At 38.5% G+C, this 72,089-nt stretch overlaps 1 protein-coding gene and 1 long non-coding RNA gene across 5 annotated transcripts; both read right to left on the bottom strand.

Annotated features, from left to right (window-relative positions):
- Nucleotides 1–1,704: 1,704 nt before the first annotated feature.
- On the bottom strand, nt 1,705–8,471 carry LOC123480577 (uncharacterized). The gene is made up of 4 exons (XR_006656640.2): nt 8,424–8,471; nt 6,914–7,072; nt 2,286–2,409; nt 1,705–1,816 (listed from the first exon to the last, which is right to left on the bottom strand). It is a non-coding gene; the product is annotated as an uncharacterized lncRNA (long non-coding RNA).
- A 12,052-nt stretch (nt 8,472–20,523) lies between these two features.
- GASK1B (golgi associated kinase 1B) lies at nt 20,524–65,565 on the bottom strand. Of its 4 annotated transcripts, none has more exons than XM_024568906.4 (5): nt 65,411–65,565; nt 63,012–64,155; nt 47,521–47,735; nt 25,635–25,861; nt 20,524–23,158 (listed from the first exon to the last, which is right to left on the bottom strand). In XM_024568906.4, the coding sequence occupies exons 2-5, from the start codon at nt 63,919–63,921 to the stop codon at nt 22,951–22,953; spliced, it is 1,560 nt and encodes a 519-aa protein (XP_024424674.2). In that variant the 5' UTR covers nt 63,922–64,155; nt 65,411–65,565; the 3' UTR covers nt 20,524–22,950. The 4 variants fall into 4 exon arrangements, with proteins under 4 accessions (XP_024424674.2, XP_045058610.2, XP_045058611.2 ...); XM_045202675.3 differs by having other exon boundaries at nt 65,416–65,565; XM_045202676.3 differs by lacking the exon at nt 65,411–65,565 and adding an exon at nt 64,845–64,989.
- Nucleotides 65,566–72,089: the final 6,524 nt, after the last annotated feature.

Below are 72,089 nucleotides of genomic sequence, written 5' to 3'. Positions count from 1 at the left end.
TTCTGCAGCTCTCTTGTCTCCACTCCTCTCTCCTGAGAACTCTAGGCCCTTGGCCTCCCCAAAACAACCCTCCCATTTAACTCCTCAACTCAAGGAGTGCCCTGAGCTTGCCTGGGTTCCATCATCCTCTCCTGTACCGTGAGGCCAATAAACTGGGGAAGTCATAACACACGTTTCATTTGCTTTCAGGGATCACTATGCTTCAATGTCTGATGCTCAAAGTCTTGACAACAGTTTTTATATGCTATCTATTCTTATTGTTTTTGTGTTTCGCTCTGATTTTTGGTTTTATCAAGAGGGTATTTTCAGCTCCTGACATGTATCTTGTACAGAAGAGGAAGTTCTCCTTAACCTTCTAAAAAACTACCAAAGGAACAAGGACAAAAGCTAAATACAGCTAAAGAGAGCAGGGAAGGGCTGAAAATGTCCCCTTCCTTGCTTGTTTAATGATGTGCCGTAGCTGACAGATTAGCTTTCAATTTGTACTGTTATAAGTTACCACAAATTTAGTGGCTTAAAACAACACAAATTTATTTTTTACAGTTATGTGGGTCAAAAGTCTGACACAGTCCTCAGGGGGTTAGAATGAAGATGTCAGCAGGGCTGCATTTTTTTCTAGAGGCTTTAGGAAAGAATCCATTTCCTTGCTTTTCCCACTCCTAAGGACCACGCGAAGGCTTCCTCTCTTGGTTTCATCGCTTCCTTCAAAGCCAGCAACTTTCTATGTCCCTGACCATTCTTCTGTAGTCACATCTCCCTCTGACCACAGCAGGGAGTAGAGTATCTGTTTTTAAGGATTCTTGTGATTAGACTGTGTCCAAACAGATAATCTAGGACACTCTCAACCCCCTCAAGATGCTTAAGGCAACCATATCTTCGAAGTTCCCTTTGTCACTTAAGGTAAAATAGCCACAGGATCTAAGGATTAGGAGATGGATATCTTTTAAAGGATCATTATTCTACTTTCCACAGCTAAGATCTTGTGACTTAAAACTTACTACTCTACTCATTGTTAAGCACTGAGAGTGACATTCAGAGAAAGCCTTTTAAAACATTTAATCAAACACAAATTTTTAAGACAAGAAATTTGCCAGGTTTTATTTCCCACATATTTAATGAAAAAAAATTAATAGGGTAGCCTGCTTTCTCTCCATATCCTACTGGTAAGCCCTCCTTTCTTGGCCTTTGATACTGGTGTCTCAGTTACCAAGATTATAACAATGAAGTCTAACATGTAATAATATGTTCTATATATTTCAGGATTGAATCATGCTTCTTAGCATTTATTCCTAAGAATCTTCTCTAATTTTTTTTAATGTTGGTCAATACTGGTTAATACTGTTACTCAAACCAATTTTATTAGTAATATCAGTAATATAACAATAGCCAATATTTGATTCAACAGCCACTTAAATCAGCAACGACTTCATGGTTTATGTACTCAACATCATGCTAAGAACTGTGAAGCTACTGAAAATGCAATAAATATGATATTAGGAAAGATCAACCAATCCAGTCTTCTCCTTGTCCTCGGAGGAGGAAACCAGGACTCAGGGAGGTTAGTTGTTTCTTAAGTTAACCCTCCAGTTAGTGACAGTGACAGATATCCCCAGGTACCAACTGCACCTAACCTTTTCTTATTTTTAGTTCACTACCACACCATGATGTCTACATACAACAACACAAAAATATATACGGGGCAGTGTCATTTCAATTTTTTATTTCCTTTGCTCTCTCACCTTGATTATAGTCACTGTGGAGCAGAGGGTTATCAATCTTGTCTCCAGGAGAGAAATCCTCCTCTCTGCATTACACTCTGAAGAAATAGAATCTATTGTGAGATGACAATAGGGCAAACGTTTGTTACTAACATTCTTTATTTAATTAATAAACCTGCAGAAAAAGCCAAAATCTCCTTCAGGTTCTATGCAGCTGCTTAAGTGTCAAAGTCAGGTTTCTTCACACAACTCTCCTAACTCTTCGCAACATGAACATTTGCACAAAAAAGCACTAAAGTGTTTGCTAGGCAACTTCTCTCATCTAGCTCCAAATATAAAAACATAGTTTCAGATAGAACCATCACATTCTTAATCAAATCATGATTTATGTTCTTGAAACTGGGCAATAAAAATTCAGATGGACTTTTTTTGTAAATTATGGCTTCTTCCCTGCAATTCACTCATCCTTTCTCCAGTTCTCATTTTCTGTGCAATCAGAATCTCAGACACTATTGTGGCTTTATACTTGCAGAAATAAATTTTAGAAGGAAGCATGATTAATTTTACCTCAATCCTTTTTTTTAAAACTGAAAGGAAATATTTCATAATATACAAGTATTTTTGCAGTATGAAATGCGTTCATTTATTAAGTTAGTTATCCACCATCCAAGAAAAGAGAAAGCTTGAGAACCTATACAAGAGAAAGAAGAAATTTAGTCAAAATTAAAGGTAAAACAATCCAAATAAACACATTTTAGCTCAGTTACTAAGACAAATACTCCTTAAGGATGTTCCTAACCATAATTTTGATAAGAATTACACCAAAAAATTTGAACAGTATAATTAATCTACATAAAGTAGTTCAGAGCCCATAACTCATATCTCTAATGAAGAAACACAGTAGAGTTATTTTCTGGAAATAGACAGATAATTTTATTTTTAATCTACATAAATTCCACCAAAAATAACTTTGCAGAGACACCATACAGCATAACATTCAAATCAAGAGCTCTAAAGTTAGGCTTCCTGGATTCAAGGCCAGACATTGCAATCCACTAGCCAAATGACCTTGGGCGAATTAATTAAACTTTATAAACCTTCCTCAATTTTCTTGTCTGTAAAAGAGAGATAATAAGTAGCACCTGCCTCACAGGTCTGTCTCAGCAGATGTAATGGGATAATGCACATAAAGCACTTGTAGTAAGTGCTCCATAGGTTATCTATTATTACCTGCCTTAGGTTGATACGATAAGTAAGGCATTTGCAGCATAAAATACAGAGCGTAAAAACTAATGGGAAGAAAATGCTGCAGCAGGTTAACAGTGATTAACATCGGCATAGTACAAACATGACTGATGTTTTCCATTTTTCAAAATATGCTAAATGCAATTATATTGTATAAAAAACAAAATATGATTTTATGAATGTCATTAGAGGAATATGTTACATAGAAAACTTTAAGTTATTCTTAATATTTTCTCTATGGAAACCTTCAATCTCTAGAAACTAGCATCTTTCCCCAAATATACCCGCTTCTCACCCCAAAATTAAGCTTCACCGAAATCTAAACCCCACAGGGCACGTGCAAAGAACTCACATAATGGCATTGACTCAACTGGCCCTTTAAGGTTAAGAGTTCTGTTTTAAAGCATTGCTAGAACTAGAAATTTGTGTTCTGTAGAACTCAAGAAAAATAGAATTGATTCATTTTTATGAGCTATGGATTGGTTTTATTATATCAAAATGCTGGATTTGCATTAAACACTTTCTTGTAATATATTATTCAAATGTGACTTTATTAAAATTAACTGGTATTGATTGAATATTGCATTAAGGAATTGGGAAAAATAGATATTCATTTAACTTTGGGAATGGCTTTTTCAACAACGAGATTATGCATGTCAACTAAAATGTCTCAAAATCTAAATAAAAAATTGCAATGATTTTTGGTGGGAGAAAGGGGCAAAATTAACTTGTTTATTTCTTAACAATAAGACATTTAGAAAGGATTTATGACAGCTTATGTAAATACATGTAGTAGAAAAACTATGTACATATAGGAGAAACTTCTTTGGAAGCTGACCAATGTGTTACAATAAGTGGATTTATGAATAACTCATTCTGAAAGCATGCAAAAACCATACAAAATTATCATGTTAAAGTTAGTTATTTTATTTATTTTACATAAATTTTAAAACACTATTTTGTTTTATAAAAGGGGGGTGGGAATTATGCATAAAGATAGGTAAGAGACTTTTCATAAAAATTTTTAATAAGGCTGCAAAAGATGAAAGTTTGGACGTGACCAGTGAAATTTAATCTGGGTTAATTTCCTTTTCTAAAAAAAACATGGCTCGTATGCTCCCCTGGAATTTAAAAGAATAAAATATTAAAAGCATATTGTTTGCATAGCCTCCTCTGCAGATGTTTAAACAGAAGATACAGCGAATAGCAGCCAACACAGAGTGTGACCCCAGTGACATTTTCTATAGGTAAAATGAAGAAAAAATACGCATCAGAGATGTCATAAAGTGACAGTTAGTCATGAAAGAAATAGAACAAGCTGCTTGGACTTCTTGTCCCCCACGCCAAGTTCCTTTGAGCTTTCAGTCTGGGAGCAGGAGGGGTAACCATAGACACCTCTTGAAGATGGTATGTGGAGTTTTAAGCACTGACTGCACACAATGTCATTGTTTTCACCTGCAGACAGGCAACTCCTCCTGATCCATCTCCCTGAAACCTCTCATTCCCAACAGCACCCACGTCAGTACAAAGTGTGAGCAACACCGGAGGCACATATACTTGAGAGGAATGTTAACATGAAGAAGTGTAAAAAAAGTACCATTTACTCCTCACAGAGATTTGTGATACCAACCTAATGAGAAAGCACTATTGAAATATTGTTGTTTGGGCCATCATCCTGAAATTTTTACAAGATCAAATGCAGACAAGCCAGCATTAGACTAGAGATTAAGTGCAGACACCTCCAGTAGGGAAGGTGAGACAGAGATTTCTGTGCCTACCCAAGAAGTAAATGTATAATTTATGGTATTTTTCATCTCCCAGAATAGTGAACATGTTTTATATTATTTTTAACTGCAAAACATTCTCATTCCCATGAAATCCTTTTAAAAAGTTACTTATTTGCAAAATGCTGAGAAACCTGCGTTTTCTGTTTTTGGCAAATAACTTTGGCATTAGCAACTGTAGAAGCAGATGCTTGTCCACACTGTGATCCAGAAAAAATAAAAAAATATTCCAAGGTCAGAGCTATCTGAAAAAAAAAAAACAGTAAATGACAGATGAAGAAATTACAGGAAATGGAGAATGAACAAGGAGAGCAGGAACCAATGACTCTGTCAACGACGTACATTGAATTCAGTAGTGTGCATTCAGCAGCGGGGAAGGCCGGGAGCCCAGAAGCATTCATTCTGATTGGTTTTTATCATGAGTGGTTTTTATTATGGTGTTTATTATTAATCACCTGGGATTATAAAATTTTAGCCAAAAACTTCGTAATTAGGCTAAAGTCAATACCCTTACTTCCAGCTTTATGAAATGTTGCAGAATTTTTTCCCTATTATTCATTGAGATAAAAGAATTTTTAAAGCTAAGATTAAATCCAAACTCCATTCTGCAAAACGGAATATTCACCCCGAGGAACACGCAACAACAGAAATGTATCTAATGTCAACGTGCTGGAACAAAATGAGATACCTTTGCTGCTATAAAAGATATTGGTGAAAGGAACAGCGAGGTCTGTTCCATCCGGACAAAACGCATATAAAAGGAGTGCCAGACAAATGCTCTTTTGTAAGTTTGTTTAGATATTGCTTCCATGTACTTGGTTAATCTGCCGATTAACCCATGCCCAGAAGAGAGAAAAAATGAAAACAATGTCAAGGTTATCGAGTGATTAATTTGCTCTAATCAAAAGTAATTCTGCAGAAACTTTTACAGATCTAATGGCCTGTAAAAATACTGCATAAACGTTCCCTAACCAACTACTGCATGTGATTTAACAGTGACTCCAGCACTTACTACTGCTTCCTAATGCTTATCTGATATGTCAGCTTGGTAATAAATATCCAGGTTAATTTCCAGGTTTCAGACCCAGTATCTGTGCTTGGAGACAGGGATCAGGTGAACAGGCCTGTTAGCCCGGAGAGCAGAACAATTTTTATTTCCTGCTAGTAAATTCAGGGAGGCAAATATCTTGACCCAGATTCAAGAGTTCCAGGAGGTGGCTGTTACTGCCATTGGTCCCCAAGGCAAGAAGTCGTAGTTTTCCCTGCTGGCCCAGTTCCTTTATCTCCCTCCTCCAAGGGCCTGGTGATTCCAAGGTGTCAGGAGCACACAGGCCAGGTTGGCAAAGACAGCAGGTAGTTGGTGCTACACTTTCTCATTCTTCCCCGCACTAAAGGGGAAGTTCATTTTCTCCACAGTGGCTGAGAAATAATTGGAGATATTCCTAAAAAGTTAAAGACAACTCCATCTTCAACAAGGAGGTATTTGATAAAGCAACATTTTGGCACAAATTTAACTAATATTTTGGCCTGTATGAATTATTTAGACTTAGTAACTAGTTCCTAATTACTTTCTTTAGGGAACCACTCAACATTTTAATCCTGTTTTTCAGACATACCTCTGAGTACTAGATCCTCCATCTCTTACAAGCGGCGATTTTATTTTACTCATTTTTGTAATGTCCGCAGCATCTGTCCAGCACAGTCACGAACAAAGGCTTATTACTGTTCTCAGATCTCAGCACCAAATCTCACTGTTTCCTCACCTCTTGTGCTGATGAAATTAGATCCTGTGTCCGTTAGGTGTATGTGATTAATTCCATAGACTCCATTTCCAGGATTCCCTTCTCTTTCAGCCCCCACCTTCACCCATTTTCTCCAGCTCTAGTTTTTGCTTTCAGGGGTTTGTGTGTGCGTTTGTTTATGTCAACCCCACCGCTGTTTGGTGAGACAGGTCACAGGGGAAGGCGCAGGCGTGGGAGTTCATCAATAAACATGTGCCATTTGCGTTTGAAAGTGATCAGGGAAAACAGAACAAGAAAAGTCGAGGAAGGTATGGCAGGACGGGAAAAGTATACAGAACACAAACCAAAGTGGTGCCTCAGGGGTGTTCTAAACACAGAACGAGACTTCCTGATGTAAAACGCAATAACCTAGAATTTACTGTACCATTTGGTCTGTGCGCTGAGAGTCGGCAAGGTACCATCACCTGTGGTATCTCCGACAATCGTCAGCGAGACCAGCACAGCCGGAGGCTTTCTGCCGGGATCTGCACCAAAATATAGCCGCCAGCACGAAAGGAGCTTTCTCAGGCAGGTCCAGGAGTTTCTGTTTTTAAGGCCAGAAATAAAAAAGAGAACTGTTGTTCAAGTTTGACTCTTCTCTTTGCCAGATAAGGGTAATCTTTCATAAAATAAACCAGATCAGCATGTCAGGCTTGTGGAAAGATAGGACAGGATTAACGGCCACTAACTTGCTAACAAAATTGTAACCAAACAAGCGATTTTCGGCTGTCAGCGTGATTGATGTGCGCATTGTTGGATCTCACTTGTTTGAGTATCCACTGGGATTTTATCTAGAGCTACTCTTGCAATTTCCTCAAGAGTATCTTTAAAACAACACTGAATTTCATGGAAAATATGATAATGATTGGGGCTTTTAAAATTTCCCGCACTAGTTGGAAAATAAAGCTTAATGTTCACAAATGTTTATCATGGAAACTTTTGATTTGCTTTAATGTGATAGTCCTTCCAATGCCATAGGTATGTGTTCAAAAATTGTATTAATACATCTAAACTATGCAAAAAAATGTTCAGAATCAAACACCAGCTTAGGAATCTCATCTGGAGAATTAAAAACCGATGTTGTTTATATTTGAGTGAATACAACTTTATAATTTTAAATGTCTTTACCATAGTGATAGGTACTACATCTGAAAATGTATAACTTAACTGATGGATCATCCCATAAAACGGGATAGCAGAGGAGTACAAGGCAATCTTGACTTTCTTATTACTTTGTTCATATACTGTGCAAACAAGTCTTTAGCGAATGAATTATTCTCACTTACCATGTATAGCTCTTATGTAGGATGTCTATGGGGTAGGGAGAGAGAGAGGGGAAAAAAGTCGTGAAGTATTGAAAACCCCAAGGTGCAATGTAATGAAATTAGATTTCCAAGTAACGTGAATTTTAAACTTGTTTTATTATACTAGACCATATTTCATTAAATACTTGTCATCTCCAGTTTTCCTCCTCACTTTTTTTTTGAAAACCACTCCAATTGGACTTTCACCCCCACTACTGCAGTGAAACTCTTTTTTTAACATCATTAATGAATGGTCAATTCTCAATCTCCAGACACGATTTCTGACTTCCTTCTCTTAGCTATATTTTATTTTGTTTTGTTTTTCCTTTTCTTGGATCCCAAAGCACTGAAATAGCTTGGTTTTCTACCTACATTGTTAGTCACTTCCTTTCAAAACTCACCATACCTAATAAACATGTCAATCTTAAATTGTTCAAATGTGAACGGGTCCCTCCACCCTAAACCTATAGCCTTCCCAGTCTTGAACATTATCGACTCTTCTGTTCTTCTCATACCCACAGGCAGTTGTCCTCTGACCACCTCTCTATACTGCCACTGCTCTGCTGCGGTCCAGCCACTGTCAGGGCTCACCTGGAACGCTGCAACCGCTTCTGATTGCTCTCTCTGCTTCTGCCTTTCCCCTGCAGTGTGTTCACACAGCAATCAGAGCGAGCCTGTTAAAAGGGAAGTTAGATGGTCTCAACCCTTAAATCTTTCAATCTGACCAGAGTCAAATTACTTACAACCACACACAAGTCCCAGCTCTTTGTTACTCTTCCGATACTGTTGCAACTCCCTTTGGCCCAGGCACGCTGGCCTTCCTGTTCTTCCCAGAACACTAGGCAACTATCACCTCAGGACCTTTGTTGATAGGTGCTGCCTAAGTCTGTAACGTCCTCCTCCCAAAAACAGGTGTGACTCAGTCCCTCACTGGGTTCAAGAGTTTCCTGAGTGTCACCTTCTGTGGAGGTCTTCCCAAATCACTCAATTTAAAATTAAACCCCCTCGTTTTGGCACTCCTAGTCCTCCTTTAACTTGCTCTTTGTCCCCATTCCACTTACAATCTTTCAACATTCTGTGTAATTATTTGATTTGGTTATCATCTGCCTTTGCCCCCCACCCCCACCCCCCAGAATAGAAGCTCCAGGAGGGTATGGATTTGTAAACTGTTATTTATAAATCAGGCACTCGGTAAATATTGTAATTAATAAATGATTAATATGTAAAAATAACACACTGTTTACTCATGAAAGGATGAGAAATAATACCCTACAATGGCCCCTGATCACCCACTTTCTCTGTTTATTATTTCATCCCCCACCCTCGATTTTTCTCATCTCAATTTTTTTTCTTCTGAATGACTGTCTGAAAGGGCCTGTATCTACAAAGTTTGGGAACTGCTGATTTAAAAATCTAAAGTCAAATCCACCCCACCCAACAAGGGATTCCACATCTCAACTCAAACTTCTTCAGAAGAGGAGAATTTACGAATATCTCTGATTGGAAGAAAGTTTCTTAAGTTGAAATGAAACTATTCTCCTTATATCTTCCAACCACAGGTTCTGTTTTTGCTTTTAAGCAAGGCCATGAATATTTTCCCCCTTACACGTGCAATCGCTTCAGACATCTGAATATAAAAATATTTTCCTTCTGTTTTCAAAGTCTTCACTTCTTTGCAAAATAGCATCCATTTTTTTTTATTAAATGGTTTAAAATTTTAAAACACAAAAGTTTTTCTAGGGCAAATTATCAAACTCAGGAACTGTATTAGAAAGCATATCAAATGCATTATCTCATTTAATTCTCACAATAATTTAATCAGACAGGTACTACTGTTTTCTTTCTCACTTTACAGATGAAGATCCCAGGATTCAGCACAGTTCAGCAACATGTCCAAGGACACAGAGCAGAGAATGGCCTAGCTGGGACTCAATGTCAGGTTCTGTCTAACCCCCATACTGGATTCTTATCTACCACACGTGGCAGTCTCTTGACAAATTACTAAACAATTAAACATTCAGTTGCCCATTACCAATGTATAGTCTGCTAAAGTTATTTATTGTTTCAAATTATTCTATTCGTTGTTGTCTGTAAACCAGGTTTCATGGTAAAGACGTTCTTTATATTTTAATTTTTAATTTCGCACTTCTTTCAAAGGGGCTTGTTTTTAGCTGGAGTCTCCTGTGCTGACAGGTTGACCCCCCGGGAACTTTTGCTCTACTTCTTCTTTGCATCCCAAAGGTATCGTAAAGACCAACTTTACATTAATATCTCAGCTGAGTGATAGCGGTCTTCTCAGGTACTGCAAGTCCCAAACCAAAATAGGACTTAGGGTCAGGCTTCTCGTAGTATCCTTTTCCCCAAGCAGACAGATATGAGCTTCCCTGCCAAATGTTGGGTCAAAAAGTAGATATTTAATGCCATTTTCACTGAAGCTTTAGCTTTTTATGGTCCAAACTTTATGAAAGAGTTTTTCATATCTATAAGTTAAATGACTTAGATGCATATATGCACACAATATACACATATTACACACATGATATACACACATCCTGCTGTATATACATTATATGCATATTTATGAATATACATATGTGCAAATGTGTATTTTATGGGTATATGTACTAAATATACACATATGAACATCATATGTGTGTATTAACATATACATATATGGCAATATATCTAATATAATACTTTAAATTCATATTTAGTATATATACTATATAATGGAAATGTATTACATATATTATAATTTGGTTCTAATGCTGGAATTGGTGGAATTTTTATGTAGCTGTGACATTGGAAACATCTCTCTCTTATAGATTCATCAAATCTGCTTACACTTTGATTTGTCTGGTCCTGAGTGATTTGTGGATTTTTATTTTTTTTAACTTCATGAGGTCCTGTATTTAATACCAAACTTCTTCAGAATAATCACTTATTCCTTAGTTACTCTTCTGTTTTCCAAAATTCAGATTTGAAATGCTCATTGTTTATTTGCGTTTTTATAGCTTTATGTATCTTAATATTCTTACCTGGACACTAGGTGTTCCAAGTCCTTTTTGGAATGACATAGTTTAATGCATTAATAAAAATTAATCAATTGCTATACAAATGCATGCCTTCATATATAGAATTTATGGAGTTCTGTTTCCCAACAATAGCCTCCCATAAAATGGTTTTTCTGTAACTAGTTTTTCGGGAATGGCCTCTCTCTCTGATGTCTATGTTAGCAGTGGAATGAATTTGATAGACTCTCTTGGCTTCATAAGAAAGAACACTGTATTCTTAAAGGGCACCTCGTCCCCCTCAAAAATCTGAACTGAATTTCACGTTGCTTTGTGCGTTACGCTGTCAGCTGTCCCATTGGCTAGCAACTCTGAAGCTGCTTCATACTCATGATGAGATAGTTTCATGGAGACTCCCAGTGTTCCTTTAAAACAACAAAACAAAATTGTGCGTGCTTATCTATAAATGATGTGTATGTTTCTACATCTCAGTCTTCCGCAATCCTCAATATGAAAGTGCTAAAACTTTATATAAGCCAACAAAATAGATACTGGGTTGTAGACCATATATGGAGGACTTAGTAAAAACTTTAAGGGATTGTTACTCATATCACTGGCAAGTAGAATGCAAAAAAAAGTTTCAATCAAACCAATGGCATAAAATTTTATAAAGTGTCACTGTTTGGTCATGAAAATGAGCTTTTTTATATGACATTAAGTGAAAGTAAGTCTTTCCCAGCACAGAGCTGATTTTATATGAGTTTAAATCTGTTCTTTGTTTTTTCCAATCTCTTGCTTTAAAACATGCTAACTAAATCAGTTGACCAAAGCTCTACTGGCTATTCTATCTACTTGCAAACTAGCAAATTCAATTTTCGACATAACAACACAAAGTAAAATGAAGTGGAATGCTGTGATTTTAAGGGGACTTTGCCCTCCTTTGTTCTATGAACTTGAACGGCTTTCACACGATTGCAGTCTCACAGCCCTTTGTTCAAATGCACGACATCGAATGTAAAGAATGGCTTTACATTGTGCTTTTCTTACCAGAGGAATCCAAATGCATCAAGAAAAATGCTCATTGAGGCTTGGAACAGAAAGAGATATTTATTTTACATGTGCCTTCGTTCTGTGTAACTCAGCATCGTGACAAATGAATTGAGATTGCAGCTGAGAGTTGAAATTCTCTTTGTTTCCTATGAATCATGAAGCCCAACATAACACTTTTCAATATTAGGAACAGATACTAGGGAACATTAAAGAATACCATCTCACATAACATGAGTAGAACCAGACATGAGAGAGATATTATAAATATGAGTGGGTTATGCTTATCTTTATCAGATGTCTATTAGTCAACTTTTCCACTTAAACTCCTAGCCATGGTTTCTGCAATGTATCTCAGTGTGTACGAGAAATAGAAATCTCTCAGAGAAGTAAGTCACCGTGACAGAGTGGAGAGAGCACTGGGTGGAATTGGGAAGGCTCTGTGGCCTCAGTGGAATAAGTGTGAATTGTGAAATCAAGTGGATTTGCATATGAACCTCCAGATGGTCACTTCCTGGCTGTTTGTTCTTGGACAAATTATTAACTTCTCCATTCTTCCGTTTCCTCATTTGCCAGATAGTCGTCAGGACTGAAGTAGTTAATATTTGTGAAGCACATTGCATCACGCCAGCCTTGTAATAAGAACCTAATATGGTGTTATTATTAGATTAGGACATCTGTCATATTGTTTTATATCACAACTCTCTAGAATGCATACGTAATAATTTTCAAAATGTAAACGAAAAATTTGTACCAAATGAGTCTCAATAATGGCCACATATCCAACTGTGTCATTCTTCTATTCATTATTTGCCTCTGGCTTTATCTCATGCCCTTTCAGTTGTTTAAATAGTGTCCAATTCTTAGATAAGAAACTTTTAAAGAGTTGAAAGGTGAGACAAGCAAGCGGTTTGTGAAGGTATTCAGAAATGGCCAGGTTAATGTAGCAATCATTTGCCAAGGCAGCAGAAACAAACCTACGAATTTCTTGAAGTGACAATATGGAAGCAAAGAGTGGATAGAACCTTAGGGAAGTGGGCAAGCATGAGAACAGGACAGAATGTCAAAGCCTGTATCTCTGTGCCCCAGAGAAAGGGGGAGAAATCAGCATTAGTAAAAAATGGAAAGAACCACTGGAGATTTTACAAAGGTGAAATGACTACATGTTGCAGATAAGTTATTCCAACAGTCAGTAATTGCACTGAAGAGGGTTCTAGAAAAAATAAAATAGAGGTAGTGGTTCTTCAGTGCATGTAAAAACAAAATGTAAAGAGAAGAAAAGAAGGCAGCTAATCATGAACAAAGAGATCTGGGATAGTGAAGGCCCTTGAAAGGGATTGTGTTGCAACAAAGGGAAACAGTGTAAGGAAGGATGGCTTCTTGAACTTGCTGTCTGGTTCCCATTACTCTTCCTCTTTAAAAACTGTCATCCATTTCTTTCAGGGCAGAACATTTTGCCAAATATGCTATTTAAATATTGATTTTAGAGCATTTCCTTGATTTGAAAGCATACTACCAAGATTGGCAAAAATCCAAACTATTTCTTCCTGTACTCTTTGTTATGATTTATATAGGCAGGTTTTTTCTAGCACAGATAAAATGGGAGAAGACCAGAATGCAAACTGCATAAAACACACAATTCCTGGTAATAAAATGCATTGGCTGCAGCTATTATGAAGCATATTTGAGCTATTGCTCAAGAGGTTCTGATTATGTACATGAAGATGTCTGAAAAGTGATATTTCTTTTTTAAATAGGAACATTTGAAGAAAGAAGGGAAGGTTAAGGGAACTCTATATAAAATTAGTTTTTCTTAAGTATGAAAATTTTTTGGCTAATGCTGCTGATATCTCTTATAACACATATATATACACAGATACTAACTTTTACAGTTTAATGATCAAAGATTTGAAGAAAGGAAGCTGCTAAACATGAAAGTACTCTCTTTTTTTTTCTTTCTCTCTGCTGTATCCCAAGACCCAAAGCAGTGCCTGGTACATAGTTGGCACTCAGCAAAAATACTGGTTACAGGAATGAATAAATAATGCCCAAAAGCAATTAAATAGCAAATGAATTCTTTAATGATTACCAGCTGAGAGCAAATCGGGACAGAAAATCCCAAGCCATGGGTGTAATCTCATGGTTTTGAACACCCTAACCTGAGTTCAGAGTCTCAATCTTGATAGCAGTAAGTAACACTTTATAATCAACTGTAAAAAGAAATCAGTTCACTAAGAAGAGAGAAAAGCAATCTAGCTCCTTATCTGAACTTCTGGTTCCGCGTGCGCGCCCGTGTCTGGGTCTGTATCCATCCTTCTGAATCTCCCTCGGAGACACAAACTCAGATGGCTTTCTCTGGTTTAGATCTCTTTAGAGATCATGAGTGTGATGACTCTAGCTGAAGAAAATGTATCTAAAGCCCAGAGCAGCCTGTTTTATGTGTTTCTAGAATATCTTTTCAAATTGTCTCACAGCAATGATATTTTCCCCAGGGTGGTTAGTTAATTCCCTTTGAATCTTAGCATATGCAATAGTCCAAACCTATACATGAAAAATACTTCAGAATTAGACCCATCCTACTTCATTCCTTCATTAGCTTATGCCTGAATAATTTCTGGAGCTTCCTAAATTAAGCATACTTCTCCATACCTTCCCCATTTTTTTCCCCAAAGCACATTCCAATCCACTCTAACAAACCCTAAGTGTGCAAAAATTATTTGGTGATTAAGCCATCCAGCAAAGAGATAAATAGGGAAAAGCAAACAAAAACCTCAGGAATGAGGAAACTGTAGTTGATGGTGGGCAAGAAATAGAGTCAGATATAGAACTTAATGCACCCTGAGACAAAATGGAAGCCAGAGGTAAATGTTTGGAAGATTAACAATGTAAGCGTGGTGATGAATGTTTTAGAAGTTGGTTTGTGAAGGAAAGAGGAGGAGAAGAAAATTTAAAAGCCTGAACATCTTTATCTGTAGAAAGAAATCATGATATACTTTCTAAAACTGACCAATTTGAAAAAGACCTAATTGCCTTAAAAACAAATTATTGATATTCCACTCATTGCAAATATCAGAAAAACAATCCACCTAGATTACGTTGAAGGAAAAAGTGACTTAAAAGAAAGAATACTGAGCCACTTAACAGAAAACAAGACCTGGAAGAAACTTCTAAAATAACTATCTCGAAGGAATGGAAAGGCATCAGACCTCTGCATCTTGCCTATTAGCACCTCTGTGGATTTCCCATCTCCTCTCTTTCGCTGCAACTGATTTTCTCTTGCTCATAGGGAGGGAAGTCCAACTAAGGTCTCCAGAATATTATCCATTGTGATTTTGTCCGGGGTCCTAGTTTCTTTTTCTCTTTTTTAGTTATAAAATTCTGAGGTAAATTTTCTGACTGACCCACTGAACCTTTCAACTGTGGCCTGAAACCCCAGGAGAGGAAATAAGGTAGAGCTGGTGGACCCCAGAAGACAAAAGGGTTATTGGATACAATAACAGATTTAGGTTGTACTTGCCTCAAATATATTCGGAGCCACCACCAGTAGCTTTCACCATGGGCTGTAGTTACCAATGTTATTCATCAGGGAGTTCAATTTTCCCTACTTTCCAGACTGGTTTTGTCCAGTGAGTTGGGACTGGACATGAAAGTCTTTCAGAATTTCCACTCAGGCACAGAAATGGAAACATCTAGGCTGCCTCATCAGCTTGGGTCTCTGGTGTCTTTGAAAAGGAAAGCCCTCCTGTCAAGCTGGGATGGACAGATGCTATGAGAAATCTACCTTTGTTGTTTTAAGCCACTGAGATTTGATGGCATCTTTTCAATGGAGCATTTCTTAGCCTACCTTACTGAGATCCACCCCCTCCTGTTCCATTTCCCACTCTGATTCTGTACTGCTCATTGATTACTAACTGCATCATGGCTGAACCTTTCCACTCTAATGCCTTTTTCTAGTCTCCTTCCACTTTTGCCTGTAAGAAACACCCTTCAGTTCTTTTGACCCTCTGCCACAGGAGGCTCCCACGGGGCTGGTGGGCCCTGATCAGAGTGTGGCTTCTTTATAGTCCAGGCATCTCCTAAAGAATACAGATACTGCACCCTGGGACAGAGGGAAGGGAAGGTACAGGTTTTTAAGCACTTTTACCTCCAACTACCCCCCACTCCACTTCCAGTTTTTTGCCATGATATTTTCTTTGTCATAAGTCCTAGATTTATTTTTCGCCTAAATTTGTTTTCTTAGAGCCATGTCTCTTCCTCCTGACTCTCAGGTAGCTTGTTTCAGTGGTGCCTTTCCCCAGGCTACCATAACTCTGGGCTCTGCTGGATGTCATACAGCATGGCAAAGCATTCTAATACAAGAAGTTGGACAGAGAAGCTCTTCACAACCTGAACGTGAGAGAACTTATAGAAGACTTTCCATCAATGGGAACAACACTGGTCCTCAACCAGACGATTTTGCCTCTCAAGGCATATTTTGCAATTTCTGGGGACATTTTTGGTTGTCGCAGCTTGAAGGAGTGTCACTATTGGAATCTGGTAGCCTGGGCTAAGTCAAGATTTAATTAGGAATTTGTGCTTTTTATTAGGAATTCGCTAGTCTGGATGCTGCCATGTCATTCCTGTTTAAACACAACATAGTATCTCTACTTGCAACCAGCAAGAATAAGACAAAGGAAATGACACAATACCAGCAGCAAATAGCATTGTCACAATCATCACCAAAACTCATAGGAAAGTCCTTATTTTTACTGTCACTTGCTACCTGATTAAAAAAGAAAATGATTGACTGTCTCCTAGGATATGCTATGCATTATTTCATCATTGTCTTATGAAAGTTCTGACTCTTGAAAGCTAAGTTGTAATGCATTCTCACAAAGTTAGATAGGATACCTGAATTACAGTTTATTTTTTTAAAAGTACTGTGAAGTCAAAAATTAAAAAAATGTTGACCTCAATGTTTAATACTCCTGAGGGCCTGAAATGAGGATACAGAACAAGATCTCTTGTTCTGCTAAACAGAACTGGAGCCAATAACATCGAGTACTTTATGAGCCAAACAATGTGTGGTGTCCTGGAGCTAAAGAAACTGCTGGCACGTTGTGCTAAATCACAGCTGTTTCAGCCGCATTTAGTGACTGGTCCCGCTCTCCGCGGCCCAGTTTGCCTTCTGAAATATAGCACAGCTAGCTCTTCTGCAGCATGTGATTTTAAAGCCACTGACAAGGGAGGTTTTCTTTATATGTTAGCTCTGTGTCTCAAAAGCTTTAGAAATCTTGACAAGTGTTGCTAAGAAATACAGATTACTTCTTTTTTAGAAAGAAGATGCATAGAGTTTTCTTAATGTGCACATAATTGTGCGTATTTTTATCAACAAACTAAATGCAATCATGAGGGTAAAAAAATACCTTTCTAAGATGAAAAGGAGCTAATTTAACCATACATAATGTGTTATAAGAAAGGATTTCTGTGACTTCATTCACTTACCATGTGCGTTTTTAGGTTGCAAACCAGTCTGCCAACAACCTGTCAGAGACAGACCTTTCTAACAGCAGAGCCCTATCCCAGGAGGGCTAAAGAGCTTAGAAATTAGGGAAGATGCCATATTCTGACTTGAAACAGCTGTGCCTGAATGAGAAGGGGGATAAAAGGTGAAATAAGTCTAGACGCTCGAATCCTCTGAGTGGAACAGTGAGAATGGAAGAGTAAGAAAGGGTTACAGTTCTTTCCATAAATGTCAAGGAAATAATTCCATTGGGATAAGTTCATTTATTTTTGTAGGAAATTGTTTTATAAAAAGCAGGAGCATTATGCTCATGTTCAGAAAGCCATTGGTAATAAATCAAATAACTTCATTTAACTGCATACATTAATTTAACTTTCCTCATACTCTAAGACACTATAAAATAAGTGACCATCTAGGATCTTCAGTATATCAGAGCAAAAATTGGGTAAGTGATAATCTTTAATAAATTAAAGGATTAAATGAAAACAAACTCAAAGGATTTCATTCTGTAGTTAATTAAGAGAAAATAAACTCAAAGAATTTCAGTCTCTAGTTAATTCAGTGAATTTGGAACTGATGACATGGGCTAAAATTATTAAGGCATTACTATAAAGTAAATGGGCCCTCAACTTTCATTGGTATCTCACTAAACACTCTCAGTTTTCATTGGTATCTCATTAAATATTTTATTTAAATAAAACTTAAATAATTTAAAATTAAGGTTAAATATTTTTTAAATTATTTAAGTAATTTTCCCAGAACCCAAGTTTCCACCTTTGTATAAAAACAAAAGTTTCAAATGCATGAGGGGAAGTCTTTGTAAAGTGTATAACATTATCTCCCACATTCAAACTATACTGTAAAGGAAGAGTTCTTAACCTGGGAGATCACAGACCTGAGAGGAAAGGGTCCCATGAATGGCTGTTCAGGGACCAAAAGACCTTTGAGACTATATGCAGAATTATGTAGCCAGGCTGCACTTTTAATCAGCTTCTCGAAGTGATCCATAATTTACATAAGCTAGCACATTTTTGATTAATCAGGATATTCATTATGAGCATCTACTATGGTACCATCACACTGGAACACAGCAACGTCCTCAGGGCATGTTTATATAAATAGATCTATTTGTCCCACCACAAAAAGGACTGCAATTATCATTTTAAACAGTAGTAGTCAACAATAGATTAGAGCTACAGTAAAATGCTCTGCGAGTAAGAAACCCTGACCCTAAGTAAGAAGTTCTTTCTAGATATTCCTCAAGGAATTTCTTTCCCCAACTTTTTCCACTAAAGCTATAAGTTAAAGTCTAATTATAGGTCTCACTTGATGATTAACACATTAAAAGTTACTTATTAATTTGTACATCCACCATGCCCAGCACACACAATTCATGACACATTGTACATTTTCAATCAACTGTGCGATATGATAATCAAAAGTTTCATAGTATGAGAAGCTTCCTTGTTGATTTCACGCCCTGCCAGTTCACAAAAAATATGCCCTAAAATTATTAATACATACATATATGCCTATGTAAGACCTTTGGGGTTTATTAAGCTAGTATATCTTATTTTATTCTGTAGATAAAGAAATCTCTGACAAAGTTTTGGTTCTCTAACTTTTTTAATTGGTTCCAACACTAAAGATTCTAAATCAATTATTTGGGTAAATTCAGGCAAGTAACTGCCTCTTTAAGCCGCAATTCCTTTATCCAGAAGATAACAGTGCCGGACAAGATACAGATCACATGGTACCATTCTGATCTTAAATTATGTAAATACGTTTTAGAACTTTGTTATAATAAAATTTTCAAAAATTTAAAATCATGACTCCCAAGCAAGTAAACTTATATGAATCAGCAGTCAAAAGTATATTTAAGCAAAACTCTTAAAATGGTAAATCTGTGACTCCTAGGCAAATGTAAAATGAATATATGTCAAAGATTTTATTCAAATAATTAATTAACAAGGGAACCAGTAAAGTGGTAAAATCATTTCAAAGAGTATTTCAAAAGCTAGTATTTATAGTCAATGTTAGGATAAGATTGCTTAACTAGATATAAAACTGGTTAATGTACAACAGGGTAATACATTGTAAAACCTAGGGTTATTTTTTCTACCAGACAGAAATTATTTGCATCTCTCTGGTACAAAAATCTACAAGTTAACCTCTGCCCTACCCGTTATTAAATAGCCCATTCAATACAAAATCAAACCCAGCACTGCACTGAAAACCACTCAAAAGTCTCCTCTGGCTATTAACTTGGAGTGGTAAACAGCACAATACAATACACAGATTATGTATTGTAGAATTGTATTCTTGAAACCTTTATAATTTTATTAACCAATGTCACCCAAATAAAGTCAATAAATATAAATAAACTAAAGCTTTAAGAAGATATCTTCTGACTATTGCTAAGTGTCAGGTAACTTTTCTGACGAGTTGAATTATCTTTCATGAATCAAAGCTCTTAATTCTTGATGATACCATTTAGTTTTTAGACAAAGGATTTGATCACCTTTATTTAACCCCTGTAGAATTTTCAAGACACATTTTCAGACCAGTGTTCTAACGTGCCTTACTTTGTTTTGTGCTGAAGTAAACATTAGAATTTCATAAGACAGTGTTTTGATGATTCTACTTCTAAGATATTTTATTCATTAGATATAATGTAACATATATTTAAAGGTACAATGGAAAAAATAAGCTACTATACAAGTTCAGAGATTATAAATATTTCCATCATTAGAGTCTAAAACATTTTATATTTTTAAAAGTTCCAGAGGTGCTTAATAAACTTAATAAATATGTATGCTATAAAGGAAACTTGAGACATAATTGTGAGACTCACACAAAGGAAAGAAAGCCAGAAATTATTCCCTTACAGTTTATGATATGTTAAATAATTTGCACACTACCTAAAACAATGCTTTATCTACACCAAAAGGAAGTATAATATTGCTATTAATAATATCAAATATATGTCTACACAAACACAATCCAATAAAATTCTGAACTATTCAATTGTTTTTTTATAATGGATATAGGAGGCAAATATTCCTCTATACTTAACTTCTAAACAGTAACCCATCTACAAAAGAAAATGAACCTACCCACAAAAAGCATGCATTTTTAATTTCTAATATTTTTATTAGAGATTTTTAAGATAACATTTTTATATCATCAGCTTAAAGAAAATAAATCACACGAGAATAGCTTTTGTATGTCTGCCAAGGTAAATTGTTCTATTTTAAATTTATCAAGTTATAAATAAACCACATAATGTGCTTATGTGAACTAAACCACAGCATAATCTGAGTACATTTGAAAGGCACCGCGTTTTTCACTGTTTCAAGTAAAAGAAATGAAGAGCATTATTTATTAGAATTAAAAGCCTAGCCTTTAGCTAACCATTATTCAAAAATAACACAGCATGAACTATTCACTGATTATAAAAGCAAATACATTGTTCAAAAAAGCAAAGGTGACTAAAACTAACATGTGTCCCTGGACCTTTATTTAATACTAAGCACTTTGGAATAACTGAAGGCAAATAAACAAAGCCAGACCCATATGTGAGAGGACCACGCTGTCCCAAAACAGGTAGCTTGAGACACAAAATCAAAGCTCACTTTTAAGAAGCATGGAATTCCCATCACCACCATCACAAACTGGAATGAAGATGGTATAGTTCATTAAAAGCATATTAAACTGCAAATATGCCACCTTAAAAAGACAAGGTATAAGGCAATAACTCTTGACCAAGACTTATTTCAAGTTAGTGGCTCAAAGTAGAACCTGGGTCCCCAAACTTCTGTTAGGCCAGTTTTTCATTAATGTAATAATTAATCCGAAGAAAAACAAAAGTGATCTTAAAAAGCCCAAATACAACAGGTAAAAGTGAAGACTCAAGAGAGCCAAAGAGCACTCTGAATGTGTGAGACCAAAGGGAGGCTATAGAGGGAAAGTAGAACAGAATGGTCCAGAGACCAACTCTCCAAAGGTTAGCCCTGCGAGGAAGGGTGCTAAAGAGTAGTACTTGGCTCTGAGCCTAAAGAAGCTATAATTAGATGATAAAATGATTCCTTTCTTCATGGTCTATTTTCTTTTGTACTTAACATGTTATTTTAACTTTTTGCCCCTATACGTCTGTATAAATTAGAATCTACAGATAGGTTCTCATGACTATTAAAAACATTCTTAAATTGTATTATTATTAAAAACATTGTATTTTTAAACTTCCAGGGAAAGGAAAAGTCAGTATATCAGCTGTTCAATAAGGGGTTGGGTGCATGGGAATGGGGGGATAATGATAATTTGTTCAAGATTTGAAATCTCCATATGAATATCTGTAATACATAATGACGTGAGTATCTTCCTAGGATATAAAGATCCAACACATGAATACTATATGTCCACATCCTTCCACCTAATTAAAGACGTGGCAGAGGGGGTTTAGGGAGAATTATTTAAGGCTCAATAATATCAAAATATACTGTTTTTGTTCTAATCATGTGCATTCCTTGAGGAACAATGACCAGAGTCAAGTTTTAATTTACTTTGTTCATATTTCTCATATTGAAACAAGCCAAACAATATATTTCAACACAGTCAATATCTGATCTGATCATCAATATCTAGACAATATCAATTTAAACTCAGTTTAAATATATTTACACAGAAAAAATTTAAAGAAATCCACTATTTTAATGAAACATACAGAAATTATAGCACATCCTTTTAAAAATTACAAAAATTTTAAAGAGAACATTTTTTAAAAATGTACTTGATAAGTACAGTTTCAAATAGGTCACTTTAAACCTTAATATTATTTCATTTCTAAGCAACTAGACATAAGTTAGACCTAAACTGAGAAGACAAAACTACCTAATGCATAAATTGTCAGATTTAGATGTTTGCTACACTGACAACAAAATAAATAGCTGAAGAGAATTAGAAAATGTGATTTTCACTGCTCGGAATCATGGAAATGGCTAATTATTTATAGGCACAATAGGACATAAACTGGGAGTTTTACAAATAACTCATCGTTTCCATTTGGAATGATTGTAGGCACTGATGCATTTGCCGGTCACGTGCATGCTTCCCCGTGCAGAGGCACCTCTGAGTGAGGGCTGGGCCTGCTCTGCTTTAACAATTAGCAACAAAAAATTCAAGGCTCATTCCCATTAGTATTTAGTCAGGCCAGTGAAATGGCATAAAACATAACTTATTAAAGAACTCGGGTTACACTGTTCTATTCAACAATGTGACTAGCTGGAAATTATAATTGCAATCATTCTGTAATCAGATGTTGAGATCACATGACAATGGTAATGAAGTATATAAACAAATATTTTTGTGAGGGGTATGTTTCTTAAAGCTTTATGAGCTGCTTATAGTGCTCAGGCCCATCATACATAGTTGGTTAAATTCATTCATTTATGTATGCATCTACTCTCTCTCCCTCCTAAAAGGAGTTGAGGTTTGTGTACTTGATTTAAAAACAACAACACATAAATATATCTAGTACTCTAGCCAGAAGATCCTCTTGCTACTCATTCATAGGTAACACTTTGGCCCCATGTGCATTGATGTAGGTGAGAAGGATTTTGGCTCTTTGTTCTATTACGTCGATAAGCTTTTCAATTCCTTGTCTACCTCCTTGACTCTCCCAATAAACTTTATCAAGAAACAGAGATTGAAGGAGTTTCTGCCGTAAGTGCTGGCTCTTCAACACAGAAACTGCGGATTCGGGAAACCTAAAATGATAAAATGATATTTCATTCTTAATAATTGTTTGGAAATATTATACCTGACCCAATTTCTCTCCCTTCCCCTAATCAGGCTTAAATCACACTATCAAAGAGTACATACCTTGAGAATCAAAAATTTTTTGTCACTGTCAAGCAGACACTTCTCTTAATATCTTAGAAGAATATGTTGCAAGAGAACTAAATTATCTACACCATTGAGAACTTGACATACTAACATTTGACTTAAGGTCTTTATATGTAGGCAAAGGGAGGCACAGAAGTGAAAAGATCTCTGTTAGCCAGCAAAAATACTTTCCTCAATCTTAAGCATCATTTCACCCATGGAAACTAGTCTGCCAGGCAGAATAGTATTCTCATCAGTGTCAATGTGTGGGGTTTATGCAAGAAAATAGGAGAAGGAAAATGCTGACAATTTCAGTAGAGTTCTCTTCCAGAGTAGAAGTTGCATGATTGAATTTAATGTGAAATAATCCATAATACATATACCAAGAAGAGGATGGAATCATTCCAAAATGCCCAATTAAAGAAAGAATTGCCCTTGATTCAGATTATACTTCAGGAATTCTGAGGATTGGGGAGCATTTTATGATACTGGAATACAAAATTGTTTTCAAATAAATGTAGTGAAACTCCAGTTTTAGAGCCAGGGGATTCCACCATGGACCATCTCTGTGGAAAATCCGAGGCCCATTCAGAAGGGTCCTTGCTGAATTACCTTAAGAGAGTGTATCATGCTTTCTGCTCTTCATTCCAAAGTACACAGCCAGGGGTCTAGCTCACACATTATCTGAAGAGCTTCATAAAATTTCTGGTTCAAAATCATTAAGTAATGTTTTGCTGAATCACCACTTTGGCCTCTCCCAGCTTTCATTAAAATGCTGATGAAGGCACAGTACAAAATGTTAGGGTTTACTAGTAATTTTCAAGTAAACTTAGTTGTTCCTTAAAAATTAAAACAAGAACATACACTTGTTTGAAGAGTACTGTTTGCCAGAAGTTTCAGGACTTCTAAGCACCTTTTCCAAATGTCAACAGAGTGAGTTGGGGATGATACTCAGGAATGGGGAGGGGTGGGGGGGGGGGCATGAATGCAAGGGATACAGGAGCCCCTGCCCTTCAGATGCTGCAGAAAGACCAAAGGCCACAGAGCTGGATGTGTTTAATGAGTTTGAATGAGTGTGGAATTAAATAATGCTGCTAAGATGCTCTAAGCCCCCTGAAGACATGTGCTATATAATTTAGTGACCATAGTATTAAGTAAGCATTTTTGCTCTATGAAGTATTAACAATCCATGATTCAGAAATTCCATGGCCCTTCAACTAATGTTGCTGTGGCAGAATGTATGAGATAAAATTGTTAAAAAACATGGTTCTTTTCAGTGATGAATCTTTTTTATAAAGGAAAATTTTAAAATTATCTGTCTTCACATAAATTGATTAATAGCAATAGTCTATGCATAAATCTGGGTTAGCAAAGCCTTCATTTTTGTTTTTTAATGTGTGAATACACATTCAAAAAAGATTTAACTTAAAAAAAATTTAACTTTAAACTCATTGCTCTTCACAATGCATTTAAAGTTCAATCTTCTTTGAAAGCATAAATAAAACAGTATTCATACATATATGAATGGAAGGACTATATTCTCCATGTACTCTTAATTCTAAAAGAAAACTTAGGGTTAGGGATTCAAGATGAGCCAATTCAGTAAATGATGACTTAGGCTTTTAAATATTTCTACATATAAAATTTTCTTAGTTTAGACACTTAGAAGAGAGAATCTGTCATATACTTGTATTCTACCTTTAATCCACAAAAAAATGTGAAGAATAGGTATTAACAGGGAAAGACTTCACAAAAACTCGTAAAATTGGGGCTCAAGAAACTCTCACAGGAAAAGCACTGTCTCTAGCATTAAAAGTACACAAAATTCATATTATCTCATTGTCATTGTCACTGAAATATGCTTCAGAGTGCTATCTACAAGAATAATAGTAACAACATGCATATTACCAGTTATTGTAGATAAATTATTGGACTTCAGTTTGGAAGACCTGGGTTCTTCCTCCCCAGTTTTAGACTTGCTCATGTGTTTTCCAACAGCCCCTTCGCTTCACACACTTGTTTAACTATTACTAATGCACCCTTTATTTTCAAGTCTCAAACATACCCCAATTCCAACCTAATCCACATGGATTTTCACAGTGGGGCCAAGCAACATGATGGATACAAGATGTAGCAGGAGCTTTGTAGGTTGCATTGGTTGGTGAGAATGACACCCTGGCTGCCCTCTCGTTCTGTTCCACTTAGGTTTGTTTCCCTTTGCTGGGCCTCCATCCCCCAGATTCCACAACCACAATTCATTTCAAGGGTTAAAACTGATCAGACAATAGGATATCATTTTTCTCCCCACCTTTCTACCACTTTAATATAAATCTGATGTTACTACATTATAAAACTTACTCTTTGATGCCTGTTAACAATTTGAAGTTTAAGTTATCTTCACTTCTGTCAAAGAAACCCTTGTTGTCTATAAAGACCAAATGCCTTGGGTCGTGCTTTCGCTGGATAATGTGAGCGAGAGCCACAGAATCTTGGTCATCACATTTTGGCCGCAGTCCATTCTGTACACAGGAATCTTCCTTTCGAGGTCTGAATCCACAGCAATTTGTATCTAAGCGATTATAAATCTGAAAATGGAGAACAAAAACAAAAATCCAAGATGCTGAGTAAAAATGGGAAAGTTAGAAGATTTCCAAACAACTGGTGCTTTCTAAATAGCTGACTGGCCAGAATCTAATGGGACCAGGCTGACTTAATTAAAGGCAACTATCAGAATAAGTGCAAGGTTCATATCCTGCTGACTAAGCCACGGTTGTAAGCATTTCCAGCTTCTGCTAACAGCTCCACAGGCAGATCATCCAAGTCAGGCATCTCCACCCTGAATATTCAGAGTCCCCACTGACATCACATGTAGATGCACAGCCAGAAGGATCTCTGACTCTATTCGTGACAGAAGACAGAAACTGCTGCTTGCACCCACAAGACTGTATCTTGTTTTCTTCCTCAAATGGGGTTATAGAAAACGTGAGTTATCTCAGTGGCTCTAAAATTTACTGCATCTCCTAACCTCTCTGGGCTTCAGTATTACTGTAACTATGCTGAAATAACATAGAACAAATCTATTGAAAAGATGTGGCATCCAATAAGGAGAACTAAGAACACTACCTGTATGGAGCACACAGCCAGATTCTAAATAAGTGAGCAGAATATACTGAAGTATTGGACCTCCTGGGGTTTACTATGGGGAATAGGGCTACTGCCATGTAGAAGAGGTTAAACAGAGATATTAATTAGAAAAGGGAGAGTTGTCTAATTTCCATTTCTTTAGAGCAAGGAAGGAACTAATATTTATTAATCAGAGTAAATTAAAGTCTGGGCCCAGGTATTAGATAAACTTAAAGTCAAATCTCTGCTCTCACACTTGTTAGCTCCGTGGCCTTGCATAGATTCCTTTATATCACTGACTCTCAATTGAATTCCCTATATAGTGGCAATGATACTAGTCACCATGCACAGTTACTGGGAAAATTAATGGAAATGTTTGTACTCCTTCCAGCCTTGACAAGATGCTCAAGAAACAAAAACTATTATTACTATTTTGAGATACACATATACACACATGAAGTGATTTACCTCCAAACAAGGCAAAAGGCTTCCAAGGCTAAAGGTAATTTCTCCATTTTCATAAGGAAAACTGAGCCTCAGAGGGGTTAAATAATCTGCTCTTGGTAAGATATTAGTTAGTAGCAAAGTTCAGATTTAGGCACAGTTGCAGGTGTCTTCAAAATTCCATGATCTTTCTCTAATATGTCATGTTGAGTAGTTTAAGGCCAGTTAAAGATTGTACAAATGCTCACGATTCAAAAGATGGCTAGGCACAGACTGTCACTTTTATTCTTTGGGCACAAAATCTCCATCCTTTCTCCTCCTCTTGTGATCTTTTGCGTATCCTGTAGTGCTGGCCATTTTAGGACACCAAATGCTAAGAAATTGGTGCAACAACAGGAGTTCCAAAATTTAGCCTTCTTTAATATGATGATTCATTCATTCACCCAAAAAAGTTTATGAAATATCTTCTACCACTGATCACTGGGCTACGCGCCCAGGCAAACGCTGGCCATGGCCAGCACCTCCCAGCACCACTATTTCCAGAGGAAAATGGTCATTTAATTTTGTCTCACTACCACAGCAAACTTCAAGGACTAGGCCTTCCTCTCTCTTTTCTGCATGTATGTGGACTTTGTAGCAAGTAGCATACTTTCAGGTATTATAAGAGAAGTTAGCCTAAGCAAATTTTCTATGAAGTTTATGTAAAACCAGTCACATGGGGCAGGGGTGCTCAGTGAGCCGCAAAGCAGTCCAGCCCCAAGGGCTCACTGCTGGGCTAGAAACAATATGTAGATAAGGGAGGCCTATGTCAGGACTGGTTCCAGGCAGCTGATCCACTGGGGCCATAGTCTAACCAACGGTTTATCCCAAAGGTCACAAGGCTGACTCCAGGAAGCAGGAAGTTCCCACTGCTGGTTAAAGTGCTTTTGTTTGACAAGAAGATAGGAGTTTCCCAAAGGTGAGCAAGAGTGGCCCAAGGAAATCACTGGAGGTTAAAAGAAAAATGCACACATTAGAAACTATTAAAAAAATTTATTGAGCCCTTTCTATGCCAGTTCATTCATTTTATATAGTACCTTGACTACCTTTGACTACAGTGAAAACCAAATGATATAAAGAGATTGAATCTGATTATAAAACCAAATGATATAAAAAAGATTGAATCTGATTGTAAATTATTTAAGATCAGGGGTCTGGGAGAACATGAAAAATAACTGTTTTTAAAGCTGTTTCTCATCCAATCTCCCTTTTAAAATATTCAGTAGTTAATAATTCTCAAAGAATCTCAACACCATTTCCCACAATCTCTATCTGTTTACGTCCAGTTACAATGACACTACCCGTGGGGGCGGGCAGCTAAATCCTATCCAATGCTGACGGTAACATCAAGGTCTGTTAGGTTGGATATACACGCTTAGAACTTAACCCTTCAGGACAAATCTACCAACCACCTCCTAGGCACTGCTCTAAGCACTGAACCCTCCCTTCACTGTTGATTTCGGAGTAGTGGGGAAAGGACTAACACACTCACAGCTATATTTTTGCTGTTTCTGCTGTTTTTGCACAGCCATGTAAATCTAATAAGCACATTAGAGTTTAGGCCCTAACTTTCAGTACTTCTGTAAATATTATGCTTTCCTATTTTTAAACTACATAAAAAGCATTAAAATTTAGAGGTGGAAAAGAACGATTTAGGTCATCTTTTCATTGCCTTCCCAACATTACATTGTTTCCTACAGGGTATTTTTAAAGTGCTTCATCTGATCTAATTCTGAATCACTCCCCAGTCTGTGATGATTTCACCACTTCCCTGACAGACCATTTGTGCCACTTAAATCTAACAGACCTTATTATTGAAAACGAATGTGTGTGTTCGACTCAAGTCCTCCTCCAGAAAATGTTTACCACTCCTTTTATTCAGCTCTGTGCGTGTGCTTGGTGGGTATGTTCACGAGCATTGAGTGCATGTGTGTGTGTGTGTATGTGCCTAAAGACATAGAATTGAATTCAAATCTGGGATCTGCTTTGTTCTTCTCATCCTCCAACTATAGTGAATTATATCTTTGTATCACTGCTTTTGTCAACCAAGGGCTTAAATAGCTCTTAAATCTTGTTCCCTAGCTCTTCTCAGTATTTCATTTATAGTGTTCCTTTTGAATTTACATCCAGTATACCAAAATTAATTTGACCACAAAACCATAATCCACTCCCTTAAATTCAATGCCATTCCTTGGTATTTAATTTGGTTATATACTGAATACATCTGCTTACTTTTAAGAGAGTTTACCTATTTTTTAAAGTCTAATAAAGTTTAGTCTAGATAGCTATGAATCTATAATATAATTTCAACACATTTGTTCAGTGAACAAAAACAATCACTTCATTTAACTGTAGTATGATTAGTACGGTAGTTCACATCTATGTGTCTATGTTCTTAGATAATTATCCTACAAAGATTATTTGAGGGTAAATTTTGTCAGTGAAGCAACTGTGAGTGTTGAGCATCATTACTGCAGTTCATTCAAATTTACATCTGCTCACTCTTTAAAACCAGGAAAATCTTTTGGAAAATTGATCTGCTGAATCTGACGATTACTGCCAACCATCATTTTCCATAAAATTACTCTTAGCTCTTTTAGGAAAATATATCTTTTCAATGTTTACCTAACTAAAATTATACTCAGAAAAATCCAGGTGTTCCAGCCAAATTTTTTGTTGGTGGGATATTTTTAGGTACATCGCCTTCTCTCTAAAGTTTCTTTTTTAATTCTATTTTTCTTTGGTAGTCTTAGCTTTGCCTGCAGGAAAAGCATCTTCTGAGTGACTTGTGCGATGCTCACAGAGCCTAGACACGATGCCTCTGCTGCACTGACTAGCTCTCCAAACCCCTTAGCATCTGCAGAGCCCGAGGTACCTGATGACTTCCCCCCTTCTGCATGCCACCCATTCTAGCTGTCTTCAAGGAGTGGGTCTATCAAGGCAGTCGTGGCAGTTTTTATTCATATATTCACTTCGTCAAAACAATGTGCTTAAATGATTAGTTTCAGGCAATGCCTGTGCAAAGGCAATAAAAAATTCTAAAAGTGCTGCTAATATTCAAAACGAAAGACATACTAGGAGTCATTTATTGAGTGTTCAGTACAAGCCAGGAACTGTACACTTAATGCTTTACATGTACTATTTCATGGAATCTCAAAGAAACCTTAAGGTGCCACCTCATGGGTACTACCAATAGTCCCATTTGACCAATGAGAAAACTGAGGCACAAAAAGGCTAGTCGACTGACCCCAGCTCAAAAATGATGGAACTCAGGGTTCTAACCCAAACGTCTATGACTTCAAAATCCATGCTCTTATCAATCCTGATGGTATCTCTCTTCCAAGACAGTATTTCAAAAGAGCAAGCATAGTTACACAGAATGTTAAATGATAGTAGATTCAATAAATACTGTTTGTAGGCTTTCAGCAGAAATAGAACACCGGAGTAAGAGAAAAACTCATGAAGGAGGGAATATTAGAGTTGGGTTTTAGGAGACAGGCAGTATTAGCTAAAAAAAATAGGCAAGGGCATGAAGGTAGGTAATCGAAAGACGTATTTAGAGAAACTGAGAATACGTTAGACCAGTGCTTCTCACACTGTAGTGAAAGATCAGGCATTAGTTGTTTTCTTCCTTCTGGCCCCAAAACCTATGTGGATTGTTGCTGCTTTGTTAAAATAATAAATAAATACTTTATAACTGGAAAAATAAAATATAAAATACCAATATTGTATTAGATTCAATAAACAAAATTGCCGAATTATTATCAAAGTGTTTAATGCTTACTTGCAAGTTTGGTGCTAATCATGGACTGGCATGAACTGGCTCGAGTCTTTGAATCGCACTTTAAATTAGCACAGTGCAAGACTCCCCAGCAAGGGGAGGGGGAACATGACGGCAGGTAGTCAGCAAAAAATGAGTAAGAGCATTTTGCCTCTAAGAAAAAGCCTTTTTAAAAAAGCTGATGTGTTCACGAATTTCCCTCTCTTTTCCTCATGGAGAGTTGGCAGAAAGGTAACAACAGACAAGGGAGCAGGGCATCAGGTGAAAATGTTAAAAGAGTAAAAACTGAAGAAAACCAAAACCGAATGTAGTTGGAAGCTGAAGAAAGAGTTAAAGGATGTTCTTAATGTATGTCATAAATTGGCCTCAACCAAACGTTTTTCTCATTCAGTTATTTTAGTTAAACTACATAACCTTCTGTATTTGTCTACCTCTGCTTTTGTCATTTAAAAACATCACATTTACCCCAAAGATTCATTTGTACAAAGAAAGTTTAAATTATGCAATAAAACAAGTAATGAGTAGAATTTGACAATTCACTATAGTAACCAATGCCTGGCACACAGTGGGCACTTGATAAATGTTTATTGTTGAAAGATCTCTGCTGAAAGTTGATGTTCACTTTCTATTTGGCTCTTTACAAAGCCCCTCCAAAACACTGTCTTCTATTGGGAAGTGTTAAATAAACTGAATAATGGTGGTTGATTCAGATGTTTGGTTTTTTTTAAGTAGCATCTAGTGAATGGAGTTGGGGAAAAAATAGGGAGGGAGCCCACAACGGAACAGCCTGTGCTTGTCATTTGCTCTTGGTTGGCTTCTTTATGTGGGTTTAATTTCAGAAAGCATGACCCATGAGCTCACGTCCCACCGAGAGTGCAGCACGACACCTTACATATAAGGCATTTGATAAATGGACAACACACAGATGTGACAGAACGAACAATAGGACATTTTTTTCTATAATTAGAATTTCTTCTGGAAGTTTCCTTTGAAACTTATCTCATAGGACATCTCATTTGTTTTTAGAAAATGCATAGAGGAAAAAAGTCATATTTTTAGCAATTACCTTATTTCAAAAAGGCAAAAAAATTTAAAAAGATGGTGAGAATCATTAGCATTATCAGCCCCACCCTAGGAACAGAGATATACAAAAACATATGGATGTACTTATTCATCAGCTAACAACTCACACTGAAAAATTCTCCTACGTGAATTTGTCCTGATTTAAACCAGTGTGCGGTTGCCGTGCTATCAGGTGCACTGGACTTTGACCCCTGCAGTCTGGTCGACGTGGGAAGGTGGACCAGATCACAGAGAAGGGCAACTTCCAGACAAATCCCACAGTCTCCATGGAACTTGCGGATGCAGACCTAGCCTCTTACTTTGGGCACTGTACAAAACAAAGCGTATTCACCAGCCTGCACCTGTACCACTTGGGAACTCTCACTTCGTAAAATAATAGATTTCATTCTTGTTCTGTGCTGCCATGGTAACAGGTCCCTGTTAAATTGGTATGCATGCAACTGTGACTAGCAGAGCAGTTGATGAAGGGTGATAAAAGTAAAAATAGTTTGCAAAATATACGTCTAACAGTGAGCACAGGCTCCCCCGAGCTTCTGCCTTGGTGCATAACAGCACTGATACTCTAGATTTCCGCCTCTAAAAATAACTATCGATGTATTCCAATTCAATGCAGAATCTCTAGTTTCTTCCATATTACTCAATCATAAGTAAAAACATAAGTGTTTCTTATATATAAGAACAAACATTGTAATGTTACAATATATTAAAATCTATGTCTATAGATACAGTGTTTAGAACCCATACACAGCACCTCTGAGTATCAGAAGTCAAACACAATTTGGCCACAGAAAGATTTTTGAGTCACCAGGCAAGTGACAATTATTTTTAGAGAGAGAAATTCACATGCTATAATTTGCACCAGCAGAGCTGCATGAAAATAGTCTTTGCCAAAGGCACGCCCACCTTCCTATAAAGATTTATAAAAAGCACTCAGACTAAGAAAAACAATAATCTTTATATTTTATAAAATTCTGATTTATAGATTTATATTAAGCAAATAAAAATTTCAAACAGCAATAAAATAACCTTCATGTAAGTAAAATGTTTAAATGCTTTCTTTCAATGAAAAGTAACACCGTTTGTAACGATTGAACATTAAATAGGGTTGTAAATAAGCTTACATCAATGTTGTCATAGAAATCATTTCCCTTGCTTAATTTGATGTATATTGTTTTAATATTCTTACAGAATTTCTATCAATTTTAGCATTCCCTAGAATACAGTGTTTTATAATAAGGAATCTGACAAATATAGTAAAGATAAACTAAATGGTTATACTAAAGCTCAATTCTAATTATGGTGACAAGGATTCTTTGTCCGACCAAACTTCAGTCAGGCTCCTCCTGAACCTCCTCCTAGGCCTGTGTGCGCACTTCCTTATAAAATCTAGAAGTCTACTTTTCGCAAGAACCCTGCTAAGTCCTTTTAACCAGAACCTACCCCTCAATCCCCTCCTTGATATCTGATCACTCTCAATATCTAATCCAGTTTCTCCTCTTCCACCATCCCCCAGATGACCCTGACCTGTCTTAAGCAAGAATCTGATGAGGCCAGTTTACCCAGACCTCCCCTTACCCCTGATGCTCCTCATAGCAATTTTCCATCCACTGACCCCCTACTCAGCTCCCTGGCTGCCAGTTCTTGCCCGTACATGCTGTACTCAGGGCTGAGCCCGATCTCTCTCGCCTACTGTAAAATCCCAATGCCCTGCTGCCGGTATCTGCCTCCACGGTCCTGAATAAAGTCTGCTTCACCATCTTCACCAAGCGTCACCTGATTGTTTTCTTTAACAACAACTAACACAGTCTAACGTAGCATATCCAAAAGCTATTTAAACTCGTATTTTTCCATGAAAATAAGTTCTCTTTAGAAAAATTTAATTAATTCTGACAGACTATATTTTGGTTATTGAAAAATAAATATCGCTTGAGAGTAGAATGGGGGTTGCCAGGAGCTGGAAAGGGGGGGAAATGAAGAGATGTCGGTGAGAGAGCAGAAACTTTCAGTTACAACATGAGTGAGTTCTGAGGACCAAGCTGGAGTTCATACAGCCTACAGATTCTGCACCATGTATTTGAAATTTGCTAACGGGGTAGACCTTAGGCAGTCTCACGCGAGTGCACACACGCGCACACACACAAAAGGCAACTATGAAAGGTGATAGATGTGCTAATGAGCTTGATTGTGGTAAATGTTTTACAAAGTATTATGTATATCAAGTTACCATATTGTATATTTTAAATATATACAACTAAGACTATACTTTCAGGGATCATTTCTATAGTTTGTTAAATATATACAACTGTATTCGTCAATTATATCTCAATAAAGCTGGAAAAAAAGAGAAAATAAATAAATTCTGCTTTATTAAATTAAACTCTTCCAAAGATTATTTTTACATGTACACATAAAACTTCCCATTTGAAATAGCTTTGTTGCTATGCTCCTTTGGTTAGCAAATAGCTACAAAATAAAGCCCTGTCTCAACATTATTAACAGAAAGAGTTTTGACCTCATTAACCTCTGAAAGGGCCATAGAAAAGCCATTGCCCCACTCGTTCAATTTGACCATAAACAGTAATAACTTTTCGAAATTCCATTGGCGTCTTATTCACCTGTGTAAATGAACAACTTTAACTTGGAAGGGCATGAATTACTAGAAGCCTTATGAACCAGTTTTCCTTTAACCCTTTCTGGATTTACTTCATTGGGCAAAATTAACCAGAAATTTTCTTAAAATAATTACATACTTTAGGATTGAAGCATACTAAGTATGATTGATTTCAGCACAGGATAAAAATTCCATGGCAAGGGTTGAAATATGCAAAAATGACGTAAATTAAATAACATATGCTGCACTTTTGATCAATAATTAAATTAGAATTGACCCAGAAATATTCAGTTGCTTGTCAGTTGGCAATGAGGTTTATGAATGCAAGTTATCTGACCAGACATTTCCCCCTTTAATTCAGACTGATACAAGAGCAAAGACCTATATTGTCAACCAATTTCGTAGCCCATGATCTATGCAAATGAGGCTTTAACATAATCAATACCAGAATAAATGGGAATAAATGCTACATAGTACGTGTAAAGAATATCCAGAGTGGGGCCAATGTCGGTTTACAGCTGTGAGTACACAAAACACAGATTTTACTCTTATATTATTAATTATTGTACTATTTTCCATACAAAATACTGTAAATCTACTTTTGCCCCACCCTGTATAAAATTCTAAAGGTTTTTAATTTGGAAGCAGACATCTGAGGAACCTGTACGTTTCTGGATGGAAGGGATATGCTTTGAGACACAGAGAGTTTTCGAATTGGGCCAGGATCCAGGGAAATACAGTGGTGGTGTAGAGGCCAGGCAGCTGACAATCTATGCCTTTGCGACACGCCAGGGTCAGTGTGGCTCGACAACTTTTTCTCTTCAAAGTTACCTCCATGAAAAATCAGATAAATAACAAATTCTGTGAAGTGAGAGCAAGCGGCTTCTACAAGGTCTCCACTAGAAAAATAATGTCAAAGCTCAAAAGAGAGACTCACGGGTCGATGCCTTTGTATTTACGTTCTCCATCCTGACATATTCTTGTAGAGAATTTTTAGCAGCAGAAATACATTCCATTCTAGGGCCACAAAAAAGTGAAACTATTTGCCTTTTGAAGTTTAGGCCAACCGTTGGTTTCCTAATCTCCCCCGAGATTTTGAGTAGGTCCAACTTCTCAGGAAAGAAGTTACAATCTGGCAGGTCAGTTGCTGTAGGGGGAGATTCTACAGACCTGCTCAGTCAGATTCTCTTTCAAAGGGAGGCCCTAAGGAGCCAGCCTGTGAAAATGGGGTGTACTAATGGACAAAGTGGAATGGATTGTGCGTGTCAACCAAGAGGACACCTGGGAGGGAATGGCTCTGAGAAATAAGAGGCCAATGGTTCCAAGGCATGAAAATAACATCCTATCAGAGTCAACAGCCAAGTCACAAAATATCAAATGATGACGGAGGTCCACGGGTTGATTGGGAATTGTCTTGATAGAACACAGAAATCCCTCAATTCAAGTTTGTTGAATTTAACTAAATTCCATAAGCAGTATCCTGTATGCTTATAACTCCTAATTTTGTTTATAAAGTAAAATAAAAAAGTACAAAGCTATGCTAACAGGAAAAGTAGAACAAAGAATTTTAAAGCAAACTATTTAAATAAAACACAAAACTAAGTAAAGCCTTTCACATAATGTTAAAGTGGCCAAAAGCAATGAATAAATGCTCTGAGGTATTAGTCACATTAAGATTCTGGTTCCCATCTAAGGGAAATTTCTTGGCTGCTGCCGTGCAGACCTTGGTTCTCAGGAATAGACCCCTAGTAATATCCACCTCCCACTACACCCGTATTACTGGCATCATAAAAACCAGCCTGGCTAGGCCCTGCCCCTGTCTAACTGTTCAAATAGGAGTAACTGTTAAAAACAGGAGTAACAAGTTACATAAAAATGTATGTGATCAACTGCATTTACAATATGTAAGTTTTAAAAAAACATAGACATCCACTTACTATGCATGTAAAATGATTTTTAAATTGGCTGAAAAAATGCATACTAATCTCATGAGAGTGTTAGCCTCTGGGGAGAAAATGCAGGAAGAAGACATGAAGACATGGTCAGAAGGGACTTTAATTTATTTTTAACGTCTGTCTATCTCTAAAGTAAATACTGAAAGCAAATATGCAAAAGAAATAATCACAGGATAGTTCTAGAAAGTCGAAACATGATATTTCTTAAGTTAGTCTTTGTTTTTTGGGATTTTATGTTTAATAACTCAACGAAGGCAATGAAAACCTTCAGGAACAAAATCTGAGGATAAAATCCCAACTAGCTCCCCAAATTTTGTAGGATGAGAACCCTGTGCTTCCGACAGCCCCTCACCTCAGCCTGACCTGAAGGGCACAGCCATGGGAACTTCCCTACATGATCTCAAGTGTCCCCACAGCATCACCACTGTGTAGAAAAATTAAAAAAAAAAAAACCTACATGATCCATATCACTACAGGCCTGCAGCATTTGGAGATGTATACCTATAAATACAATAAACTCAAATTCTTACAAATGGGGTGGTTCTAGATGATGACTGGGCTGATGTATTGACTCCTTGCTATCTGTCAGTGTCTTAGTGCATTTGGCTGCCATAACACAGTACCACACACTGGGTAGCTCATACCAACAAACACATATTCCTCACAGCTCTGGAGGCTGGAAGTCTGAGATCAGAGTACCAGCCTAGGCTGGTTTGGTGATGCCCCTCTTCTGGGTTGTAGGCTTCCCCACTGTGTCCACACAGGGGAGAAAGAAGTAGGGAGCTTTGTTGGGTTTCTTTCATAAAGACACTAATCTCACTCATGAGGGTTCTGTCCTTATGATCTAATCATCTCCCAAATGCCCTGCCTCCTAATATTGTCACATTCACACATTAGGAGTCAACATATAAATTTGGGGAGGAGGATGGGGAAACAGACATTTAGATCACAGCAGCCAGGGACCATGATAAGTACTTCATAGTCATTACTTCATGTTATTCTCAAACAAATTTTCAAGGACAGTAAAATCATTTCTATTGAAATAATTAACAAAATTATTAGAGAGATTATGAACTTGCTAAAGATTACACAGCTGACTACTGAAGAAGCTGGGATTTGAACCCAAGTCTGTTTTATATAAACACTGTTCTACACTGTTCTATGCTATTTCTCTATAAATTTAATGTACCAAAAACTTGTAGAATTTTTTTGAAATGATATTAGAAGTTCAGAGGAGAAAGGGAGCTTAATCTGTTTAAACTACTCCCAGAAGTCTTTGCAGAGAGGGGATTACAGATGAACTTTGAGGGACGGGCAGGCTATATGTTAGACAGGAAGGAATAGGAGTGGTGTTCCAGTGGTGAGTAGGGCATATTCAACTGACAGTGAACAGACCAAACCACAAAACACACGCACACACATGCACACACCCTGCAGTTAAACACACATATCTCCTCATGTGTTAACTGCAGGGTTCTCAGCCTACGGTACACAATAGGGTAGGAGTGAATCACAACAGATGAGAATGAAAAGGAAGTTAGGCCAGGTCACAGTGTTTCCTAAAAGTAATGTTGATTTTTTTTCTATATAATCTGTACCACTAGATAACTAGGTAAGAGAGGAAGGGAAATTACTCTTTTTAAAAGTATTCCAATTAATAAATGAGGAAGTAATGACAAAATTAAAATATGACCATTTTTCAAGGCCTAGTAAATCAACATAGAACATCAAAAGCTGTTACTAACATGAAAAGAAGGACAAACCAGACATTATGTTTTTCCCAGTAGAACACACCAGTATCTATAGATGCCCTGCCTCCTAATATTATCACCTTATGAAGAAGTCTTCAGAAGATGAACTGAATCTCAATCCGATCAAGTATCAGAGCTGACACCAATGTATATGGCATATAGATGACAGAAAGACATGTAAAGTCACCATAGAAATACAACCAGCCAAATCCAGAGTCTAGAACCCCACAAAACAAGTAATCTGGTTTATTTAATAAGTAAAATGATAGGGAAGAAAGGAAGATATGATGGTGGAGCCTACAGATTAAAAGACATACCAGATGATCACAAAGTGTAGGGTTTACCTGAATCCTGATTCAAACAAACAAACTGTGAGGTAGATTGATAGCGGACAGAGAGATGGACAGATAAATGGTTGAGTGGATAGATACACAAACATGAATGAGAAAATTAAAAATTTGGCCACTGATTAGATATTTGCCTGGAATTATTGCTAATTTTTCTTTTTGGGTGTGATAATGGTAACGTTCCTGTATGTTTTATCTCCCAGTGATTCAACATATTAAAATATTTACAGATGAAAAAACATGCTGTGGGATTGGCTTCAAATGAATGTGGGCAAGGTAAATAGATAGAAATAGAGATGAAACAGGACAGGTCATGAGTTAATTATTGTATTTGGATGACAGGCATATGAGGGTTTATTATGTCTTCTATCAACTTTTCTATATGCTTAAATTTTTCCATAATAAATTATTTAATGCACTAAGGCATATAAAATTTATTTTTTAACCAAGTGAGGTCTACACAAGTTTTCTGCAAGAAGCAATATGATTAAAAGGGAAGAGGAAAGGGAAATTCAGCAATAATTTGTACAATATTGAAGCCGAGAAAGACCAGAGACAAGGAGATCAGTTAGGAGTCTCTTACAACACCTTGACATATATTGTTAAGAGCCTGATCATACTAGTGTTAATAGGAATAAAAATAAAAATGTGATTGGAGTGATTCTGAGGAACTATCAAAGTTTAGTGCTACTCAAAGACAAGGCACTGAGCAAAAGTAGATTCAAAAGATGACTCAAAATTTTCAAACCTGGCTGACTTTTAAAATAGTAATGTCATAAACAGAAATAGGTAAGTCACGAGGGCAAAGTGTTAGGGGATGAGGTGACAAATTTACTTCTAGACATCAAATTCGAGAGGCTAAAATGACAACTGCTATTTGAAGTATAAATTATTATTTAGCTATATGTGCATAAACATGATATCATTTATGCTCTCTCCCCAACTATGATGACTTATTTTAAAATAAAGTCATAAATTACAATTCTATAATTAAATAAATAATGTAAGCCAAATCTTCTTGGAACAATTATGATAGCTCAAATTCTTCTTTAATAAAAATACTTTCTTGGCATGCTGTACCCATTTCATTTATATTCATTTCCCCGAAAAAAATGTCTGTTTTTTTAACTCAGAAGCAAATCCATATGCTTCTTTTATATCACGTCCCCGTCTCTAAACAACTAAACATATAAAGCAAGAAAGACATTGTAGGTGTCCATTACACACCAAGTTTTCTGGCCAATTTGCTCAGGTATTGCAAGCAATACTCGGAAGAATAAACCTATAGTGTCATAAGAGAATTGGAAAGTCTTGTGAGGCCTCTTTAAATCAGGTAAGTCTTATATCATAGCATTATTAGCACTGAAAATAACTTCTCCTAGTTCCACATATGTATAGAAGAAATTATGTCAAACAACACTTTTGAATTTCATTTATTATAAAGGGCAAACAGTTTATACAATTAAAATTCTTTAGTAACCACGGTAAATTTCAGTACTTATTTAGCACATCTATACCTGTGAGGATTAGAGTGTTATTTTTAATGGCCTAGAATGACACACTTCCTATGTCCTCTACCTTAGGAAGTCTCTGTAATCAATTGAACACTGTGATTCTCATCATAAAAAAGTAACTTTTTTTCAATAAACAAAAAAAGCAGGACTATATTGTTCTCTAAACCCTCTGATCCTGGGCAGTCTTTACTCCCTAAATCCCAGTCAATTCTGAGTGCCAACCAATATTGCCAAAGCAAATCCCCGTCTTTCTTTGTACGTGAAGCCAAGACTGTATCTGACTGCAGCATCTTTCATTCTTTGATTGCAAATGAACAAGAGCCTATATCATTTGCCTGCTTGGCTTTACCAATAAATAATAGTTAGAAACTATTTAGATTGATAATGTACTAACTCTGCAAAATAATAAAACTGACCCAAGCTGTCTGAAATCCCAGTGTCTCATAGCCTGGGTTGCTGTGCCTCTCCCTGTCAGAGCATCTGACCTCTGACAGTGTTTTTCCGCACTGACCTCTGAAGGTAGGAGGGGGACAGCTGATCACTGAGTGCTAGGTGTAAGAGGAGGGAATAATTGGAAGACCCTCACAACCTCTCATGGTGGCCATCTGTGAAATCTTCCTTTGCTTAGCATACAGAACTTTCCTGCAGAAACAAATGTTCTTCTATTGAAAGGTAGTATTTCCTCTTGTTTAGATTACAGTTAGTTGTAATTTTTACTTTAACTATTATACATTACGAGTGAAAAAATGACACAGAATATAAGTGGAAGAGAATAGGTCAAAGATTAGCACCTATTAATATAATTCATTATATTAAGTAGTCAAATCATTAGAAGCCAGTAAGAGTTAGAAGAGTTAACTGAAGAGAGACAGCTGTAGGGGAAAGCCATACCAATTCATATTTGTTTGTGGAATTTAGGAACATAAGTTTATTACTCAGAGTCATCTGAGAACAAACTACCTTCATGGAACAGGAAGTTTCCATAAGCATCATTTTCCTACTCTGAACATTTTCACACTTGCAACACTTTGTTAGAATCCGTCTCTCTGAAACTCTCTTCCTGTCTCCTGTACACATCTCATTTCTATACTAAATGCCACATTCTCAGTCCACACTCTCCTACCTCCAGTTCCACAAGAACAAATATCATCCTGTTTGTTTCCATAGATGTTAAACTTAACTCAGTTTTGACACCTGGTATATTCTGCTATAATTGTGTCTTTTCAGTTAGATTGCATAAATCTTGAGGGCACAGATACGGTTTCACCCACCTTTTTATCACCAACACTAAACCCACTAAGTGAAAGTAACAGAGACAAGCTCAAAAACCATCTATTAAGTCTAAGTGAAAAGAAATTGTGTAACTTATCTTGTTGATGGTGGAAGCAAACCTCTCCCAACATACATCTTTGTTGGCTCCTCTCTACGTTCTCATCAAATAGGAGCAAGATTTCTACATCTTAGAAAATATAAGTGCAGTAAGAACTTCATTAAATAGTAAAAATATTAAGTATTTTTATTCATTTGATTTTTTATTTTCTAAACTTCTACTTCTCTTCCCTTAATGAACTATATTTCTTACTGAAAGTACACTTTAATTTATTTATTTCACTTTTAACATTTTAAAAAAAATTTTATTGATTTATTTTTAGAGAGAGAGGAAGGGAGGGAGAAAGGTAGAAAAACATCGATGTGCCAATGTGTGTGAGAGATACATCAACCAGACGGCTCTCACACTCCAACTGGGGACCTGGCCCACAACCCAGGCATGTGCCTTGACTGGGAATCGAACCAGCGACCTTCCGGTTCACAGGCCAATGTTCAATCTACTGAGCCACACCAGCCAGGGCCATTTTTAACATTTTTAATTTGACATTTTGTGTTTAATATTTTAATATAACTAGGTAGTTTTGATTGATCAAAGAAGCTATGCCCTGAGTAACCGGCCTTTTCAGACATTCTACTGCTGATTGAAAGTTTACAAACTCGAATAAGACAGGCACTGCCATTAAGAGATTCATGATTTATTAAAGAAGACAGATTAGTCAGAAATAATTAAAATGTAACATCCTAAGATCTATATAAGTATGAAAGTACACAAGAGTAGGAAAAAATAAAAAGATTTGGGAATGACAACTTAATGAATAAAAGTAATGATAAAATACTTCATTTAATTCTAATATTGATATTTACCTCTATTATTATTGCTGGATGATCAATTTCCTCATTAATACGTAATATTCAGTGAGTGCCTACTATGTACCAGGAATGTCCTAAATCCTTTATGTGTATAAAAGTATTGAATCCTCTAAGAGCCCTCTACAAAAACGATAGTATTATTATCTAATTTTACAGATGAAGATACTGAGGCAGAGAGGTGTTAAGTAACTTCTCAATGTTAAAAAAAAAACAATTAGTATTGGCAACTGGGCTTCAAGTTTATCAGGCTGGCTCCAGAACTTCAGTTCCTAACCATTCCCAGGCCAGTTCCAGACTATCTCTGAGTTCAAGGAGCCAGATTTCTATATCTTAAATCTTTTTTCATTATTTTATATAATCTTTTGGAAGAAATTTGGCCAAATCTTGGAAACTCAACTGCTCTCTAGAATACTACTTTTGTCATCATAATAGAGGTGCATTTTTGTCTGCGAAGTTCGTCCCCCCACGCTTCATGAATAAAAGGCTACTTGTGTCTCTCTCACATTTTACAGACCCGGTACAATGGCATCGTCTTCATGAATGTGGGTTTGTTGATGGGGTAAACCAGAAGGAATGCTGTGTGCAGAAAACAAACAACGGGGCTCTGTGCCCTCTCGGCCTCGCTGCAGCATCCTAGAACGAGTAATTCTAGTTTGCTTCAGGCACAACTTTTCTAAGACTGTTCACAAAATCCATTCAATACACTCCGACACACTTTCAAATAAAAAAGTCAGTGAAATTAATGAAAAGGATCACTACATAAAAGATAACTGCTTATTATGGTACTCATGAAAAAGGGCCCAATTTGTTTATTTGTTCATTTATCTGCTCAGTAAGCATCTCTCTAAGCAGTGTATGATGCTAAATATAAGAATTAAAAAAGATCAGTTATGATAGGATTTATTTAAACAGTGTAAAATTTCTCTGGAATAAAACCTACTATGAGCAAAGTCAAAAGAAAAACAACAAGGCAAGAAAAATAATTTAAGACATACAATATTGAAAAAGGCAAATGTTCATGATACACTGTACAAAATGTTTTTATAAATCAAAGAGAAAATATTATGGAATATAATATAAAAGGGCAATGATTTGAATACACAGGTCATAAAAAAAACAAAATACAAATAATCAATATTTGAAAATATGTATACCCTCAATCTCACTCATAATGAAAGCACTGGAAATATTGCAATATAAACAAGACCCCATTACCTTCCATAAAATCAGCAAAAACATTAATTAATTTTCCACTTGCCAAAGTTGGCAAGGAAGAGGCAAATGGGCACTTATACCTTACCAGTGAAGTCGTAAAATGCTGCAACATCTAAAGGAAATTAGCCTTTTGTCCATTGCACGGTGGGAAGTAAATAAATATTGGGTAAATGAAAAAATGTAAGTCCCTTCTCACAGATGCCATCCTCATATAATTCAATATACTTTTGTAAATAGTAAGCAAATTAACTTTTAACAATCGAATTAATTTCTGATATCTAGATTCAGGGCTTCTTAACCAGAGTCAAAATTAAAAACACCACTCTTAGTATCATAACTTGAACAGGTTTGGGAAAGTCTTGCAGAGATCTCATCCTCATGGATCATCAAAACCAAGAAAACTCCCCCCACCTGCCCCAGGCAGAAGGAACAAGAGGGTAGACTACAAAAAGAACTGACCCACCAATAGACTCAGTCCCTGCAGACGTAGCAGCAGCCTGATGCCCAGTCTCTGAAGGCAAAGGTCATCTGGGCTCATACAGTGTGAGAGGATTGGAGGGAGTCATCCAGGTAATAAATGACAAGGCCTGACCTAAGATAGGCACTCAAGTTATACCTAAAAGGTAGATTTGGGTGATATCGAGGATATCACTTTAGGGATGTGCAGGTACGTATCACAAAGTATCCAGGTGACTTCCAAACTTCTGACATGGAAAATTGGATGATGATGGTACCACTCCTCCATAAAATAACTAAGAGCATTGTTCAGGAGTTTGTCTCTTAAGCCAGATCTCGAGTTTGACTCCAAGTTCTACTGCATATCAGCTATGTGACCCTGCCCAAGTTATTCCATTTCTCTTTGCCTAGATTTCCTCAAATCTAAAATAGAAATAACAATGACGTCTATTCATAAGGTTGACATGCAGATTAAATAAAATAATAGTTTAGTGCTTAGTATCAAGTTCTTGGGACGGTGCCAGGAACATAGCAAGGTAGTATAATTGTTAGATTGTTAATATCATAATATTAGTTTAAGGATTTGAAATATTTATCTGTTGAAAATTTATAATAATAATTCACGTGCCCGCGTTTGTCCTCAAGACCACAGGCCACGGACACGATGACAAAGGCTGCCGACGCACTCAGGCGGAGACTTGCTCAGCTGGAGTCTGTTCTTGCTCCGTCAGGGTAATGGACACACGTCTTAGGAAAACAGCTCTCATCCTCCATGTGCTGTCATATCCCTTCCAGGCAGAATGCATCGCTCCTCCCCTAAATAGCTCTGCTCCAAACGAGTGGTATATTTAGGATGCCCAAATATCATATGAATGCTGCCAATTCGTGCTCCTCCTCACGTTTTGCCTTATGCTCTTTATCATTTGGTACCTACAATCCTGCTCAAACTCTTCCTCCTTCTCTAGCTATTTTACGGCAAAGTGCTCTCCCTCTTGACCTCATAACAATAAGAACTTAGATTATTTCACTCAGTCATTCTTACCTAAGTCTATCTTTTTGTTTTATACACTACATTTTTCAAACTAAATGTATTTTTTTTAAGTCAGACTCGGGATGGGGCAAAGGGCATACAACCTTATACTACTTTGTTACCCCTGTGGTTGTTTTCTGCAGTGTAACGCACAGTAGATTTGTGTAAACACACATTCAGTGGTTGAATGATAGTTGTAGCTTCCCTCAATGATGAAGACAGAGGATAGGATGAGATTTAGTTGAAGATTCCAGAATTAAAACAAATATCACTAGACAAAGCATCTGAAAGGATTTGCCCTCTTATTCAATATAGGTTAGCTCTTAGGTTCATCAGCTACAAACCTCAAGACTTCACTACCGGGGTCATAGGTTTCCTCTCCATCCTCCTATTATTCATCGTCCTTGGAACCTCAGCATCCATGCTGACCACTCCCCAAACTTCTGGCCACATAGTGAGTACATAACCCTAGAAATCTTCATTCATTCTCCATTTTATTGCTAATGCATTTTTATCACACCAACTTTTTTTTAGTAACCGAAAAATAACTTGGCAGTTGTTACACAATAATGGTTAAAAATATGAAATCTGGAGTTAGTCAAACTTGCTGAAATCTCTTTTTGGGAACTTATGAGCTATATAACACTGAACAAATTAGTTAGCTGTAGAGAGACGGTTCTTCCGGGCATTTCTGTACCTCTTCCATCAGCCTTTATTCCGCAGTGTCTGTACAACTATGGCAGTATAGCAGTCAGCCTTGGAAGATACACAAAGTGTCTCCCTCTGGGAGGGAAGACAGATTTGTTTCCTAACTGAGATAATAAACACACTGTCTCCTCCTGGGGCAAATTTTAAGCAGATTTGCTAGCAGCCTCTTATGAGACTGGGAGTTTCCTAAGCTTAGAGTTCTGAGCAGTGACACATCGCCACCACAGGTGACACATCGCCACCACAGGTGACACTCACCAGGGCCATTCAGTACCACCCCACTGGGACCTGAGAGGCAAAAGACCGTGAAGCTCTTGCCACCTGCTATGCCATGAGTACTGAGGTCATTTGTGTCTGACTGGGGAGCCTTTTGTTCTGCTAGCATCCATGAACCCATGGCTGGCTAACTTGCTGGCTTGCAAGAAGGGTAAGAGCTCAGACCTATCACTGTCCTTAATAATAACCTCTTTATGCCTCAGCTTCCCTACCTGTAAAATGGACAGGGTATTTAAGACCAGCCTGGGCCTCACAGCTGGACTCTTCAACAGCATTTGGTGACTTTTGACTGCCTCCCCACCAAACCAAATTCCATGCTCCCCAGCCCAGTTCCGATGGTGACTCTGCAGCACTGACAGTATAAATCATTCTCCCCTTGAAAGTTTCTAATCCCTAGGCTGGGATTCTGCACTAAATTCATTTTCTTCCTGCATTTTTGTCCCTCTTTAGTTCCTTCCTGAAATGTCACACACATACACAAAAAGGAGGTTCCACAAATGTCCTAAGACAGTCCTAAATTTCCACAAAATACTAATTAACAATACAACAACATAAAGCCAAGTTTTTTTTAATGGAGGAAGAAAAAAAGCAGTAATTGGAACGAGGGGTAGAGAGAGTCATGAGATCTCTATCAAAAGCAGGTAAGCATTACAAGAAACCTATAAAATGTTGAGTCACTCCATTATGTAGATGGTCAACGCTTATTATTCTCTAATGTCTAATCTTAATTAAATATTTGCAAAGAAAATTACTGGAAAGAAAACAAGGGATATGCCGTCTGTAAGCTATGCAGCCAAGTAACCACAAAGAAGACAAACTTTTAATACATTGACAAATCCCAGGGGATCCCTGCTCCAGCTTTTAGTAGTTTTAAGAACTTGAGTTAGTTACTTAACCTCACCAAGCTTCAGTTTACTCACTTTCCAATTGGGGTAAGACTATCTACTTTGAGGAACTGTTGACGGGTCGCCCTGACTGGTGAGGCTCAGGTGGCTGGAGCGTCTTCCCATGAACCAAAGGTCACAGGTTTGATTTTGGGTCAGGACAGATGCCTGCGTTGTGGATTCTCCCCCATCAGGACATGTGTGAGTGGTGGCTAGTCAATGTTTCTCTCCCAAATCGATCTTTTTCTCCCTCCCTTCCCTTCTCTCTAAAATCAATGAGCATGTCCTCAAGTGAGGATTAAAAAAACAAATCATTCATGGGTTAGCTCAATATATTTTATCTATGGTGAATATAACTATTGCAAATTTGAAATACTGAAGAATTGCTTCTTAAGAAATTAATGCAAGATTTGAGAGACATTTCTAAATATTTCCCTAAAGCAGCAGTACCCAACCTTTTTGGCACCAGAGACCGGTTTCATGGAAGACAATTTTTCCATGGACCTGGGGGGGGGGGGGCGGGGATGGTGAGGGATGGGAGGAACGGTTTGGGGATGATTCAAGCACATTACGTTCAAGCTCACCTCCTGCTGCGTAACACAATTCCTAACAGACCCAGACGGGTACAGTCCAGGGCCCAGAGGTCAGAGACCCCTGTCCTAAAGGACATAAAACTGTGTAATGTGGTACTATATTTACCAAACATAGCATTATAGAACTTAAACTCTGGTTTCATTAAAATTCAAGGTGCAGAAAATTCCTCAGTGTCAGACTTACATAACTCAGTGCTAGTCTTAGAAGACCACTCACTAGACTTGATGAACTTACCTGCAACAGGAAGTCAAAGAGGGCCACCTTGGACCACTCCTGGTGGTGCACTGCGGTACAACCCCAGCCAGGTTTGGGTACTCGGCCGTTCTGCCAGCACTTCTGCTTCAGCAGCTTCTGGTAAGACCCCCAGGTGAGCTTCACAGAAGAGTGGGTCTCGTTACTTGTTGGAGATAAAGATGAATCCCAGAAAGTGACAGGACATGGGCGGCCGTCTAGGGAAATGGAGACACAAACGCACTTTTAGCCTGCTATCGCTCAGTGCGCACCCTTGGGAAGTCACCCATTTTCACAGCTTCTCTCTCTCACCTGCCAAATGTGAGAGTTTGATTAGATGCCACTTTATGATCCCGTTGTCTTCCGAGCCTTTAATATTTTATGCCTCAATGATGCTTTGTGATAGAACTCTTATAAAACGGAAAGGTATTGTTAGACAATGAAATAAATATTTTCAGCAGGATACTTTATAGATGTGGCAACAGTTGGCCACTAACCACCAATAACAACGTCCTCTGGTTAACGTGGTTTTATTCCACATCTAAAAGTAGCCACCACGAAAAAGGAAAGATTCCAGACATTTATAATCATTTATTCAGTGTCTGAGTGGAGCTGCTCTCTATTTGTAATAACAACTGTCTGATTTTCTGAAGCCACATTATGAAGAATTTTTAGAAGTCGCAAATTTAACAGTGAAATTGTATGGTTCACACCAGTCAGTATAATCTCCAAAGGAAAAAGGCAGGAGTGTTTTTTTCTTTTTCAATAGAAGCATCGGTGCTCTTAGATCATGTACTGACATACACTCTCACGAAGTGCATTTAAGCAAATGCCATTTCTTCAGCTGCAAGTGTACAGATGATTTTTCAAAATATCTGTCACCCGAATTGTTTTTGTCGCACCCTTGATCATTTAGAAATTTCACTGCTGCGCTGCCCAAAAAGGATAAGCCTGACTGAAGTCACAGTAAACAGAGAAGACCCCGACGGGGGTCCACTGAATGACACTTCAAGCTTAAAACCAGTAGCATCACTGCCACGCTCCCATTTCTACCAAATAAAGTCACCAAGCAAGGACACTGAACAGGTTTGCTTATAACTAAAAAATGAGAATGACGCTCTTCGGGAAAAAACAAACCAACAACGAAGTCACAAAGATCTGAAAAGGCCCACTCAACTCATTCTCAGCGGGCCTGGACAACAGAAGCCTCTGAAATTATGCGTGGAATGTCTAGACACAACACGGGAATTTTTAAAAGCCCTTTGAAATAACTTAAGAGGTTGTCGTAATATAACTTTTCCATTTTGTTCAAGGCTTTCATTTTACCACCTTGCTTGCCTGCCTTCTTGCAGAGTTCTTATCTAACCACTCTTGAACTTGGTGTTACAGTGACCTCAGTGATTTTAACAGCCTTCACTTAATCATTCTAACCACCTGTATTCCATTTTTGTTCAAAAAATAAATAAAATCTTTCTCCTCTTAGCCTTGAAATTTAGGCCAGGGTATGTGAAAAGCCCTTTAGATTGTGGAGAATATGCCACAGTCATGGCCATATAATTAAAAGAAAAACAGAGAAAAAAACAAAAAAAACAAAAAATATGAACCATAAATAAAGAAACAGAGTTATCTTCATTTTTAACATTGTCACACTCTTTCTTTTTTTTTAAATGTTATTTTGTTGAATGATTTGGGACTACTGGAATCCAATTATCTTCTTAGATGTAAATATAATTTTAAATGAGGGTACTCCAAATATTATGCCAATTTTAAAAATAAAATTAATAATAATATATTCAAGGCAAAAACAGCCCATTAAGCAGCAGGAGATATACATAGACCAGTGTAACCGAGTATGAGCAGAAGAGAAAACACAGCTTTCAAAGACATGGGTACTTCAGACTTCTGAAGATAAACACCAAGAAGCGCTATCTGTCAGTGTCTCTGGACCCAAGTTACAGACAGCACTGCATTCCCTGTGCTAGGATGTAGTCAAAGGGAGTTGAAACCTGACACCGAAGGTTAGCACCATAAATCAACCCAAGAGACAGGCCAGCACAGCCTCCCTGGCAATTCCCGTAAGACCCTCATAGAAACAAGGAAATGATCTACATAAGCAATTGAAATGGTTAATTAACAACCCTCTGAGCTGTCTTTCCTTTCCTTTGGAAACATTTGTTTCTTATTTTAAAAGTGATTAAAAGTAAACCTACTCATTTCAAAAATTGCGGAAACACATTAAAGTGTGTAGCTAAGAAAACAAAAACACTATAATCTCCTATCCCAGTTAATTGTTCTGGTATTTGGGTATTTTCCTCTGGTATTTTCCCATTGCTTTCTTTCTCACCTGAAAGACAGGTGAGAAAGTTAAACTTTTGTTTTTAGAAATTTAAGGAGTATAGGTGATGGTTATAGCTCAGACTCTGGAATCCAACAGACCTTTCAATTGTGGTCACATTACTTCTTAGCTTTATAACATTAGACAAATTTACAACCTCTCCTTGCTCTTTTCTTCTACAAAATGAGGGTGATGAGTGTACCCTCCAAAAGGACTTTCTCAAGATAAAAGGGTTCACACACTCAAAATTCTCAGCCTGGTACCTGACATACATGCATATCCCAGGAAGGTTTTACTATAGTTATTATTATACACATACACATTGTACAATTACATAGTTTCTAGTCTTCAACTAGCCTTTATTTGTTTATTGAGCATCTATTATGTACCAAGCACTATTCTAGACTTCAATTAATTAATGCTTTTTTTTTCCCTTTCATAAAGCTTACATTTCCACCAGGGGAAAGAGGCAAAAATTATGCCAAGAACATAAACTATTTGGGATCATCTTTTATATACAGTTTGTTATAATTATTTCACTAACTATTACATCATAAGCATTTCTCTTACAGTGAAATGTTTTTAAATAGAGTCACTTTAACTATGACACGGTAATCTAGTCCAGTGGTCAAGCAAACTTGGTTAAGGGCAGACAGGAAATATCTGAGTCTTCGAGGGCCACACTTTGAACAGTCTCCACTGAGGCTATTCAACTACACAGGTGCTCAATGGTTGTAGCATGAAAGCAAAGACACTGCATCAGTAAATGGCCTTGACTGTGCTCCAATAAACTTTATTTCAAGTGTCATAGTAGTATTATTCTTTTTTTTTTCAACCATTTAAAATCTTAGAAACCGTAAGTAGCTTACAGGCCGCACAAAAACAGGCAGCGGCCCTCTTTGTCCTGCAGACTGCAGTGCGTCCACCCCTGATCTCATCCACGAGGACACGGTATTTCATTGACCACTTCTGTACTTCAGATCACCGACTTTTTGAATGGTACATTTTCTATACTATTGCTTAAAAAGTTCTCCAACTGCCAAAGGGCACTTTCGGCTGATAGGAATAATTGACTTTCAATTAATATTCTATTTTTCTCTATATCCATTCATGTTCCCTTAGCAAAATATTTTGAAGCTCTCACATAAAGACATTCCATCCTCCCTGCTGGAATCAGTGGACCTCAGCAAAAGGGGATTTACAGAAAGTGAGGGAAAGGCAGGGGGAGCAGCGATTTTCACACTGAGCCTCCAGGGCAGGGGGCTCTGGGGCCTTTTGATGCTCCGGTCAGCTTACTCTGTATCCACACATATGGCCCTTGAGATCCTAACAGTGGTCAGGATGGCTCCAGACCTCAGAGCTGGGAGTACTTGTTAGAATGTACTGGGCCTTGGACCTAACCCACCACCTACGCTGGAACAAAAAAGGTATAGGTCACCAGCTACATACCTGACCGTGAGATTCCCCATATCAGAAGCAGCTGAGGCATCCTGCTGGAAACCGGTAGAATCCTCATTGCCCCCTCCCCTCTCCTTCCAGCTTGCTACAGAATCAGCCCTCCCTGACCGGATACCCAGGACACCTGGAGCAGATCCGTGGGGGACTCATTCTGCTGCACACCTTAAAAGCCCTTCCACCCTTTCCCTGGGGCTGCGGCCGGTTTGGACCTGGCTCGCCTGATAGCAGTTGTCCCCCCTCACCTTGAATAAAAGCCCTTAATTGGACTTTTCTGGCTCCGGGTCCTTTCTCAGTCACGTCAGCTACCTAACAGATAACAGACTACTGTAAGAATTCCACTTTTCATAAAAGATGGCTGTTAAAAGAATTAACTGAACTTTGACAGATCTGAAGGGATGACAGAAAAATAGCCTCTGAAAACTGGAAACAGATTAAAGGAACTTACCCTGAAATCTTTCAGAGATGAGGTGCATTCATCTCCTCACATCCAGGTTTGTCAAAATGATGCAGTAATGTCCTCTCTAGAGAAACCTTAACAGTGAAGAGGTAAAATTCTAACTGTCAGAGTGGAGAGAAAGCAGGTTTTAAAAGCTACATGGGTGTTCAAGTGAATTAAAGGTGATCCAGCTGTCTTTTAAAATGAGACTTGCCAGTCAAATTTTTTACCCCAAATCTCAATATTTTCCCTGAATTCCAAAGTTCTACCAAGCCGTTTTTTATTCAAAATCACAAAAAAAAAAGACATCCTTTTGAGAAGATAAACGTGAAAATTCGCTGAGAATGATGAACTCCTTTGCCTGGTTTTATGAAATGCCCTTCACTTTGAACACCAGCTGACAGGTTTTGTCAAACTGTAAGTGGATGCTGAACATGTTGGAATGACATGCGCATGTCAGTTTGTATTTGTCACTGAGCAAAACTAAGCAAAAATGGCCTGAGCACTGAAATCAAAACTCTTTCCTGTCACGTGGGCCAAGTTCCAGGACTCCTTGTGAACAAGGCAAAAAAGGAAAAGCGCCAGTCCAGCTCGCATCCCTTCGTTAAAAACAACTCTACAAAAGCCACCACAGGAAGCAAGGGCCACTTTAATGTGAGGCTTGTCTTTGTTCTAAGGAACGGATTCATCGGGTTCCACTGCCACTGTCCAGCGCATTGCAGGAAAACCTCAATGCTGCAGGTCTCTGACTGATACAGGCAACTGCTGATGTTGAGGAAACTCCAATGACAGCATAGCAGGCGTCTAGCTGTTAGTGATCCCTTAAGTACTATCTGCTCTATTTTTTGGCAGTAGGGTTCTGGCAATAAGTATTAGACTGAAGTGAATAAGAAGGTCAGATCTCTTGGCGTGAAGCTGTTGAATGTGAACAAATTCATCAATGTGAGCCCTGGGAAAATAGGAATGCAAGATTCTGTAACAGCCTGGAGGGCGGAGAAAGTGTGAAGGATTAGGTGAAATTTTACTCCTAGTTGGGGTTTTAAGTATTGTTAACACACTTATTTTAATTTTTTTATAAAAAGTATATACAATTGTCCCTTGACTGTCCTCAAATGGGCCTGTTGATTCCTGTGTTCCAGATAAAAAGAATTCAGAGTGAGGCACACTGAAAATGGAAGCCCAGTTCTTCGAGAGCTTCCAGTGCAGTTGAAACAGACAAGCGCATGTACGTAAAGATGGTTGAATGAACTGTTTGCCTTTTAATGAGTGTTTTGATGGGAGCAGGTGAAGGACTAAAATAAAAACTGAGCTCTCCGTGTAAAGCCAAGAGATGGAGAAATGCAATGCCCCTGAATAGCTAAGTGGTGAAATGCCACAGTTAATAAGGAGGATCTTTGCTAAAAAGGAGCTGAGAGTATGGGGTAGGGAAAAAAAAAGTCATAATGTTGATTCTATTCTTGACTCCATCGCTGGTCTCCCCAGGACTTGAACCAAGTCCTTCAGCCACCCTGACCCAGGCTCGGGGTTCCCGCAGGTACAAGGAATACCTGCCAAACCAGTCTGGCAGGGCTGCGTGACAACCCAATGAAATACTTAAAGTGGAGCACTGTCAAATGTGAAAAAGAGCCAAACCTATGCCCAGATTTTATCCCTTAAAAAGGGGATACATGGTTAAAAGGTGGAATTCCACAGATTTTACATGTATAGATTCTGTGCAGCCAGCCAAGTTTTGGATATGGGGACTTGTCTTAGAAACACATTTCTGGGTGATTTAGAATACCTTGTTCAAACAAACAAACAAAAATAACCACATTTACTTATCTAATAGTTTTTCACTTCAAAGTTTGTTTTCTCTAGGTTGAGCTGACTTAAAATAATCTCCATACTTCCTCAGGAGCTTGCTAAGCGTGGAGCTGAGGAAGCAGGCAAGGAGAATGTCTTGTGACTTCCTTCATCACAAACTACCTAAACAATCTAAATCATCAATTCTAATTTAAAAAGTGTCCTTCTTTGTTCTGAACTTTGGACTAACTACAGCAACTTCCGCTTTCTAGGTCTGCCCTGGATTTCAACTGTGTAAATGGAAACTCCCAGACGCTTCCTATCTCAATATTCCATTAAAAAAAAAAAAAAAAAAAAAAAAAAACAGGAATCAAACTTGAATTCAAAGGGTGGTGACGATGCAGTCATTGCACCAGGCTCCATAGTCACATTTTGCAAACGAAGTCCTGGTCACATCAGGGTGGCCCAGTCCAGGGCAATTCATTGCTTATTAATGTAGATAAAGGAACCATGAATTCCTGACCAGAGTGACCTTCACACAGTGCAAAGCTCATCACATCACTACTCTTCTTAAAAACGCTTAGATAATTCCCCATTTTCAGCAAGGGAGTATCTATGTCCTTACGTGACATAAAACCCACCCACTCTCCAAACTATATCTTACCTCAGCCTCACCCACAACCCCCTCAACCCTCATCTCGTTTTTACAGAACTATCTGCATTTTCCTAAGCACACTCTGCCTTCACAGATTTCTTACACATCCATTTTTTTACCCTTCCTACACCTACTCCACGTCACTCCACCCACAGTGACTTTTAAGAACCAGTTCTGACATTACCTCTCCTAAAAGTTTTTACAGTCCCCCCACCTACCCTCTTATACACACACACACACACACACACACACACTCAGGGAGCAGTTCTCCTAAAAATATCTCCACAGAGGTCCTTATCATTCCCTTCTTGCATGATGGGTTTGCTTAGCTGTCTCCTGCCCTCCAAGCTGAGAGCTTGAAGAAAACAGGGACCATTTTCAAATCATCCGTGGATCTCCAACTCCTGACATAGTGTCTAAGCCAAAGCAAGCATGCAAAGTTGTGATTAATGAATGAATGAATTTTTCAGAATCCCCCGATTTTCATCTACAACCCTTCGGTTCTAAGGAACAGTCAATGCGCTCTGAGTAACAGTTTGGTTGGTGTGACATCCTAGTAAGCAGTGATCTCCCTGTCCTTACTGTCAGTGAATTGGGAAGGATTAGAGAGCAGCGTGAGAAAGAGAGGTGGGATGTGCAGAGGTTTCCATGCCCTCCCTCTACCCAGCGTGTGCTCAGTTGTCCTCATCCAAATCTCCATAGCTCTATGGGACCCTGGCACAGTGAAAACAGGGGTGGTGGGAACACCACGGCCTCTCTTCTCCTGACACCAAATCTCTATCATGAGAAGGGAAACAGGTAAGCATCATGGCTGCATTCAAAACTAAGACCAAAAGGCAGGGGGAAAGCGGGTTGCAATCTGGATATGGGATGAACTGGGAAAGCCCCAGGCCCCAGCCATTGGAGGCAAACACTCCACGTGAAGGGCCGATGGAAGACAGTGCACACGAGTGATGAGGAACACGGATATGGGGTCCTTCTGACCGATATCTACATCCTGGCCCCACTGCACACAACCTGTGGGCCGTCAGAGGACGTGTGTTCTCCTCTGAGCCTCATTTCCCCCCACAGAAAAATCCATCCAAGACTATCTGATGTATGGGGCCGTGGTAAAATGTAGTGAGATAATGAACATAGAGTGCCTGGCCCTCCACAAATGAGATACTGGCATTATCTACTTTCAATTCCAAGCACTTTCTTTAATTGACAATTTTAGGTGCTTTTTACTTAGTTCAAGTAAACATCAATCTAGATAAACAAACTAAGAAAATCTAAGGAGACATCACAAAGAGCTGAATCAGCTTAGAAACTGGATGAAAATAAAAGGTAACATTTACTGATTGTTACTACGTGTTAGATATGGTTCTAAGTATTTTATGTCAACACAATTTTCGTAACACCTCTATAAGCATAATTACCATCATCATTATTTTTATTTTCATCATCCCTATTTACTAACGAAGAAATACGGTACAAAGAGATTAAGTGTCCTAGATCACACAGCTATTGAGTAGTGACGCCAAGATTCAAACTCGAGGAGTCTACAGTGCCAGTTATGGGCTGAATCGTGTCCCCTCAAAATTCACATGTTGAAGCTCTAGCCCGCAGTACCTCAGAATGAGCCTGTATTTGGAAATAGGCCCTGTGAAGAAGTCACTGTAAATGAAGCCGTGTGGAGGGCCCTAGCCCAATCTGACTGCTGTCCTTGTAAGAAGAGGAGGTGAGATCACACAGACAGAGGACAAGCCACGGGAGGGCATGGCAACAAGGTGGCCACCTGTAAGCCAAGAAGAGAGGTCTCAGGAGACATCAAACATACCGACACCTTGATCTTGAACTTCTGGCCTCCAGAACTGTGAGAAAATAAATTTCTGTTGTTTAAGCTATGCAGTCTGTGGTATTTCTGACGGCAGCCCTAGCAAACTAATACACCTGTCCCCGCTCTTAACTACAAAGCTATTTGAATTCAAGACTGCACAGCTGCTTCTCCACGCCTACAGCACTGCCTCACATATGCGAAGTAAATGTTATCGATTACAACTGAACTACACTGAGACGCCAGCATTTGTCCACGAACTGAGGTGTGAGAGAGCCCGGGGCCTGCCTAGTCCTCCCACTCTGGTAGTGTCCTTAGGGACCGAGACAGCTACAGATTCAGTTCCAACGGAAAGGTCATGACCTTGAGATCAGCCTGGTGGTGAATGAATCCTGAAATCAGTGGCAAAAAGAAGATTCCCTCCAGGCCACTGAACTCTCACATGACCAGCCAGTGTCAACTCCATGGGGGCAGGGATTCTTGACTGTCCCCCTCCCCCCCCACCGTGGCTGGTCCATAGCAAGTGCTCAATAAATATTTCTTAAAAGGAAAGAAGATAAAGGTGACACTATAGTTCAAGTAAACATGAAGGGAACAACTCGCATGTAGCCGAGGCCCATGCACCCTCTATGCTGAGAGCTCCTTCAAACCATTCATCGTCGCTCGGTGCCAGCCATGGGTGAGGTCAGGGCACAAGTGGCAGGCACACAACAGAGAGTTGCCAGGTTGCCCTACTCTGTCTGTGAAGGTGTGTGATGAGCTAACGAGGAGACGCTGGCGCGGAGCTGCCGGGAGCAGAGGCTCAGAACACTTCTGTTTGCTGAGGAATGAAAGCGTTGAGCTGACCAGCTCAGTTTAATGGCTAAAGAAATGCCCTTAAGGCTTTCTGATTAAAGAATGCAATGTGTTTTCAATCCCGATTTAAAAAAAATAAAACATGATTCCTGTGCTCCCAAATAAACATTGTAAGAAAGTTTGCACATGTGTCTAAGATTTCCAGGATTTCGAAGTCTGTGTGTGTTTCCAAGTGGTGAGGGCACCTGGGTTATTCTCATAACTCCTTGCAAAATGCCCCTGTCCTCCTCACCCGGGAGCCGGAAACAACATAAAACACACAGCTGCCATCCCTCTGCTCTGGGAAACTGCACCAGCGCCAGCAACTCACAGAGCTGCTCCAGAGTGGAAGGGACCATGTATTTCTCCCGCTTTATAATAAGAGGAGGCAATACAAGTTGGAAAATAGTGAGCAACTTGGGATCTACAATGAATTTCCATGGAAGTTAGTGGGATGCCTGCACTTTGTCATCTAAGCAGCCTTGACATACAGAATTCCTGGAACGAGGCTGCCTTAATTCAGTACGACAGCTCTGTGGCAATAAAGCAGCATCCTAAAAATAAAACACACCTAATGCATCTTCTATGGGGGGCATGAAAAATAGTACAATGCTTAAATGCTACCAAAGTGGTATCCCTTGGGATTTGTTCCCATTACTGTGCAGGCTGCTAGGGACAGCTTTGGCGAAGCTGCTAAATCGAAGATCACAGAGCAGTGCTGGATTTTCCTATGCTCTTGACTTTGACATGGACATAGTCCATTTTGTCTTGTTTTAGACAAATGTTTTAAAATATTTTGTTAAAGTAATTATCTCAATATACCAGCACCACACAGCATCTCGTGACCTTTGGAATGATTTATGACTTTTCAAGGATGGTTTGGCAGAAAACATGCTAATATGTTCAGTTACATTAGCACCCATGTAATTGTTTTTGTTAAAACAAGAAAATCTTGTAATCACTGGCTTGCATTAAAAACAAAAAACAAAAATAAAAATCTCACAGCAATATTATCAATGTTAAACTGTTTGACTGAAAAAAGAAAATTCAATAGAAATGTTGGCATGGTGGGAAATCAGAAATCGCCATGCTTACCTTTGCACATTTTTGTCACTGCCCCATAATTATATCGTTATATTTGAAAGGTAGAGTGGGTGGGTGGAGTAAAGCAACATGAGGAGGATTTAGTACCACACAGAAGTGGGTACAAATCCTAGTTCCACTACTCACTAGCTATGCGTCCTTAGGCAAATTTCATACCCGTGCTGAGTCTCAGGATTCCCGTATTTATAGCATCAATGCTATCTGTTGTGTAGGAGTGTTAAGGGTTTAGTAGACAAAAACACAAATGTAGTATAGGCCCTGGAGACTTTATAAAGTCATAATTGAAGATTTAATTATTGCAAGTATGGTTTTTTAAAGCGCTTGGATGCTATATTTCAAAATACATTTGCATTTCCTGCAAAGACATGCATAGGATGAGACTCGGCTCCAAGGATAATTGCTAGATTTTGGAGTACCGTACACTGCAGGCATCCTACGTAATTATAACCTTGCCCTCCCCCAAGCCCGCCTTCTCATTTTCTGGGTTATCTTTGGGGTAACTAACACCTGTCAGAAAATGGTCTGGTAAACAATACAAAGCTAATAACTCCACTAAATTCACATATATTCAAGAAGAATCAACTAGAATTCATTGTTATACAATCAAGAACCTATCTCAGACTAACCTGCACTTATGACTCTGTGCTGATTGGATAGCCCATGCCAATTTTACTAAGTAAAAAACAAACAAACAAACAAAAGCCACCTGAAGATAAACTTTATAACTGGGGCTCTTTGTCTCTGGACTGAATCAACAGAAAGCTTCATCTGAGAGGCTGGGGGCAAGGAAATCATTCATAGTATTTGATTCTCTTACATCTCCTTTTGCTTGTCACTATATATACCCATTTTACATCTAGACAATGTATATGACTTCGAGCAAGGTATTTACTTAATTACTCTGGGCCTCTATTTCCACACCCACAAAGTGTCTCTCACAGTGTACCCGCCTCGTGAAGTTTTTATGAGATAAGTATGCACGGTACTTAAAACAGTGCCTGATATACAGTAACATCAATATTACTCTTGCTATGATCAAGATTGTTGTTTCCTTCAGGAAAAAAAAAAAAAGAGGTTTCCATAGCAGCCTGTATCTGTGTACCAGTGAGTAAATCATCCATTTCTAGTTCTATTAAATAACTAGATATACTAATAGGTTGTGGTGATGGAGAAAGAAGACGTACCTTAAGGCCCCTTAAATAATTTGTCGAGGGAAGAACATTGGTGAAAACAAGAAAGACTTGGAAGTTATAAAACAAGGGTTTGAATTTCAGCTGTCTTCTTATTCCTTTTCCTTCGTCTCAAAAGTGAGGTAACAGAAAAAAATGTCTACTGCATAGGTTTCTTGGAAAGGTTAGCTGAGATAAGCCGAACATCTATGTTCAACTAACAATACAGACTAGTTCTGTTCTTGATACTAGGTAGGACTTTATTTCCGTAAGGGTTAATCAATAGTCAGAGAACAGAAACCACATTGAGAGAAGATAACTTACAGGATTTGCTAGCTACCCAATCTCCTAGATAATGAAAAGATTAAAAGATCATCAGAGAAATATATACCTAAACTAAATCTTTTGTTTCTACTGTGGAAAACTCTTTATCAAATTACATCAGTGTGAGGCCAGCAGACCATGTTGCTGGGCTTTATAAGAAAAAGCTCTATAAGCTTCATTATTTGACTTACACAGAGGATGCCAAAGACCTTTTTCATTACCTCTACAATGACCTCTTAACGAGATCCTCCAGGAGACATCCTGGTCTGGATTTAGGACCAAAATCAGTAGCACTTGTCCTGAGTAGTGGAAGCTGAAGATAAATATAGATTCACTGTTTTGAGCCAGTGAAACAGGACAAGAATGCATTCCTGAATTATTCAGAAACATTTACTGAGCACTTACTATATGCCAGACTCTCCACTAGGATCTATAAATGCAATAACAAACAAGATAGGAGCTATCTCTGCCTTCACAAACCTAGAGGCTAGTGGGAAGGAACAGACTAGTAGACAAGAATTATAATAGAAAGCGATGATATTGGATGAGCCAGAAATAAGTGCTGGGTAATTAGATAAAAACTATTCCCTCCTTAGGTGGACAGGGAGGGTAAAATAAAGCAAAGCTTGGACCAAGAGAAAAATAGGAAGACCCTAAAAGAAGAATACTGTATTTTGCCATGTATAATGCACTCTGGTGTGTGATGCATACCCCCATTTTTGGCCCAAACTTTCAGGAAAAAAAAATCTTTCATTTTCATTTTTTAATTCAATTTTTATTTATTTATATTTAGAAACTTGTTTTTTTATATTATAAAAGAATTTTAGCATTTATTTTTGAACATGTTATGGTACAAGAAATTTTATGTAACAAATAATTACAAAACACAAGAACAGATACAAGGTATTTTGGGTACTACCCATCTATTATGCACATCCTTATTTTTCCCTCAAAAATTTGGACAAAGAAGTGCATGTTATACATGGCAATATACGGTACACTCTTCTGTGGAAATCAAGAGAAAAAAGACACAAGTCAGGAAAAGACTAGAAATAGGTGGATGGAGAAAGATAACAAGACCCTAAGGCTATCTATGTATCTCCCACTATGACCAGAATGATGTAATTATATACCTTACAACAGTATAACAGTCTACATAAGTGGATTATGTTGTGCAGAGTGCTCATAACCATATTCAAATCATGTCATAGGCTGTAGAGAAAATTGACCTGATTTTATAACTCTAACTAAATCAGAAAAGTTATGAAAGAAACAAAAAAAATTCTGGTACTGTTTGAGATATAAACTTAGATATTTAATTCATCACATTGAGTCATGTCAATACAAACATGTTGGTTTCTTTCCATCATCACTTACTTCCGAAAGGAGGGAGGACTAGGCTATATTGGGATACAAACCCTTCCTTCAAAGTAAATGCAACTGATTCTTTATTCCTAAAGATGCTGGATGTTCTGAGCAGAGAATTAAATAATGTAAGTGGAATCCTGGTATCAAAAAGTTTAACTAAGCCATCAGGAGACCTGTGTTTTGGTCCTAGTCTGTCACATAGAGAGGAGGTATGTAAGGGTCGGAGGCGATGTGAGTAACTCAGTGAGCTTGATGTAGTGACATAAAGAGCCAATATTTATTGAAACTTTGCTGTATAACAAGCACTGGTTCGACGTGTTTTCCATGTATTCACTAACAATAACCTCCTGAGGTAGGTATTTGTTGTCATTTACAGCTGAGGAAACTAGTCATCCAGAGATACTATAACATTTCCAGGATGCATGGCTGGTGAATTCAAAGGCAAGCAGGCCAGTCCCAAAGCCCCAGTTCCTACCCACTACTTTATTCTCCCAACTCCCATTGGGAGCACCCCAGGGAAGCTAAAGGACATATCAGGGTACTGTGCTTCCGAATATATTCTCACCATCCTGTGGTGACAGAAAAAGGAAGGGCAGTATAACATCACAAGGATGACCGTATGCCCTGCTTTGCCCAGGACAGCCTCATCGCATGCCTGTTGTCTCAGTGCCCACCCACACCTTCTCTTACTCCAGGGTGTTCCAGGTCGAAAAATAAGTAATAGTCACCTAAGCCCAATGATTAAGAGCTTATGTTTTAAAGTTTGCTGGGCCTAGGCTCGGAACCTAGCTTAGTCATTAACATTAGCTGTGGGAGTCAATTACTTTGCCTAAATAAGCCTCAATGTTCTCATTTACTAAATGGAAATAGTAACAGAGCCCACCTCATTGCATTGCTGTGGGTGAGAACCATAGGAATCAATGCATGTATGAACTGTATCAGGCAGTTAGTATAGTGCTTAGCAAACAGGGAACACCCCATAAAAATCAGCTTTAGCTTTTACCAACATTTGACTGAAAGTGTGAGAGGCTCTCTCGCATTTGCATAATCATGATGGACTATTTTGTGAACTCGAGACATTAAAACATAACCTATGCATCTGAAGCACTTAGACATGAACCAGGGTAAATAAGAACTGCCAAATCTATGTAAGTAAATCACTGGTATTGCAAGAAGTACCAATTCTAAAATTAAATTATAATCCTAAAGCCATTGGAAATCCAGTTTGGTTCTCAGCCACTGCCAAGAGTCTTAATCCATTGCAGTCTAGACTCCATGGGAATCTCACTAAACTACTAAATTTCATGGTGACAGGGAATAAGGAAAAACCTGTGCATTTATAACCTCTTTGGAGCCCTTTTTAGCCTTTTAAGCCACCATGGATTCACAGTGGCAACTTCTGAGAGTCGTCTGCTTTTAAACCCAAGCCACTGACTCACTCTAATTTGCATTCAAACCTTTGGGAAGAGCCTCCAGACTCGGAGAATATGTATTAAATGGCAAACGCACAGCCACAGGCCAGGCCTTTGCCTGCAACGGAAGTGACTGGCTACATACTCAGAACCTGCCAAAATGTCTGTTGCCTGAGAGATTCTTGGAAATCAGGCTCAATAAACCACTGCCATGGACTTAAAAAAACTATATGGCTAGTCAGCAGATATACTGAGCAAATAACCTAATTTTTGTCTCATTTTCTTTGTTATATAAAGGGGTTAAATCCATTGTGAAAAATCAAGAATTTGAATCTAATGTGGTCTGGCTTCTTTAAAAGATTCCATCTGCTGAAGAGAGATAACCCACTTCCCCTTTACTTTGGGAAACAAACAAACAAAATTTTGCTTACTTCCATAATGACCTGCCTAATAATATGTCTGTCAACAAGATCTTTGCCTCCACCCTGGCTTCCTTTCCTCATCATGCAAATTGCCATTGGCCTTAATTAGATTTAATAAGCCGCTGGGAAGTGCAGTAAGAGAAATGGGGAGCAAAGTTGATTCACTGTAGGCATTTTGAGTACAGCATTTCCCTGAAACTCTCCTATCCTCCCAAAGCTGGGAAAACAAAGAATGCCAAGCATATGGAAAGAGACGCTGCTGCTGCTGTCCAAATGTGAAACGTGGGAGGAGAAAATCGTTTAGAAAAAGTGAGAGAAGAGAGAAAATCAAGCCCAAACCCCAACAGCTGCAAAGACCGAAACATGTTGAAGCTGTTACCTTGGATGAACTCTGATTTCCTGCTCACAGAAGGGAGGGTCCTGTTGAGCCCCAGGATCCTGTCCAGGTGGAAGGCAAACACCTCACTCATGTCCAAAGGCTGCTTGACCAGCCCGCAGGGGCTAGGGCCGCAGCCAGGCACAGAGCCAGGGGCACTCCCCTCGAACACCAGCAAGCGCACTTGGCTGTTTGAGGACACTGGCTGGAAGCCCGCCACAGCACCATCAGCCAACAGTCGCATTCTCTGGATGTCTTCTTTGCTCAGCCACGAGGGGGCGCTCTCGCTGTAGATCCTGATGTTGCTCTCCCTGGCCTTAGGCAGCTGTAAATCTGAACCCTCAATTCTCACTCCCGGACCCCGTATCAATCTCCAGTGTTTTTCCCCAACCTTGCCCAGATTTCCTCTCTGGAAGTACCCGGGCACGTCAGCATCAGCTGCCCTTGCAGCTTCCTGCGGGTGAAGGGATGGTCCCACCAAAGCCTCCTGTCCCGGGGGTGGAGATACCACTGCATACTTCTTCCTGCGCTTCGGTTTCACTGTGCCGCGGATATTGGCGGGCTTGCTTCTCCTGGAGCGTAGGGTAATGTACACCACATTGGGCTGCAGGGTGGATCCGTTGTCCTGGGACTCTGGAGGGGCCAGGGTACCATCCAAGGGTATCTCAGGGAAGGGGGCCTCGGCGGTGTCTCGGCTCTGGTGGGGCCCCTTTTCCGCTGCGGGTCTGTGCTGGAGCGATGCGCGCCCCACCTGGCTCACTAGGAAGCCCAGGTAGATGGCGCAGGCTGTGCCCAGCAGAAGGTTCCTCCGGGTCCTTGGACGCCGGCTGCTCCAGAGTTTACACACCCGCGGGACGCAGAGAGAGCAGATGAACCAGTTTATGAGCTGCCCTGGCTTGTCTGGACAGGTCATTTCTCTGCCGCATCCACATGTTGAACGGAGTTTAAAGTCTGCAGTTGTCTCCTGGTGACATGATGCATGGTTTCCTGAATTCAGCTGTCGCCTTTGAGTAGGTGTCTGAGCGGTTTACAGTGGACGGAGATGGAAGTGAAGGGCTGGTGGTGGGGTTGGGAATGTCTGTGACACCCGCCGCAGCCAACCTTTTAAACTCCTATCAGCCTCCCCAAGGAGCAGTGCGGCTCGTTCCTGGGAATGAATGGAAACAGCGATAACTGAGTCACAGTCTCAGGCTAGTTAGGTTCCTCTACAAGAGTAAAGGGAAAAGGGACTCTTTCCTTTCATGAATATCACCACCAAATTTTTTTTTTTTTTAATGAAGTGTAAAAACCAGAAACAAGATAGATGTATAAATTGATAGTCAGCATAAACTAGTGAGAACAAGCCACAAAAATCCAAGAATATTGTATAACTTGTAAATAGAGTCATTTAATTTGATTCTGAAGGGAAAGCATTAAAATTTGACAAATCCAGTCTCTTCCTTTTTGAAATTCAGAAGTAATTAAGAAGAAGTAATAGATGTTTTTTAAAAAATCTACAGCTATTCCATATTTATTTTTTAAATTTTGCACTAATTAGTTAACTAAATGACTAGCATTCAAGTTCAGAAATATATTCTCTTAATCTAACACTACAATTTTTCTTCATAATGTTCCATTACTTTAATAGTTATTATGATTAAAAGCCATAAATGCCCATATAACTGAAAAGCAGTTACATTCATTGCCACACACCCACACAGAAACCCAACACACATATCCGACTGCTTTTTATTCCCTTTCTTTCCACCAAAGTCAGATGAAAGAAAATAACAGGATCTCTTGCTCTGTTTTTTTCTCACATTATTAAAAAGAAGAAGAAACCATAAGCAACCTTACTTACACAGCTGGCCCCATGCTTGGCTCCAGAAACAATGTAGTCCCCGACTCTAATGCAAAGAACTTTTAAAGGCTGAGGCATGTAAGTAGAACATATTTCATGGTCAAGAGTGTTCCTCATTTCAAATATTTCAGCTCGGCTTTAAAAGCTCCTTTGAAAACTACTGATTACAAAGCAAAAAAAAAAAAAACAAACCAAACTCCAAAACCCAAAACAAAACAATTCCAGTTGCTTGCAAACTGGTTGCTTATAATCCCAATTTTCAGACAGGTAAATATTTTTTAAGTTGTTTAGGAAATAAACTTTAATTTTAAATTCTGCAAAAGCAAATGCCGTAGAGAGCAGTTTTCATTCAAATAATTTCCACTGATTTTTAACCCCTGGGTGCCCTCTAGTGTCCTGTTTGGAAACAGACTCAAAAGTGTCAGTCTCAGGGTTGAATTAAGTGTTTCCTTAGCTGCAGAATAAAAATACCTTACAAAATGAGGAATGCTATCACCCCACCCCGCTGCCATCCCTCTTAGCTGGGGATTAAAGCACCAGGGTTCCTAGGACTACAACTCACCTTACCGTCTCGACTGTTTGCAGAAAAACATTTGTCTCCCACCACTTCTGAGGAGGCCTGGAGGTTCAAAAACGGTGAGAAAGGGTTAACACAAATGAGGGAAAAAATAGAACAGTGAGATAAGGGTGCACACAGATAGGGAAAGACTTTTGAAGTGTGAAGTTGAATGGAGCAACAGTTCACAAAAAAAAAAAAAAAGGGTCATGGATTCTCTCTGATTGGAGGTTTTTTAAAAAACCGGTTAGTAATTGGCTTAGGTAGTTTGCTTGTCCTGGCACAAAGGCAGGGGTGGATGACCTCCGGGCCTCGCTAAGGCTCATTCTTTTGGCTTTCATGGCCAATAGAATCAGAAGTCAGGAAGGGGATAGTATTGTTTTCCCTCCCTGGAAAAGAAGTTTGTGATACCAGGGTGTGTGTAAGAGATCAGAGTATGGTATACAATCCTAAAAATACATTTTACAAAGCAAAGGAGATTAACGAGTTGTAATCTATAGAGAAGGAAGAAATAAACTTCCAAGTGACAAAGTGACAAAAATCATAATAGAACTGTTACTTTAGCACTCTTAAAACTCAGACCTCTCTTCCTTCGTAAACGTCCTGCCACCTGGGGGAAAGGGAAGGTGCAGTTCCAATACTGACTGAGCCTAGAAGTACCTGTTGATTTGGGATAAACTTCCAAAGAATTCAAGCATCAAAGCAATTTTCTTTGTGCTCCAAAACTCTTAAAGCACGCTTTCATTAGCACAGTCTTATTTTCTGGATAGTAGATGTTAACTTCTTGAAAGGAAACCATGAGAGAGCCGTTTTATTATAACTATCTTACTGTTTTCACATATTGAAAATAATAAATGACCTGACTCTTTAAAAATTAAAAGTATATGTTGGGCAGAAGCCGGATTTAAAAAGCAGAGGCCTCTGCTAATCATTTATAAAGCAACTTTTTTAGTGGAAAATGCTTAGGAATTACATAAGAATTGTATGACTTAGTAAGTTGGGTTGAATGCCTTTTCACTCCCTCCCTCCCCCCACCAAGTATCTCTTTATTAGAAGAAGAGCAATACCTTGCTTCCCCTTACAGACAGGAGGGACTGGTGGAGGCTGAAGGCTATAATGTTGAGAGAAGGGACTCCAGAGGAAGAAAGCCTTGGTTTGAAGCTCCCCTCCTTCATGGACTACTAGCTCAAGTTGCTTGTGGCAAGAAATTTGACCTCTCTAACCCTCACTTTCCATCTCTAGGAGAAGACTATTAACACCACTGACCTCATCAGCTTCTTTGATGACTAAATGAGATAGTGGTGAGGGAATGATAGTCAGGCAATGGGGTTTTATCCTTCTACAAGCCTCTGGACAATCTAGACAACCAAACTTCTCTACTTCAGCTGTGGAAGCTGAAGGGCTCAAGGCTGCACCTCCCATCCCTGCGCCCTGACCACACACACAGAACCAGGAGAGACACCTGGCCCAAGTCATTCTTGGCTTAGGATAGAGTAACCCAAGCAGCAGTGGTTTTCAGCCTGTGGAGAGGAATAAAGATCGGATAAAACTGTCTTGATTCTTTGGCTCCTTCCTAGCGCAGAGCTACAAAGTATCTCTCCTCTCCTCACCTAAGGCATGGTTTGTGTAAAGGGAATAGGCTGCAGAGTACTTTTAAAAGAAGGAAGGCCCTGGTTACTCTAAATTAAATCTGGCACATCAGAAATACACTGGGGTTATAAACAAACACCTTCAAAGAGGTAGAGAGAAACTTGGGGACCTTATTTCACTCATATCTAGTAGTTTTGAGACTCAGTTATGCCCCCACTGCAATTCAGACATGTGTGGCATAGCTGATAAGTTGCTGGGGTGCGGAAACTACACACGCACGTTTTATGAATTGATAGAGAACCAGGATTAGAAAAGGCAGTCTGTGTTAATATCACATACCCTGTTCACCCACCCATCCCCACCTCCCCAGCCCTACAGATTCAAGCCCCAGGAAAGAAGTGTAGGCAAACAGTGATGGAGATATTTGCATGTACCGGGTTGGCCAAAAAGTCCGTACGGTTTTTTCCATAAAATAAGAGGTACATTTTTCATTTTCACCAATAACTTTATTGATTCAGATATTTCGAGTATGTCGGCTATCTCCCATGTGGTACCATGTTGATAGTTCTTCATTAATATCTCAATCTGCTCTATCCGAGTGTGGAGTGAGAGATCTCCAGCACGAAACTTCGCAAACCACTTTTGACACATTCGATCAGTCACGGCTCCTTCTCTATACACTGCACAAATCTTTTTTTTTTTTTTTTGCATTTCATTGCATTTTTACCTCTCTTGAAATAATAAAGCATAATGTGCCAAGAATGCATATTTTCTTCCATCTTTAGTATTAAAAATGACTACACCAAAATTTCAGCAGTTTTGATAAGTTCTCTTTTAAATGCACGCTGGTATGACAGCTGTCACAATAACATCTAACAAAATTGTTTCAGATGAAGTTAAAGACAACCAAGCACTACTAGAGCCATCATACAGGAAAAAGAACAAACTAACTTTTTTGGCCAACCCAGTATTGTTCTGTGAAATATGGAGGCACCAGCAGCACACTTCAATTTACAGACAAGAAAATGTGACACAGGGCCAGGGAGCATCCCATGCTCCCCACCACTTTCAGGTGTTGTCTATTTTGGAAGCACTGGTGGGCAGTGCCCCTGGCATGGACCTCATGGTTGCCGTGGAAGCAGCAGCAGCAGCAGCAGCAGCAGCAGCAGCAGTGGGCTCAGCACAGTTACCTTTAAGTAGCTGCACAGATACATCCAAAGAGAAGCGAGTGTGTGGTACCCAGAAATGCTGGGTTATGGCAAATGAGTGGCGAGCCTTCACATCCATGCGACACAATTGAGTCCTTTTGAGAGGTGATGCAGGTCTTGTTTTATGCAGGACAGAGTACTCGTCTGCACCATTTGAGTCACTCCCACTAAAAAGTGCTCGGTACCCATAGGCTAGTGATATTCAGGAAAAACGTAGGTGGCACAGCCACTTAACATTTATTAAAGACCAATTAAAGGACCTGTCAGTGAGGCCGGGTTCTGTGCGGAGTCTGCAGTGTCTGAAGCACTGCATGGCTCCATCCCGTCTAATAAATATTGAATGAAGGAATGAATAAGTGAACAAATGAATGAGAATATCAGGATGATAAAGCCCCATCCCCAGATCAATGGTCCTCACAGTGTGGCCCTGGAGGGCAGCATCAGCTTCACTTGGGAATTAGTTAGAAATGCAAATCCTTGAACCCCACCCCAGACCTCCCAGATCAGAAACTACTGCAGGAGAGGCTCTGTGATCGTATTGGAACGAGCCCTCCAGGTAATCTGCTGCACGCTAAAATTGGAGCACCTTTGCCCTAGGTAAGGAATTCTAAAAAGAGTGGGGCATGCCAGGAAGAAAATAGGGACATGCCAAAAGGGGAAGGACAGAAGAAACTGAAAAGCTGGAGAAAAACTCAAAACATCATTTTCAGTTTACATAAGACTTTTCTGTACCTTTTCCTTCTTACGAGGGTTCAATTTCCTTCTCAACGTTTCATCCATTGGTTGGAGAAGACAGGGTATGTTAATCACATCCTCTGAGGAGCCAGCCACCCTCACCTATCCAGCCCTATAGATTCTAGTCCCTTTCTCAAAGCAAGGTCATAGCATGTAGATATTGGGAAAAGGAGAATCTGAGAGATTACAATTCACAATCCATGGAATAAAACCCAGGAACACTGGTAGTTGGGTAGGGAGGGGCTGTCTAAGGAAAATTTCAGGAAGAAGTCAAATCCCCTATAGGTCATTCCCAGTTCTGCATCCATACAGATACCTTTTATAGGAAAATCACATGGTTTTTCTAAAAGGCAGTCAGTGAGTTCCCATGGTCACATAATGTGTATCATAGGCAAGAATTATAAGCCACAATGCTTTGCTAGGAAGCCTGGTATGGGTTTTGAAATTAAAAAGAGCAGATGCAAAGCACTATAACACATGGAAGAAAGTTAAATGTTTTGATAAGAATGAACATGTCATTTCTCTAAATATCACGCACCTCAGTTATTTTTCCACAGGAAATCCCCAGTGCTTTGGCTAAGAATGCACATTGTTTTGCAGCTCTTCAGAGAATGAAGACAACCTTGAGCTAATCACTGGCTCAAACGCAACACTCCTTGTCTTGTATTTGCAGTAATTTCTTATGATATAGAAATGGCTAAGCAATATAATAGTTTATTACAATAAATCTGCACTTAACTCAGTCGAGCTGAGGACTTGTAAACAACATATTCTTACCTCAGCTAGGTGCTTTTGGCAAGTCTTACAGACTGAGTGCTTGTGTCCCTTCCAGATTCATACAGTGAGGCTCTAATGGCCAATGTATTTGCAGATGAGGCCTTTGGGAAGTAATTAGGTCATGGAGTTGGAGCCCTCATGGTGGAATTCGTGGCCTCATAAAAAGAAACAAAGAGAGCTCACTTCCTCTCTCTCTGCTCTCTGCACTGTAGGGACACAGCAAGGAGACAGCCATCTGCAAACCAGGGAGACAGCTGTCTCCAGAACCCCTCCATGTGGGCACTCTGATCTCAGACTTACCGGACTTCAGACTATGAGAAATAAACTTTTGTTGTTTAAAGCACCAAGATATTTAATTTTGTTGCATTTTCTCATCTGAAAAACCAGGATTATTATATTTAGTTCCCAAGTTTGTTCTAGAAACTGAACTATGTGTTATATGGAAAGCACGTAGCACAGTGCTTGCTTGATACACAGTAAGAAGGAATGGCTCATTCACTTGCTCTCTTTTTCTTGCAAGGATGATGCTAATGACTCAGCACTCTCTAAAGAGACCATAAGAAAACACTGATGGATAAATCATGATCAACATATAATTACAAATTCAAGAAAGAGTTGTCAGTTGTACTAAATTACTAAATGCAGCAAAATACTCAGCATTTGCTCACTCTATCTTTCTATACTTAACAAAGGACTTAAAAGGTAATCAAGACTACATTCTGCATGCTACTTTGGATTCAACTCTTTGATAGTTTTGCCTTTGATACTTAGTATTAGTCTACAGTAACCACTTTGGGGCTATATGCGTAGTAGGGTGGGTCCTTAGCAGTGTACAGTAGGTCCTTGAATAACATCAGTTCATTCAATGTCATTTCATTATAACACTGATGAGACACAGTGGGAACTGAACTCTCCTTGTTATCAGTTAGCCTATGGTTAATTGGTTTCCTTACTCCTCGTTTCACATAAAGCCCAGAACCAATATGTGGCCTTATGTGAGGACTTACTGTAATTAAAATCAGGGGGCATTTGCCATACAAAGTTATTAAGCTTCCATCACACACTGAATAATTTCACTCTAGGTGATTTGACACCTTTAGACTCCTTGAATAAACTCTCCCCAAGCCTCTGGCAATATTACCAGGATAATAATGATTGAAGACAACAGTATAGTTGCTTAATATTCATTTTACTATACTTGAAAATAGGACCACATAAGGTTGGTAAGGATTAAATGAATTAATAAAAGCACTTACCATACCCCTGCCCCCCCAAAAGTTAACTTTGTCATTACCAGGACACTGTGGTGGGGAAAAATAGATCTTAGAAACATTCACTTCTTATGGACGTAGAGATAGTCAGAGTTGATCATGCCTATTTACATATTGATCAGAGGAAATATCACCCTCTTATTGGATCAATTCATCTAGCCAGTTCTCTTGGCATGTATCTCCCTATTATGGAGAAGCTTGTAATGTGTTACTGAGTCTGAAGTGAGTGTCGCCATGACTTTAGATGTCTATATTATTCTTTGTTTTTATTTATTTAAAATGTTTTTGAAGCAACTACTATGTAACAGGCACTATCGAGTTATTTTGGATGTAGCAGGGAAAAAGATATTCAATGATCTAACAGTCAAAAAGCATATAGCATCTTACCTTTCAGACTGGACTCCCTTCTAAAACCTTCAGCTCTATCGGTCTACGCCTTCCTCCCCATCTACCACCCTTCGACCCTGTCCAAACCTAACAGATGTGCCCAGTTTCAGATTTCAGATTTCAGTCTTCCCATTCTGTCTTGTCTCTGTTTAGTTAAGCAGATCATGCCTACACACAGCCTCAAATACGACAGTTCTAATCAGGCCCAGTGTGTCGCCTGCCAAGAGATGGTACTAGACTGGTTTGATTAGTTTTATGATTCTTCACTTCAGTTTGATGAATAATTCACCTACCAATCTCTCATGTGTTTCCTTACTGAACCAAAGCTTATTTTTACTGATTCTCTCATTGAATCTCGAAGGGGGAGAAAGACATTTTCCTTTTAAGTAAGGGGAAAAAAATCTAAAGGATTAAAGGAAATTCATTTAATTTCAGCTAATGGATAACTTTCCTTCTAAAATATATAAAGTTTTAAGTAAATGAAAAAAGTTTAATGAGATGGGTTTGTAATTTCAGCAGCTAAAGTTTAAATGTTAAGAAGCTTGATGAATTTAAATTTATCATTAAACATTCTTTTTACTTTTCTAAGTTTTCCACAAAGAACATAATTGAACATTAAAATGTATAATTTCTGCTTCAGCAGTACGTCAAGCTGGATGCTCTCAAAGGCCTTCTTACTTTGAACCTAGATGCAGGGTAAATTTTAAAAAACATATG

The sequence above is a fragment of the Desmodus rotundus genome, chromosome 9, assembly GCF_022682495.2.
Source record: "Desmodus rotundus isolate HL8 chromosome 9, HLdesRot8A.1, whole genome shotgun sequence".
Lineage (NCBI taxonomy): Eukaryota > Metazoa > Chordata > Mammalia > Chiroptera > Phyllostomidae > Desmodus > Desmodus rotundus.
The sequence above is the reverse complement of the archived record's forward strand: the minus strand, read 5'-3'. Positions and strand labels throughout refer to the sequence as shown.

What these genes read in the sequence shown, in the direction of transcription:
- GASK1B (XM_024568906.4), bottom strand. Translation starts at nt 63,921, where the DNA reads ATGACCTGTCCAGACAAGCCAGGGCAGCTCATAAACTGGTTCATCTGC. An exon ending in GAAATCAGAGTTCATCCAAG is followed by an intron (nt 47,736 to 63,011) that starts GTAACAGCTTCA and finishes CCATTTCCCTAG; the next exon opens with ACGGCCGCCCATGTCCTGTC. An exon ending in TTGTTAACAGGCATCAAAGA is followed by an intron (nt 23,159 to 25,634) that starts GTAAGTTTTATA and finishes TTATCATTTTAG; the next exon opens with GTTTCCCGAATCCGCAGTTT.